At 35.4% G+C, this 72,089-nt stretch overlaps 5 protein-coding genes and 1 non-coding gene across 9 annotated transcripts in view; 4 read left to right on the forward strand and 2 right to left on the reverse strand.

The window, feature by feature from the left end:
* Positions 1 to 7,762: 7,762 nt before the first annotated feature.
* Positions 7,763 to 11,998, forward strand: LOC140892777 (transcription factor TGA2.3-like). 4 transcript variants are annotated; one of them, XM_073301767.1, is made up of 11 exons: positions 7,763 to 7,974; positions 8,196 to 8,358; positions 9,315 to 9,418; positions 9,719 to 9,789; positions 9,889 to 10,080; positions 10,196 to 10,273; positions 10,360 to 10,419; positions 10,528 to 10,657; positions 10,806 to 11,077; positions 11,191 to 11,439; positions 11,526 to 11,998. In XM_073301767.1, exons 2-11 carry the CDS (start codon positions 8,255 to 8,257, stop codon positions 11,670 to 11,672), a joined length of 1,407 nt encoding a protein of 468 aa, XP_073157868.1. In that variant the 5' UTR covers positions 7,763 to 7,974; positions 8,196 to 8,254; the 3' UTR covers positions 11,673 to 11,998. The 4 variants fall into 4 exon arrangements, with proteins under 4 accessions (XP_073157868.1, XP_073157867.1, XP_073157871.1 ...); XM_073301770.1 differs by having other exon boundaries at positions 7,774 to 7,829; positions 8,286 to 8,358; XM_073301768.1 differs by having other exon boundaries at positions 7,809 to 7,829.
* Positions 11,999 to 13,790: 1,792 nt separating this feature from the next.
* Positions 13,791 to 20,271, forward strand: LOC140886740 (microtubule-associated protein 70-1-like). The gene is made up of 11 exons (XM_073293506.1): positions 13,791 to 14,108; positions 16,989 to 17,074; positions 17,418 to 17,483; positions 17,642 to 17,812; positions 17,939 to 18,109; positions 18,206 to 18,361; positions 18,474 to 18,620; positions 19,012 to 19,083; positions 19,181 to 19,711; positions 19,864 to 20,006; positions 20,138 to 20,271. Exons 1-11 carry the CDS (start codon positions 13,910 to 13,912, stop codon positions 20,148 to 20,150), a joined length of 1,755 nt encoding a protein of 584 aa, XP_073149607.1. The 5' UTR covers positions 13,791 to 13,909; the 3' UTR covers positions 20,151 to 20,271.
* Positions 20,272 to 20,324: 53 nt separating this feature from the next.
* On the reverse strand, positions 20,325 to 23,354 carry LOC140886739 (pentatricopeptide repeat-containing protein At1g80270, mitochondrial-like). Its single transcript, XM_073293505.1, has 3 exons — positions 23,222 to 23,354; positions 22,132 to 22,714; positions 20,325 to 21,713 (listed from the first exon to the last, which is right to left on the reverse strand). Exons 1-3 carry the CDS (start codon positions 23,254 to 23,256, stop codon positions 20,466 to 20,468), a joined length of 1,866 nt encoding a protein of 621 aa, XP_073149606.1. The 5' UTR covers positions 23,257 to 23,354; the 3' UTR covers positions 20,325 to 20,465.
* A 39,672-nt stretch (positions 23,355 to 63,026) lies between these two features.
* Positions 63,027 to 64,696, reverse strand: LOC140889727 (uncharacterized). Its single transcript, XM_073297448.1, has 5 exons — positions 64,501 to 64,696; positions 64,144 to 64,337; positions 63,781 to 64,002; positions 63,361 to 63,637; positions 63,027 to 63,241 (listed from the first exon to the last, which is right to left on the reverse strand). The coding sequence occupies exons 1-5, from the start codon at positions 64,694 to 64,696 to the stop codon at positions 63,027 to 63,029; spliced, it is 1,104 nt and encodes a 367-aa protein (XP_073153549.1).
* On the forward strand, positions 64,160 to 64,266 carry LOC140893992 (small nucleolar RNA R71). The gene has a single exon (XR_012153549.1). It is a non-coding gene; the product is annotated as a small nucleolar RNA R71 (small nucleolar RNA).
* A 5,132-nt stretch (positions 64,697 to 69,828) lies between the features above and the next one.
* LOC140887061 (uncharacterized) overlaps positions 69,829 to 72,089 on the forward strand; it is a 4,327-nt gene continuing 2,066 nt past the window's right edge. The window contains exons 1-3 of the mRNA XM_073294080.1: positions 69,829 to 69,990; positions 70,171 to 70,311; positions 70,955 to 71,806. Coding sequence (XP_073150181.1) covers positions 70,188 to 70,311; positions 70,955 to 71,806 — 976 coding nt within the window. The 5' untranslated portion in view covers positions 69,829 to 69,990; positions 70,171 to 70,187. The remainder of the gene's footprint in view (positions 69,991 to 70,170; positions 70,312 to 70,954; positions 71,807 to 72,089) is intronic.

A 72,089-nucleotide genomic window follows, 5' to 3' on the forward strand; every position in this document is an offset into this window, starting at 1 on the left:
GAGGCGCTCCCCAAGTTCTTCAAGCTTTGTGATTTTGGTTTCTGCTCGATCCGTCCGTTAGAATTTATTTCTGAAGGTAGATTAGCGATCACGGCATCGAGAGCTTCGTTCTATAGTAGGTATTTCTCCAATAAGTTGCACTTCTATTTTTGGAAGTTGTTAGAATTGATTGAGTTCGGTTATGTTGTTCTTGAACAAGTTCTTATCGCTTATTCTCAGTCGGTTTTGAATTAGAGCGTCGTTCGGAATTGTTATGATTTTTGAAAGTCTAATTCGGAAAAGGTATGTTTTGTGATTTGTTGGAATCAGATTGTTGTTGTTGCTTTAGCTTTGATTTGAATTGTTTGCAATGCTGTACTGTTGTCTAAGTTTTCGGTTTGATCAGTTTATGACCGTTATGCCGCCGGTTTAAGTTTTGAGATTTAGAACCGTTTGAATCGTAGAACTTTGGCAATGGGTTTGTTCGTCGTTATTGATCATCTTTTGCCTCCGTACAGATTCGTTTGGAGTTTGTCGAGCCCAGAGTTAGCAGCAGTCGATCCCGAAGAGTTGGACAAAGAGCGGTAAATAGTTTACCTTGAGCAATGTTGTTGTTTAGGCTGTATAGTTTTTGATATAACCTTTTATTATAGATTATCCAGATTTGGAGCTATTCGTATTGAAAGGTACAAACAGACATTGTTTAGCGGGATAGCACATTCGAGACAGTTGGTTCTTGAGTTTCCCTTAAATCACATACTTGCATCAATACTTGTTCTAGAATGTGAGACTTGTATTTTGTTGTTTGAGTTTGTTGTTATATGGCTTAATTATTTATGTTTTCTTATGCATTCATCTTAGCCAAACCTTTGATTTCAGCGGGCAGAATGGCTTTTTTTATTTAGACATTTTGGGGGCTATACTACGAGTGGTCTGGGTTGTAGAAGTTCACCTAGCGTCAGCATACTCCTTATATTCGCACAAAGTCTAGGGGATTGGGATACGTGACACCACCTCGATTGGGAGAGTCGGTGAGTTGTTACGTGATCTCATCCTCGGGATCCCAAAAGCATAGCAGCAATCTCTTGTTTATCAGAGTTGATATCCCGATTTTAAAGACATGCATTTCATTTGTCTTAACATTGAATATGTTGTCTTGATATCATGTTGTTGATATATTACTTGTTATTGCATGTTATGTTGTTTTTTCTGGGAATATCATTCTCACCGGAGTTATCTGGTTGTTGCTTTGTTTTGTATGTGTACTTGGCAACAGGTGGGGCAGGATCAAGTCAGCAAAGACCTGGTTAGCATCAAGAGTGAGAGATAAAAGTGGGACTCGGTTTATAAGTCATTTCAGCATGTCAATCTAGTTTATATTGAAGCATGTTTAGAACTCGAACTTGGTTGATGTTTGTAGTTTCTATTATTCGAATATTGTGGATTGAATGTTGTCGTTGCATGTATTATGAACCTTTTTATGCATTGAATGTATTGGACTTGAGATTTGGCAAGTTTTTCTGCTGTGTTTTTAGTCATGTGCTGTCACCGCTCGATCGATAGAGTTTGACCGATCGAGCGATGAACTTTGAACCATGTTTTTGTTTTGCAGAAAAGTTGCCCGCTCGATCGGTTGAATCATACTGATCGAGCGGTGCTAGATTCGTTCGGGCAGTGAGTTTGCAAATCCTTGCTCGCTCGATCGGTTGAATTTTACCAATCGAGCGAGGTCCTTTTCAAATTTTTATTTTTATTTTTATTGCTTTTAATCTTGGATCTTGTATGGTTAATCATTGTTTAATCCGAGATTAGATGTTTAAAACTGAGGTCTCACAACATCTGAGGATGATTAGTTTGATGAAGAAAAAATTGGCTCGGAAGATGGCGATGAGTTTGGTGATGAAGCCATTGCTGGTGAAGACAATGACGTTGAGGATGATTTTCCCAACATCACAGGCAACACAGATGCTACCGATTATGATCTTTCCATTACTTTCTCAAAAAACTATTTACATAATGTTGCTGTTGTGTAGCCTGTATATGTAAACCTAGGCATGATTGATGAGAAAAACATAATTGTGGATGCCTATGACAAGTATAATTTGGTTAAATTTCTGAAGGCTCGAAAGTTATTCTCCACTGTTTCTGCAGTTGTTCCTTACAGTCGAAGATCTATTTTGGAATTCTTTGCCAACATCACTGTAAGTGTAAGTGATGAACAATCTACCAAGTTTTGCAGAGTGTTTGTGCGTGATTTTTTTTTAATTTTTGTATTCAACAATGCAACAATCGATGTTGTTTATGACATGCCTGATGTGGAAGGAGAAGGAATCCACCCAGATATTCATGAAGTGGTTGTTGTACTCACAAGAGAACTGATCAAATAGTTTCATGGCAACTTTTCTGTTGCACACCTCACTTCTTTTTACTTTGTACTACACAAAACAATCGTGAGGAACTAAACTCCATCGACAAACAATACTTTGGTCACCAGGACACAGGCGTTTGTGTTGTTTGATATAGGGACTGGAAACCCTTTCAATTTTGGCAAGTTCATGTTCAACAAGTCCTTCAATTTACTGATGGATGACTCAAATATAACAAATGGTCTTTTCCATCTCTCATATATGGAATTTTGGAGTCACAACTCACAAGATTTCATCCGTGATATTTAAGAAACTCTCTCTGTGCTGCCTGAGGATTTAAAGATTGATCTTGCTTTGTTGAAGGGGAATATGAAAAATAGACCTATCATGGTTTGAGACCGGTGTTGTGCCCGATTTTGTCAACACGGATCAAGTTCCTTCTAACACCGTGCCCCCCACTGCATCTCTAGCGACTATTTGGCCATAAGACACCGCACACATATATATATACTTGCGCATAATTATCTCCATAATTATTTGTTTGTTTATTTATTCGTGTTTTTCTAATTCCGTTATATGTTGTCGTTATTCGTTGGTGTTGACAACACCACACATAACACTAACTCTTACACGAATTTAAAAGATAAATATGTCAGCACAATATCTCTTTCACTACGGTAATAATTGCAACTCATTTTAACTTCAGATTAACCCATTGCAACTAGGGGTGTAATCGAGTCGAGTCGAGTAGCACACTACTCGAGCTGGAGCTCGACTCATATTTAACTACTCAAGCTCGAGCTCGATCGAGTAGTAAATTTCGTGCTCGAGCTCGAGCTCGTATATAATTCGAGTACTCGAGCTCGACTCGTTTGCACCTCTAATTGCAACCGAGAAAATCTTGTAAACCTTATCTTTCCATTGATAAAAATGAATTTATGTTATAAATATCGGGACACAGCAATATTAAATGTTGCAGTGTTTGAGCTTCTAAAAACAATGTTGCAATCTTTGTTTGTTCGTTTGTTTTTGAGAAAAGTCAGATCATGTACGTATTCAATGTTTCTTAATGAGCCCAACAGTGCTGTTTGACCACAAAATGTTCACAATTATTCGTAATTTACAGTCTAATTTATTATCCCCCATCTCAAACATGTAAGATTATCAATATTTTTTCAAATATATTAATAATATTACCGAAAAATAAATTTCACAAACAAATTTTTTATTTTATTTTTTATAAGTGTTTCAAAGCCTTGTAAATATGAATACGTTATATATATATATATATATATATATATATATATATTACTAAATGATTTATATATATATATTACTAAATGAATAAAATCAAGTTATATATTTGAGATAGACGAAAAAAATATTGCCTATGTAATTCAAAAGGAAGGTGTATATCACACACATTTAATAATTAATAATTAATAATAATGAGTTCCCAGATTTATACTATACTAATAAATTGTTTATAAGATGAAGGAATCCGAGACGAGATGGAAATTGATGTCGCAACAGTAATCAACAATAAATAACATTTCCTTGTGTTAAATAAATATAATAACTCGAAAATGATATACGGGAGGGATAATTATAATTTTAGTGTCAGATTTATTATTTTATTCTATTGTATTCTATATTTATTTTCTCGAAACGATAAACTGATAAACTCTAGTTTCTTGAAGTTTATCAACTGATTATTGTGGTTGACAAATGCAGGCACTAAATGATGTTCAAGAATCAAGATAAAGACCTCTGACTTTTTTAATTTAATTTTATTATCATTCATTTTCTAATTACTTACTTCCTTCGTTTCAAAAATATATAGTTCTACTTCTTTTTAACACAAATTAAAAAAAAAATTTGAGAAAATAAATTTTATACAAATTTTTTATTTTATCTCTATTTAATGTATTAAAAAATGATTGCACAATTTTCAAGGTTTGTTAATAGGGTTATATTAGTAAAGGTATATGACTATATATTTGGGACAAAAAAAAAACGTGAATGATATAATTGAAACGAAGGGAGTATTAAACATTACAATTTATTTTGTTCGAACAAACTCGAGTTTAAACTATAAGATATATATTTTGAACCGTCTAAATATTTATCTTCACGTAATAAATCGTGAATATGTTCGATTTTTCAAGCCGAAGCTCCGAGAGTCAAAATTTCTGAAGCATCCAGGCTTCGATTTAATTCAAGTTTCACTAAAATTAAATTTATTTTTCATCAAAAATACTGAAAATTTTTAAGAGAGATTGTCGTTTTTCCGGATATCTTTGTTTTTGTAATATATAGTTTTAATCATTTTTTTTACATGATATTGATGTGACACCGACGTAATATTATGTATATAATAACACATCAACATTTTCAATAAAAAATAACTAAAATTATTTAAAATAAAAAAATAATAAATCAAAATTTAAATTTAAAAACATAACATTACAATCATAAATTGACAAAATAACGCAACGAAACATGTAATTTTCCCAAATTTTTATATTCCATTCTAATTGTTTAGAGGCCAGAGGCATTAATTGACAAGAAGGGTAAATTGGTCATTCGATGAAGATTCCTTTTCGTGTTGAGTGTGGTTTTAGGCGGCTGAGTAAAAAGGGGAACGAGTCAATTATTATTGTGTCTCCTAAAACTCGGAACTCATTAATTTACTAAAAAAGCCCCATCGGCTGCTCCAAAATTCCCGGAGTACCCCACATGTTTCCTTCATCACTCATTATTTCTTATTTGCAATTATTAATTTTTTCCATCTCAAATTCATGAATTTAAAATTTTAATTAACTTTAAAATTTTAAATTTGAAATTGCATTAACCTAATTTTTCCTCCAAAAAACTCAAAGCCACCTCCATCAACTAGATTATTAGGCTAGCTTGGGGAATTTTGACAAAAGAACTTCAACCTACGTTATGAAAAATTTTAATCTTTTTTTTAAAAATTAATTACTCGCCAACTTATTTTGCGATCACAAAAAACTGCTGTGAGACGGTTTCATCGAATTAATTTTATAAAACTAATTTCTTATTTGAGTCACTCATGAAAAATTATTATTTTTTATTTCAAAAATATTAATTTTATAATTTTATTGTAATATGAGATAAATATTTACGATATTGTGTCACAATAAAATCTACTCATATAATTATACAAACTATTTAAAATTTTTCTAATTTGATATTATCTCTGTGGTTTTCAAAAATACATATCAATTTTTGGATCTTTACTTTTTAATATTAAATATATGAAAATATTTTTAAAAATATAATATATTACGTTTATATCTTATATAATATCTTATCATCATAAAAAATTTCGTGAGACGATTTCTTATATATCAATTTAATAAGATGAATTTTATATTTAGGTTATTTATGAAAAAATATTATTTTTATGTCAAATATATTAATTTTATTATAAATTTGGGATGTGTTGAACCACTATTCTAAAATACGACGCCTAAGAACGCCTAAGCAGTAGGCGGTCATCACTCACTCACCACCTCAATTTTTAGAAAATTGTTTGTTCAGGCGGTGTTGGAAAAATTGGCCGTTTAGGCGGTCTAGGCGCCTCCTAGATGGGTAATAAACCGTTTAGGCTGTTCGGTTTTTTTTAAAAAAAATTAAATTTAAAAACATTAATAATTTTTTAAAAAAATGATTGAACTAATTTATGCATGTTATGTTGAAACATATGCATAAAAAAATTATGCACATCAATAAGCATGATTAAAAAATATTAACGAAAATTTTGAATATTTTTATTCATATTTTGACTCATTTTGATAATATAAAATATTATATATATATATATATATATATATATATATATTTATAATTAACTAATATTTTTTTTTTTAAAAAAATCGTCTATTACCGCACAGGAACCTATACGCTGGATGATGGGTTATGGGTGACTGCTCGCCTACTACTTAATGCTTTTTAGAACCTTAGGTTAAACCACCTCACAAATAAAAATATGTGAGACTATTTCATAAGAGATTTACTCTAATTTTTTATGTTAAAAGGGATATAATCATTTTAAAATAAAAAATATAGATAAATATAAAATAATATTTTATTAGATATGCTATTTATAGATAAATAAATTTTTTTAGGCTAAAATAGATTTTTATGATATTTTTTGCATTTAATTAAGATGAAGTGTTTTGAATTGAATGTTCTTTTTTAAAAAAATCACAAATTATACAACGATTGCAAACTTAGTACTTAGTTACTCTAGGTTTTTCTTGAATTATATAAAAGTGTTTAATGCTTGATAAAAAATAATATTGCAAAAACTTAATGAATGCTCCTGAGCATGTTCTAAAAAGTGGTAGGCGATAAATTTGCGACCGCCTAGATTGTTTTTGCCTTGTTGTAGCCTAAATATTTAATTTTTTTTTATGTTTATCTCCATATTTCTTCAATAATTCATCTGTATATTAAATTCAAGCTCAAAATTCTAGACATATTCATCATCTTCATTTGATACAAACTGATTTGAAAATATGTCATATATTTTTTTATAAAAAAATAATATATATATATATATATATATACACACGTCCGATTAATGTAACAATGCCCAAAAACTTTGTTTTGTTTCTATTTTTTAATGTAATAATGTCCAAAAGCTTTGTCTTATTTCTACATTTTTCTTTACGGCCCCTAGGTACACTTAAATCGGTATTTTAAAAAACGACAGGTGAACGATCATCCACTTCCTAGCATCTAACCATTTAGGTGGCCATCTTGGCAAGGTTTAGGAGGTTTTTTTAGCCTAAATATTTAATTCTTTATGTTAATCTAAACATTTCTTCTATAATATTTTTTTTAATCAAATTCAGAAACAATGTCAGTATGTTATATTCATAATCTTCATCGGACACACCTTGATTGTCAAATATACCAAGTAATCTTTTTTAAAAAATAAAATTTTAAAATCAGAATATAAAATAAAAAAAATAGTACATCAATCTAAGCGAATTTAGAGTTGTCAAAGCTGTAAATCGACGGTAGATTATTGTAACAACGTCCAGAGACATTGACTTTCTGAATATCAAAACGGTCGTCTAACACCTATACGTTTCCTAGACGACGTCTTTTAGACCATGGCTTAAAATAAAGAACAGGAACATGGTAATAAGTGATCGTTTCATCAGAATTCTACTGCTGCAAGTACAATTTCAAATAAGTACAGGGGTGTGTTTGCAAACTTCCATTATGGCTTGGAAAGGCTATTGACAAAAGGAGGATGCTTTCAAAAGTGGAAAAAATGCTCGGGATGAAAATGACGCATTGCTTGGAACAATCTGAACGTCACGTCTCCAAATAATACGTAAATAAATATAAATGTTTTTTAAAAACAAGAATCTTAAAGGCCCTTGAATATTGTGCTTGACAAGAAAGTCTTCTTGGTGCGGGAGAAATTTCCAGATAAAAATGGTAAATTTTTTGGATTTTTTAAACTAGGATTCTATATTTAGAGCAATCCAATGGGCTTTTTATTAAGTTCTTGGAAGTTGGAAAGATCAAATCTTTTGTCTTTTACCTCCCGGAATACTTGATCTTTGCTTGAAAAATACCAGCTGTAAGCATCAGTCTCTTTGTCCTTGTTATTTTTTTTAGCATCTTTTCGAGTTCTCGCGAGAAGGGTTTGCACTCCACAGGCTTGTGTTTATGGCGACTTTGGTGCATTTGGAAAGTTTGGTTTGATTTTGCGTGTTTGATTTGTGTACTGACGGGGATTTGGTCTTTGTGATGATTTTCTTGTTGACTTTCAAACATTCGCAACTTTTCTGGCTAAAAAAGATTGGAGGTTTTCACTTTGTTTTTCGGGTTTGAGAATTTGAGGAAGTGGGTGATGATTTATGGCTGGTACAACGATTAAAATTGGTGCAGAGGATAATAATAGAAGAAGTGCCACTTCTGTGATGCCAAGCTTCTTCTCTCAGACGCCAGTTTCAAATCCCATGTATGTTTCTCTGCTGTACTCCATTTTTTTTAAATTTCTCTCTATTTTTTTTTTTTCATTTTTAAACTCCGTATTAACGCGAATATGTGGAATTTATTGCTACTACAAGTTCTTGCCAATCTTTACTGGAAATTATTGTTGTATACTTCGCATTAATTTTATAGTCCATTGTTTCTATGGTTCAGTTTCATGTATTTCTTTTTAAGATAAGCAAAGGAGTGAAAACTGTAAACGGGAATCTGGTGAAATTTAAAATCAAAATAATCCGAATTTATTCTTCCAAGTATGAAAATAATTTATTTGCAACAGTACGACCTTTTTAAACAAGCCATTAGTTTGAGTTCTACTGAACTGTGCATGCTTTGAATCCAGTGTTGGATCTAATATGGTTGAAGATTTTCAAGATTGGACAAATCTTTAATCCTTGTACAATAGTAATAGAAAAATAACAAAACAGTTCTTTCTTCTGGTTAAAGCTGATGTACTATTGAATTGAGTTAAAAAGTTGTTGAAAAGGGGAAAAGTAGATAAGGCTGTAGTTTTAGTTGTATTTGTCAATTATTAACGAACATTTAATGCTTAATTAGTTGTGCTTATTGAATTTCATGTAGCATAGTTACTCCCGCGAACCTTTTGTTGTGCACTTGTTCTTGTACCAGCATTTACTTGTTGGAGTTGGTTCACTAAAAACCACAGTTCAAGAAACCTAAAGGAGGTCCAGATGCATGTAAAAAGTAAAACGAGAAAGAAGCTAATTATGCTGATGTTCTTTTGTAAGCTATTAGTCCAAAAGAAGAGCCTAACTGAACTTACTAATCTTTCTCATAGTTTCTCGGAGAGCTAGTGCCAGATTGTTACATTTTTCATGCTTTGATGTACGAAAAAGTGTTTTTCGAATTCCTTATGTTGGAGTATATGTTCATTAGCTTACTAGAAGTGTACCTTGTGGATTGCAGGGGTGCAGAAGCTAACGCAACACAATCTTCGCGACTTTCAGATTATGGGGTCCTCGAGCAATATTTGGGATTTCGCGTCGGAGATTCCAGTGGTATCAGCCAAAGTAAGTTTAATTCTTCTGTGTTTTGTTACTTGGTTTTTGTCAAGTTTCTTCAGTTTCATTCGGATCACAAGTCATGTTCCCGAACTTATACACGGTGCATTTGCTACCTTTAAAACATGGAAGTTGGTCGAGCCTTTGCTTTTATCTCTTGAGATTCTTGAAATGCTTTTAGCTATGGTGAAGGTGAAGATTGCCATTGATTAGCTGTAATTTGAAGTAGTTCAAAATTTTAATCCGGAGTGTCATCTGGCTTCACTGCCAGATTATGTCTTTCATCCAAGCAAGTTGTCTCATTGTTAGGTCCAAGATTTACTTCGACCGTGGATGGCCGACTATCAGGTGCTGATCTCCATTCTCAAGCATTCAATACAGTAAGTATCACTTATCTAATAGCTTTGTTCCTAAAATGCTTTATTGTATATGGAATTGGTTGTTCCGATTGTGATATGTTTTGTATGTCGAATATCTAGACTCATCCTTCAACCAGCACGCTTCTCCCGGGATCTCAATCAATACAGTTTCATAAGTCGCTGGCATCAATGCCGAATATAGTCTCTGCACCTAGTGCTCAGCATGAGAACTGGGGAGATTCCAACATGGCTGATTCCAGCTCCCGTACGGATACTTCGACAGATGTGGAACCTGGTGATAAAAATCCACAAGTGAGCTGTTTTTAATAATCTCCCAACAACGTGCCTGAAATTTGAGTTTATTGGCTCATGTTCATTAATTTCTTTACACTGCATTTGTGAATGCACATTCATGCTTGTGGTGCAGTTTGAAATGGGTCAATCTGCAGCTGTGTTAATCTCTGATTCCACTGATAAATCAAAAGAAAGAACCCAAGATCAAAAGGTTTTGCATTTTCCATGCGAGCTTTTATTTTAGTAAGTGCATGGTAACTTGCTTATTTGATTCTTACAATATTCTCTGATGTTCAGACACAGCGAAGGCTTGCACAAAACCGTGAAGCTGCGAGAAAAAGCAGATTGAGGAAGAAAGTGCGTTTGTAATCTTTTGTTCGTTCTTGGTATTTCATCACTTGAGAATTGTTGTATCGTTGCGGAAATCCTAGATCCTTGAAGTTATAATTTTTATGGGTTCTCTAGGCATATGTTCAGCAGCTGGAGAATAGTCGTTTGAAGTTAACACAAATAGAACAGGAAGTGCAGCGAGCGCGTCAGCAGGGCGTGTTCATCGCAAGCACAGCAGATCAATCTCATACGGGGAGTGCCAACGGTACGGTTCTTTGGGCTAACTTACAGGGACACCCTCTGAAGAAGATCAACGCCTTGAAAGCTTCCTACGACGGAGGGGTGTAAATGTAATACTAGCTAGTTCTCATCGAGTGATCAAAACGAAATCTGATGGTTGTTTTATCCTCCAGGGGCGCTGGCGTTTGATGCAGAATATGCGCGGTGGATGGAAGAGCAGAACCGGCACATAATTGAGCTGCGGACTGCAGTCAATTCACACGCAAATGATGCGGAGCTTCGTACTATTGTCAACAACGTGATAACGCACTTCAACGACGTTTTCAGGCTGAAAGGTAACGCTGCCAAGGTTGATGTGTTTCACATCTTACTAGGAATGTGGAAGACGCCAGCCGAAAGGTGTTTCCTGTGGATCGGTGGATTCCGTCCATCAGAACTCCTCAAGGTATATTAAATTTTGATGCAATGGAATAGGATATTATCATGCGGAAAACAAAGATCATGAGCGTTCACGATCCGGTTTTGATACTTGGCTTGTGATGTGATGTGATGTTGCAGCTTCTTGTGAACCAACTCGAGCCACTAACAGAGCAGCAATTGACGGGTATATTCAATCTGCAGCAATCATCTCATCAAGCCGAAGATGCTCTTTCGCAAGGTATGGATGCATTGCAGCAATCTTTAGCCGAGACGTTGGCCTCTGGTTCCTCTGGATCCGAAGGTTCGTCTGGAAACGTGGCTAATTATATGGGACAGATGGCCATGGCCATGGGGAAGTTGGGAACTCTAGAAGGTTTTATTCGACAGGTAATATATATCTTCCCTATAAATATATGTACTTTCCTGAGACGTCCCGTCCGACGGTATTGAGTGGTTTGTTCCTACATTATTAGGCTGACAACCTGCGGCAGCAAACTCTACAACAAATGCATCGTGTACTAACAACCAAGCAATCAGCCCGCGCACTTCTCTTGATAAACGACTATTTCTCGAGGCTTCGTGCACTCAGTTCTCTTTGGCTCGCGAGGCCACAAGAATGATAGTCGTGGTGGTAGCGTTCTCCCCTCCCCTTGACGCAGAATGTGGTTAGCACGTGAAAGAAGAAATCAAATGGTAAAAAACTCGTCTAGGATGACGACTCCATGGTGGTTGCGAGGGATGTCGATTTGTAAAATATGGTGTAAGATCGTTGCAATGCATAGCTTCTTCGATCATGTCAGATTACTGGTTAGGTGTTGTATTCTGATTCTAGCGTTGGTAGAACAAGAAGCAATGTTTAGTAGAGGTATTTTAGGAGGAAGATTAGGTGACATGTTATAAAGAAAGTTAAATAATTCAAATTCAAAATAATGCTCTGGTTTCGCAATATTTTAATTTCTACACATAATTTCCATTCATTTCATCTATAACATATATGTATATTTGTTCCCACCAAATGGCACTTGTATGTATCCACTTATCCGTACGTTTGATGGTGACTCCTGTTGAAGTTTTTGGATTGAATTGACATTTGATCGTTATTATTGAAGTTGGTACCTTGTCTTTGTCTCGATTGCTTGGCTTATTGAATCTTATTTGGCTTCTTTTTTATACCTTTTTTTTTGCGTTAAATGTTTACTTTTGAACAAGCAATTCTTCAAGTACTTTTTATTCGACCAACACTGAGAAAAACAATTGTAGAAAGAAAACTTCATAATATGTTTTTAAAACATTTTGTAAGAACTATCTTAATTAATTATATATAATGTCTACTTAATCTCATCGCCCTCTTATATATCATATATATATAACACGTGAATATATATTAGAGAAACAAGTTCAAAGTGATATTGCTTGTGGGGGAGGATAAGTGGACGAGTATAGAAAGCAAAGGACCCAATAGGTATTTGGGACTGACGCTTTGTTGTTGTTCTAAAGGCATCGCATGTGCAATATGCGTTATCTCATATCCCCACCTCACATGCGGTTCTCGCATTTCTTACTTTCTTTAGCCGCATCTCCTCTTTGTATTCTCCTATGCCTCCCTAACTTTAACTAAAGTGAAATGATTATATGTAAGTGAGAGGTCATCATATTCTGATAATAATAGTAATATATATAAACATTATTTTCTGAATCAAAATATAATAAATTTTTATTTATATTTTTTTTAGTATCACGAGTCCTGCCGGGGTTTTTGGCTTCAACGTGAGATCAAAATTGCATTTCTTCTTTATTGAGAGAGATTTCTGCACTTAATATATGCTGCACAGAGAATGTTACTTCTTGTGTTCATTTTATACAACATGTTAATATCATCATATAAACATCTTGAATTAAAAAATATATAAATAGTAATACTTTCGATCTAGCATGGACTGAGTCATATTTACAACAATTATGTCGTGATATTTTGCTATTATCTCGTGAGATTTTGCATTTAATGTATCGTGAGATTTGATAAATTAAAATTTTGTATTGAATTTTTTATGATGTAAAAATTGTTGTACAAATTTGGTTGTACATATAGCATTGCTCAATGTCTCCTTCTGGACAACTGCTGCTTTCGCACTAGAAAAGCCAGAAGAGTGGTTATTTTGTTTGCACTACCAACGGCAAAATTGAACCTAACTTTAGCAAGTCATGTACCACTAAATTAGTATTTGGTTATTGAGTTGTGACCGTTGTAATTGTTGACCAAATCCAATGTTGTCTTTGGATTCATGCTACGAAATAATTTAAAAGAAGTTAGTAAAATATAAATCAATAGACAAATAAAACACATTTAAATGAAAATAGAGAATTAATTTATATCTTTTCTTTGTGTATTTGCATAACAAGTTCACCCGGCTGATTTCACTGTTTTAGCTATTAATGCAACTGATGATATAGATTATAGAGTGAATAAAATATTTGATTTTTTTTTAAAGCAAATAAGATATTCTCTATGTCCATGTATGAATTACATTCGATGGACACAAAAATAATAACACTTGATGCTAAATCTAACGATTTGAACATATAAAAATAAAAATTCATACTCACTTAACAAATTAATATAAAAGGACATTAATTAACAGTGAATTAAAACCCCGCTTAAACCTCCTCGCTAATCCCCGGTCCCTATATAAAACCCACACATCTGGTTTCTCTCTCTACTGCGAATCCAATCCCACTAACCTTCCAAGTTCCCATTCTCTCTCTATATATATTACAAACACTTTACTTGCATTCACAAATTTCACATTTTTTGTTTCTGTTTTCGTACCGACCAGAAGAAGGGGGATTGGAGACTTCCATGGGGAGTTATTATCAGAATTGCGTTAATGGAGAACCGGAGATACAGAGGCTGACGTCACCGGTTTCTTTCAAGCCGAAGAAGAAACCGTCCACGGTTTACTGCCGAGCCGGCCCGGAGGTGGATGACATTATTACGATGCTGCATGGCTCTGATCCAGTGCGTGTCGAGCTCACTCGCCTTGAGAACGAATGCCGAGGTATGTTCTTTTGTGGATTCATTAGTATCATATTGTGCTTGCTCAGATTGTGGGGTTTTTTTTTTTTGGATGAATAATGATTTGTTTGCTGGAAAAAAAAATTGGGTAAAGTTTGCTTCATCTGAGGCCTAGAACTTTACAAGTGCAGATTACAAATTATAAGTTTCTCGATCACCCAAATGGAGTAATTTGTGTGTGTGTGTGTTTTTTTTTAATTTATTTTTTTGAGATTTGGGAAGAGCTATCGTTGTAGCTGGGTGAACTCAATATTATGAGTAGGTCTCAATACTGGTTCGGATATGTATATCTCACAAAATTAATTATTTTGTAATAATTGTATGCCGCGGTGTGGTTAATGCTTTGTCGTTTTTGAAATTCAAATTGGAAGGAGTAGTCTGTGTGTCTAGAAAACATGGACGTTTGTTTATGGATGGAGGCCTTGTTTTGTTTAGTATTCTTGTCGTTTATAGATAGATAGAAGATCAATCATGCAATTTTTGATATTCAAAAGCTAAAAAAAGTGGTCCATGGCTCCATGCTAGCTTTCAATTATCACACACAGAATTTTGTGAATATGATGGTGGAATAATCATGGGAATAATTTTTCGATTGGAACTGTAGAAAAAAGAAGATGGAATATGAATGTGCTCAAGGTTACAGCCAGCAAAGCAAACGAATAAATGTTACATATTCTGGATAGCGTGTGGTTTCGTTGATGAGTGAAAGTAAAGTTAATTATTTTATCTTAAAACAAAAACAGAAATAAAAATAAAAGTAAATTTTGAAGGCCCCACTTAATTCTGCCGTTGTAGCTTCCTTTATACATAATTTACCGATTTATAGATCTGGTCATTTAACCAATTCTCCGCTTTTTTCGACTTTTTGGAATTAGGATTTCATCTAAGTTTTCAAAAACAAAAGGAAAAATTGAGTCATATGAAAACAAATAACATAAAAATAATCGTTTGTGTGTACTTAAGACTCTAGCAAATGCTAATTAATGTTTGTAATAATTCATATTAATGTGGGGTCCATTGATTTTTTAGTGGACCCCACATTTATTATTAAATATCCAACCTCATATGGAAAAGCATGTTTCTTCAGTTACTTAACCATAAACTGATTAATCAGACTCCGACAGACGCTATTATATGATCAGGCATGATCAAGTTCAAAATTTTGAAAAAATAAAGCATTAATGTTGCAGAAACACAAAATATCAACGGTGAGGATAAAGCATTGCATTAATGTTGTATATAAAACAGTACATTCGTAGTGTGCTGAATACATATTTCCTCAAGTGCATTTTTATTTTCCTTTGGGAACGTTTTTGAAGCAAAAATCCTGCTCAGTTTCACGCTTATTCAACGGCATTAAAGTTTCTGCAATTGCATTCTGAACAAGGAAATCATTCCTTGTTACCAATCATATGGTGAACAATGTGTTTGAGGCTATTAATATTTAATAGTGTAGATAAGCACGTCTTTTGATATGCATTGGTGATTTCTTATGTGTTAATAAGTTCCATAAGGCCAAGTTTGGTGTTAAATGTTGTTCGACAATGTATCACTGTACCCAGATAACGAACCAATCTAATTCAGAAAGCAAGGCTAACTCAATTGAGCAACCTCTATTACCGTGTGTTTCTTCTTTGGCATTTTTGGTCACGGGGACGTTGAAGCACAATCTACTGCACTATCAGAAACCGCTTTCAGATTCTACCGTAAACATCAATATTGGTAGATTCTGTGAAGAATTATTGATTCGGAATAACTGATGTTAACATCAGAAACAATATGAAACCAAAATTGCATCAATCTATCTATCTTGTTCTTCCAAAAGTCTCCAAGAAATTTCCTACGAATTTATGAAAAACATGAAGAGATAGAAGAGGATGAAAGAATTAGTGTTGCTGTAACAATAGAAAATGACCCTACAAAATATTAATCTTGAATTTGAAAAGGGTCCAAGATGCATGCATATATATTATGCCCATTTAATAAGCATGGGTATGCTCCTGTAAAAAACCATTATTTATTCTAACCTTTCATTCTTTCAGTAATTGATTCATGCAATGTACTTTCCATACCTTTCGTTCAGTAATAGATCTTTAATGGCCTGTTTTATGTGACCCACATTCATCTTCCACCATTTGAGGGCTATTTAGTAGGTGCTTTTATCACGCAATGGAAGAACAAGTATGACTGCCAGCCTTTTATATGTATATAGATAGACATAGATATAGATATTTCTGTATATTTATATGTAAATATATATGTATTTTAAGAATTGAATGGAGAATAACTTAACAAATATGCAGATTGCAATGAAACTTGCGTTATAAAGTTGACAAAGTTTACTCAAATTTCTGGTACATGTTATGTGCTGCTCATTCTTACCTAATACAGTGGCTGTGAATAAGCATATAATTGGAAAGCGCGGAACTTATTGGCTTGGAGATTAACAATTAACTATTCTTGATCATTGCTTCAGTTATTTGGCTAAGCTCTGGTTGAAGCATTTCATTCTTTTGGAGATTCTTTTTCTTTCGTTTACGTGTTTTCAGGAAGATAGGACCTCAATTAGAATGAGGCTGAAGTTCGCTAAGTTGTATTGCGCATTTATCATGATGCATTACAAGATGCGAAAAGTTACTGAGTTCCTGGGATGATAGATATATATACATTAAATGAACAAAACAAAATGTATCATCATTCAAACTTATAGGCATGTTAGATATTCAAAGAAATTTCATGAAGCCAATTCAAGTGTAAACTGCTAAAAAGCTAATTTTATCTTGAATTTGGTTTACTCTGGAGTTCAAGTCAAATACATTAAAGGTTTTTAGAATTTCTATGAAAGAATGTAGCAAATGTGCAGAGAAAGATAGAGAACTGGGAGAAAGGCATGCAGAAATCAAAGCATTGAAGAGTTCCGAACGCCTTAAAGAGAAGGCTGTTGAAGAGGTACGTTTATCCCTAAGTTATATATATTTTGATGTCTATGAGTATGCAGTAAAATTCTGTGGGTAGTTTTGTAAGGGTAAACTGAAACTACTGCTTGTTGGTCACCTCATAAAACTGTGCTCGAATGGTCACTTAGTTGGACGTTAATCTGAACAATTGTAAGTTAGTTTCTGAAAAATTTGGCTTATTTAGTTGTTGCAGACAAAATGAATTTCTTGTTTCTGGCGTCTTTTTTTTTTTTTTTGGTTTGGGTATTTGGATTTTGGAGAGCTGGTTGTTTGGATAAGTACTGGGAAATAGGTTCCTTGCTAAATGTTGCTCATTGATATGCTGTCTTTTGCAGCTTACTGAGGAGCTCAAGAAAGTGTATGATAAGTTAAAAACAATGGAAGCTCAACTTGAAAGCAAGGTACACATACGGCTACTTGAGTTCTAGTAATGACTGTTGTCTACTTGTTTCTCTGTCTCCTAGATTTGCCGATAGATTTTAAGGAAATAAGTAACATCAGAACTTTGAAGCTTAAAGAAGACTGAAAAAAGTAACTATGCATTCACTTGTTCATTCAGAATCTTGAACTTAAGAAAATAAATGAAGAGAAAAAAGCAGCTCTGGCCGCACAATTTGCCGCGGAAGCCACTCTTCGAAGAGTACATGCTGCACAGAGAGATGACGAGATGCCTCCCATAGAGGCAATAATTGCTCCTCTCGAGGCCGAGTTAAAAATTGCAAGATTGGAGGTACTTACCAATTACTACTTCTATTTTGTACTAGTGAATATCCTAAACATGAATAATTTTGCCGCTCATTATGGACTATGGAGTGATAAATTTGTAACTGGAAATGCGTGGATTTTGGTTCTTTAGGTGGCAAAGTTACAAGAAGACAACAAATCTCTTGATCGACTCACTAAAACCAAAGAGGCTGCTCTCTTGGAAGCAGAGCATACAGTTCAGATTGCTCTAGCAAAAGCATCATTGGTTGATGATCTAGAGAACAAAAATCAAGAGCTGGTGAAACAGATCGAGATATGCCAGGTGTGTGACTGTTTTAGAGCAGTCGTAGAAAACCCGTGAATTGATTTCAGGTGTTACTGTAGATTTCTGATAAAACGCTCCTTGATTTTGTAACAGGAGGAGAATAAAATATTGGATAAAATGCATAGGCAAAAGGTTGCTGAGGTTGAAAAGCTAACAGAGACGGTTCATGAGCTTGAGGAGGCTGTTCTGGCTGGGGGTGCTGCAGCCAATGCTGTACGGGATTACCAGCGAAAAGTGCAAGAAATAAATGTAAAGTCTAACTGCTCTTTAATTTCCCTTTTTTGTGAATAATGTGTTTAAACCTTCAAGCGCCACCATCGTGTGCATCTTTTGGTTGTTGCTAATTGCAAAGCTTGGGCAGGATGAAAAAAGAATCCTGGACCGTGAACTGGCTCGTGCTAAGATTTCAGCAAATCGTGTTGCTGTTGTTGTTGCAAATGATTGGAAAGATGCAACAGACAAAGTAATGCCAGTAAAACAATGGCTGGAAGAAAGAAAATTCTATCAGGTGCGTAATGTAACTTTGAGTAAAAATGTGTGCTAAAAATTGATATCATATAAGTAGTGGTACAGTAGAGTGATTGCAAAGCATAACAAGTCAAATCTAAGTTGAGGAACTCTAATAATGATATACCAATTTCCTGTTATTGGCAACCTGATTAAGTAGAAATTGGTGAAGCAAGTGAATGAGACTCGAATGGGCATAATTTAAGCGTTTGGAGTGTGGGTTAGGATTAAAGAAATAGTTTTGGTAAACGTTTCTTGGATGGAACAGTTCTTTTAAATGTTCGCGACCAACGTTACTTAAACCGAAGACCTCAGTATTAGTACATGGAGCGAATATCTTAATCATTGTATGTACTTACTCAGATGCAATCTGATGATTTAGACTTTTTCAGGGAGAAATGCAGCAGCTGAAAGATAAACTCGCAATTGCGGACCGTGCTGCCAAGGTAGAAGCTCAGCTGAAGGTAAGAAAATAGATAATTTTTGTACATCCTACCATTATTTACTTCGTCGAGATGACGAGAATCACTTAATCCTCATTATTAACACTTAATGAATTAGGAAAAATATCATTCGCGCTTTAAGTTCTTGGAGGAGAGACTTAAACCACGGTCCAACAGCACAGCCCGTGCTTCTTCACAAGGAAAAAGTTTGAGTAATGGGACTCCGCGAAGGATGTCACTTGGAGGAGCAGAAAACTTCGCCCTACCATCCTCAAATGTGTTTCAATCTAAAAAACTAAATTTATCGAAGTCATCCCGGACAGTTGGTTCAAATTCATTGTTGAGGCAGGTAAACCATATGCCAAGTACACTTGAAGGTGATGGCAGGTTAACACGCGGTGACAAGGTTGTTGCGGATATTAGCGAGAAAGATAATTGGCTCGCTCCCAGCAAAAATGGCCAAAATAATATAACAATAACTCCATGTGAGAATGGAGATGGGTGTACATTGACTGAGAAATTGGAAAGGGAAAACCATGACTTCGTCTCTGGAATGCTATATGATATGCTGCAAAAAGAGGTCTCAATGCTGCGAAAATCTTGCCGTGAAAAAGACCAGGGCCTGAAGGACAAAGATGATGCTATTGAGGTATGTTTCCTGACATCCATGTAAACACAGATACTCGACTGTAGAAAAATTTGAAAAAGCAAGGGCCGATTGCCATACATATCCGTAGCCCCCAAATCCCACGTCTCTCTGTGCCTCTGAGCATTTAACTTTCTGTCATTGGAATTGCTCAGATGCTGGCAAAGAAGGTTGAAACATTAAACAAAGCAATGGAAGTTGAGGCCAAGAAAATGCGCAGAGAAGTTGCTGCCATGGAAAAGGAAGTTGCAACTATACGCGGCGGTAAAGAACATGATCCAAGGAACCGGCATTTGAGGTACATATGTCAAGCCAGGATATCTGGTCCATTCTTTGTTCTCTTTCCTCAAATAGATATGAAATGTCTCAAATTCATTAGGTACAGTTGTTGTCATTGGATGCTGATGAGATTTTTGCTAAAATTTTCAGGACCGGACGGTGACCCTTAGCCCCCGATTACAAGGTGCAATCATTATTCCACGATAAGGAGATCTTGTTTATCTAAACTATAGCAAGTTTGTTAGCAGTGACCAATGTTACTTCCCTCTTGAATGTACCACATACTGGATTTGTATTTAGCTCATTTCATGATTTGTAAAAAATTTTAGTTCTTCCGACTCCGAACATTCTCTACTTCTCTGTACTGCTCAATTCAAATTTATATAATAATCCCATAATATATGAAATAAAATATCACGCATAATCTAACACCTTACTCGGATCGAATCAAACATGGGACACAGAGCATTCATTTTCCTCATTCCAGCAAATCAGCCACATTTTCCTTTCTAAAAGCTTCGACCTTAGCCACCTGCATGGTAAATGATTTACTCGGGAGAAGACTATCGCCCTTCATCCTCTCGATGAACCCATAAGCCGGAGCCTTGGCGTTTTTATAGGCCAGAAGAAGTGTGTTATATTGCTGATGACGTGCAGCGTATCCAGCCTTTCTCATCCTCAGGAATAACCTCTCAACACTGTGTATGTCCCCACTTTTCGCGTACTCATCCATGATTGCTATGTAAGAATTAACCAGTGGCCTTCCCCTTCTTTGCTGAGCAGATTTCTCAAGAATATTGTCAGCTTTTTCGACTTCTCCAGTTGCAATATACAGCGTAACAAGTGCATCCCAAGTCAGCGGATTAGGGTAACACCCGCTTGCCTCCATTTGCTTCACAAGATTCTTCGCTTTTGCGAACATCTTGTTATTTGCGTAGACCTTTAGAAGAGCATTGAAATGCTTTACAGATTTTGTCTCAAGTTTTTTCACCATTATGTCAAACGCTGCCTCAGCATTTTCAATTTTTCCAAGCTGTCCCCAAGCTTCAATAGCAGCCATACAGTCTACCCAACTTGGACGAGATTCACAAGCTTTCCAGATTCTCCCAACTTCATCTTCCCTACCAAGTAAAGCATAAATTGGAAGTAGAACCCCACATATTCCCAGATTTTCATTTATATCAACTCGTTCAACCTCCTTCAGCATGGTCTCGGCTTTATCTTTTAGCCCGACAGCGGTATAGTAACGAGCCAAGGACAGCAACATGTGATTGTTAGGTTTCACTCCGTCAGCCTTCATTTTCTCAAGAATTTGCTCCATCCCAGATATATCCTTGGATTTCCCCTTTATATCGATTAAAATCTGGTAGGTGGATACAGATGGTTTGATGTTCTCTTTCTGCATTAAGAGCAGAACATCAGCAATTTTCTCATAACCACTTCTCTTGTATAGAATTAGCAACTGATTGAAAGAAAAGAGTGTAACAGGTAATCCTAGATTCTTGATTTTATCAAACACTTCTTCAGATTTCTTCACATCGGTAGCAGCAACACAATTTGCCAACAGAGTTCGATAGACTAGTTCACCTCTAAAAGATTCAGGAATTTGCTCAACATATCTTTCCGCCTGTTTGTGACCGCGGACTTTGGCCACTAAATCGACACGAGAAGCATAATAATTCTCAAGAAAATCAAGATGCTTAGACGACTCCAACCATTCAGACAGCTGCAAGATTGGAAGGCAAACAATGTAAGCGGCACTCTGAATCTCCTAAAATAAAACATACAACATGCACTGACTCATAAACACGGGTCCATTAAACTTAACCACAAAACAGGTCCATTGGAGGGGTCTAAGGCATGTATTTTGGTCTCAACTTTGGGTGGTAAATGGAGAGTATTTCTTAACTTTTATCATGAGCGATAGTTCAGGGAGACCCATGAAGAAGCTTCCTAGAATGAGTTAATATGCCCTTGTAAGACGCCAAAGACGATACACAGTGAAGGCTTCCTTGATAAACCGTCAACACTTAAAAGAGATGGACCAAACAAAAAATTGTTGCTACTCATTTGCAAGATGTAGAGAAGCAAAGATGAAGGATAAACAAAATAAACATCATACAATAAACTATAAGAAAAACCACCTGCAAGGCTCTGAGAAACAACCGTCGTTTCCGAAGTTCAAGCATGGTTAATGATACTTCTATTTGGCTCACTTCATTTCCTTCTTCTACCCATTTCTCACAAACTTCCTTCATTGATATGGCATGATTAGCTAGGATAGCTTTAATTAATGTTGAAGTAGCTTTAGTTTCGGTAGAGCTTTTCTTTCCAGCATCAGCCTCAAGAATCGAGGCCTCCAACTCATTCTCCTTATCATCCATAACACCATCCCCTTCAGAGAACTCATCACCATTCTCATCTCCAGAAGTAGATTCTTGAACTAAACCGCATGGCATTCCGAGATCAGAAAAACCATCATCCAACTTGTCGTCGTCATCTTTTACATGGCTCTTGGGACCAGCTTGAGAAGAAAAAGGATGAAATTCTGTATAAGACTTCAAAGAAACAAAAGATGAGTTGTAAAATCTTGTGTTAGACAGCAATCTGTCGAATACTTTTTCTTGAGGTCCAATCAATCCAGTATGATAATTTTCCAAATAACAAGTTAAGATTTCTGACTGCACACAGCTTATTCGAGTGCTCCCTGAGCTTATACCTGGATTCCTACAGCACGAATAAGGTAATATTAATTAAAGCAGTCATTTTGGACAAGGCTGCCCATTTAACCACAAATAAAAGATAATACAATCACAGAGTGTTTTTCCACTGTGACAAAAAACACTGGTTTCTAAACGATCAAAGTTCACTGCAGGCACCAACAGACACAAAGATACTAACGAAACATAAAATGCCAAAAATAGATCTCCAGCAATGTTTGCTTTTCTTTAGATCACCAGAACAAACCTTTCAGAAAAAGTACACACAAAACAAATGGCCCCAATCCATAAATACGCAGGCATAGTTGATCACAATTCCTCAAATCTAACGAAGACAAAAATCGAACCACTTAGGTTAGGATCGTTCTTACACCCCATAAATGTACATTCCAAAACATACACAATGTGGCTAAAACATGCAGCTTCGGCAATCGGCATTGCGTCACATTTCTCCAAGGGCCCACGAAAAACGAACACACTAAACAGCCATCTCGCAATCAAAAAACATAGTTACCTTATATGAACAGAAGCTCTGCGTAATGCCCACATGCTGAGGTCGATTTCCTAAATCAATTTTGGTATTGGGTGAGCCCTAAATCCTAGCTAAACCTAAACCCATACAGTCTACAGAAGTGGGTTTGTTTCAGGCAAAACATTTTGGAGAAAAAGTATTATTAGGAATTATCAGGAAATAAATAATAATGCGTTCCACTATTTGATTATATTTAATTATGTTGTGAAAAGTAAAAATTTATGGTAAAAACTAAAAACTCTAAAACTCAAAATATATATCAAACCAAACACTTATAAAATCTTCTCTCTAAACTTGTGTTATTTCTTCACAAATGTTGAGGTCTATTTATAGATCCTCAATTGAGAAATGTCCAAAAATAAATATGTCATCAATTACATAATCAAAAATTAAAATATCATCCCATCACCATCACAATAATTTTCAATCTAATTTTAATATATAATTTCCAATACTCCCCCTTGTGATGATGATCGTGATATTACGTGTTTGTATACTGCCTCGTTAAAAACCTTACTAGGAAAAACCCAGCGGGATAAAAACCATAGCAAGGAAAAAAAGTGCAGCCACGTAAACTCCCCCTCATGTTAATACGATCGATTCTTCACATACGCTGTAGATTTCGCATCCCAATATTATATATATGCTTTCTGAATATTGCCGTAGGAAGCGCCTTTGTGAAGAGATCTTATGAGTTCTCACTTGATTGAATGTAACAGATATCAATATCTTTATTCTTCTCAAGCTCTTGAGTGTAGGCAAAGAACTTTGGGAGATATGTTTGGTTCTGTCACTTTTGATGTATCCTTATTTCATTTGAGCAATACATGCAGCATTATCTTCATACAGCGTCACAGGATTCTTGTTTACTGATAATCCACAAGAAGTTTGGATATGTTGTGTCATTGATTTTAGCCAAACACATTCACGACTTGCTTCATGTAGTGCAATAATCTCGGCGTGATTTGATGAAGTTGTTACTAGTGTTTGTTTCTGTGAACGCCAAGAAATTGTTGTGCCTCCACGAGTAAATACATATCCGGTTTGGGAACGTGCCTTATGTGGATCAGATAAATATCCAGCATCAGCATAACCAATGATACTTTGATTGATGTCTTTTGAGTACAAAAGTCACAAATCTGTCGTTTCTCGTAGATAACGGAATATATGTTTAATTCCATTCCAGTGCCTCTTTGTTGGATATGAACTGAATCTTGCTAATAAATTTACAACAAAAGATATATCAGGTCTAGTGCAATTTGCAAGATACATAAGGGCACCAATGGCACTTAGATATAGTACTTCTGGACCAAGAATAACTTCATCATCTTCACATGGACGAAATGAATCATTTTCTATGTTTAATGATCTTACAACCATTGGAGTACTTAATGGATTTGATTTATCCATATTAAAACGTTTAAGGATCTTTTTTGTATAATTTGCCCGGTGAACAAAAATTCCACATTCTTTTTGTTCAATTTTCAAACCCAAGCAATACTTGGTTTTTCCAAGATCCTTCATTTCGAATTCTTCTTTCAAGTACATCATAACTTCTTGAATTTCTTTATTCGTTCCAATGATATTTAAATCATCAACATATACAACAATAATTACACATCCGGATGTTTTCTTGATGAAAACACAAGGGCATATTAGAACATTTACATATTTCTTTTTCATCAAGTGTTCACTTAGCCGATTATACCACATTCGGCTGGATTGCTTCAACCCATATAATGATCTTTGCAATTTTACAGAATAAAATTCTCTGGGTTTTGAACTTTGTGCTTCAGACATCTTAAATCCTTCAGGGATTTTCATGTATATATCACTATCAAGTGATCCGTATAAGTAAGCTGTAACAACATCCATAAGACACATTTCCAAATTTTCAGACACGGCCAAACTAATCAAATATCGAAACGTAATTGCATCCATAACAGGGGAATACGTTTCTTCATAATCAATTCCAGACCTTTGAGAAAAACCTTGTGCAACAAGTCTAGCTTTATATCTTGCTATTTCATTTTTCTCATTTCGCTTTCGAATAAAAACTCATCTATATCCAACAGGTTTTACACCTTTAGGTGTGAGGACTATAGCTCCAAAAACATTACGTTTATTTAGCGAATCTAATTCAACCTGGATGACATCTTTCCATTTGGCCCAATCATGACGAGTTTTACATTCACCAAAAGATTTTGGTTCATGATCCTCATTTTCATTTATGATGTCACATGCCACATTATAAGAAAATATCTCATCAATATCTTCTATATCTTTTCGGTTCTATATTTTTTCAGTATTAATATAATTGATAGAGATTTCACGATTCTCGTCAGTTTGTGGTTCTGACAGAATATTTTCATCATCAGGTGTTTCTTCTGGAACACCATTTTCTATTTTATGATCATCGTGTTTCTCTATGCCTTTTCTTTTCCGAGGATTTTTATCCTTGGAACCGACTGGCCTTCCATGCTTCAAGCGTTTTATGACATCATGAGTGTTTTCAATTTGTTTCTTTGGAATTTCAATTCGAGCAGGGGCATTTACAGCATGTATATATGATTTTGTTACCCGTTTTGTGTCTGCAAATGCATCTGGCATTTGATTTGCAATTCTTTGCAAGTGCACAATTTGTTGTACATCTTTCTCACATTGTTTGGTCTTTGGATCCAAATGTAACAATGATGGTACATACCATGTGATTTCCTTTTCGATGTGTTTCTTTTCTCCCCCTAACATTGGGAAGATTTCTTCATTAAAATGACAATCAGCAAAACGTGCTGTAAACACATCGCCTGTCTGAGGCTCAAGATATCGAATGATTGATGGGCTATCATAACCGATATAAATACCGATTTTTCTTTGAGGACCCATTTTTTATCGTTGAGGTGGTGCAATAGGCACATACACCATACATCCAAAAATTCTCAGATGAGAAATATTTGGTTCTTTACCAAATGCAAGTTGCAATGGGGAGAATTTATGATATGCACTTAGTTTGATGCGAATTAATGCCGCAGCATGTAAAATTGCATGTCCCCCATATAGAAATAGGGAGTTTTGTTCTCATAATCATTGGTCTAGAAATCATTTGTAGACGTTTAATCAATGATTCAGCTAATCCATTCTGTGTATGAACATGAGCAACAGGATGTTCAACAGTAATTCCCATTGACATACAATAGTCATTGAAAGTTTGGGAAGTAAATTCTCCAGCATTATCAAGTCTTATTTTTTTGATTGTATAATCGGGAAATTGATTCCGCAATTTTATTATTTGAGTCATTAATCTTGCAAATGCCACATTCCGAGTTGACAATAAGCATACATGTGACCATCTGCTGGAGGCATCGATCAATACCATAAAATATCGAAATGGTCCATATGGTGGATGAATTAGCCCACAAATATCACCCTAAATACGTTCAAGAAATATGAGTGATTCTGTTTGGATTTTTACTGGTGATGGTCTTATAATAAGTTTTCCAAGAGAACATGCTTTACATTGAAACTTATTATTCTGAAAGATCTTCTGGTCTTTCAATGGATGACCATGTGTATTTTTAATAATTCTTCGCATCATTATTGAACCAGGATGTCCCAATCGATAATGCCAATTGGTTAATATTGAAGAATTATTAACCACCATATTTGATTCGATTGACCTTATATGTGTATAATGCAATCCAGTAGGGAGCATTGATAATTTTTCAACTACATATTTCTTTCCTGATTTATATGTGGTAAGATACATATATTTCTGATTTCCATCAGTTATCGTCTCAGTATCATATCCATGAGAATATATGTCATTAAAACTCAACAAATTTCTTTTCGATTGTGGTGAATATAAAGCATCATTTATCTGAAATTTTATACCATTTGGTAACAAAAATTGTTCTTTACCACAACCTTCAATCAAGTCTACAGGACCTGATATGGTATTCACCATTGTTTTTGTTGGTTTTATTTCCATGAAATATTTTTCATCTTGCAGAATAGTGTGCGTTGTACCACTATTTGGTATGCAAATTTCCATGATATTATTTCCATGTTTGCTCATAGCATTTTCCATATCAAACTTCACAAAAATGCAATAAAGAAAAATTAAGTACAATACAAATGCAAAATATAACATGCTTTATAATACAAGAATGCATGAAAAATACAAATTTGTTATAATCTAGTCCCACCAATCTTTTAATCAATGTCTTCGAAATCATTCAAAAAATCTGCAGCATTGAAACTAGTTGAACCAATTAAATGGTCACTATTTTCAATAAAATTGGTCTCTTTTCCTTTTCCCTTTGTCGATTCTTTATAGAGCTTACATAGGTGCTCAGGGGTTCGACAAATATGTGACCAATGTCCTGGAGTGCCACATCTATAACAAACACTCTCAGATCTTTTTGAGTGATTTTCATTTTTACTCGTATTTTCATGCTGCCTTTTTGGTGGGTGGTTCGTGACGTTCTTTTGAGATGAGTTATTGAAATAACTATCTCGATTATTTTCATATCCACGGCCACGACCACGACCGCGATAATTTTTACGTCCACGTCCACGCCCACTTCCTCGACCTCGTCCACGACCAAAATATTGTCTATGCCTTTGATTTTGGTTTTCATTTTTAATTACGACATTTGCTTCTGGAAATGTCGTTAAACCAGTGGGTCGGGATTGATGATTTTTTAATAACAATTCGTTGTTCTTTTCCGCCACAAGAACACATTCGATGAGTTCAGAATATCTCGAAAATCCTTGCACTCTATACTGTTGTTGTAGAGTTATATTTGATGCGTGGAATGTGGAAAATGTTTTTTCAAGCATTTCCATCTCAGTAACAACATGCCCACAAAATTTCAATTGCGAGACTATTCGATACATCGCAGAATTATAATCACTGACTTTTTTAAAGTCTTGGAATCTCAACGTATTCCATTCATCACGGGCGGTCGGGAGTATAACTTCCCTTATATGCTCAAATCTTTCTTTCAGCCCTTTCCATAAAATTATTGGGTCTTTTTCTGTGAGATACTCACATTTCAATCCTTCATCAAGATGTCTACGTAAGAAAATCATAGAATTTGCCTTTTCTTGTGAGGATGATATATTATTTTCTTTGATGGTATCATTTAGACCCAATGACTCAAGATGCATCTCTACATCGAGAGTCCATGACATATAATTCTTTCCAGTGATATCGAGCGCAACAAATTCAATCTTTGCCAAATTTGACATGGTGGTACTAGAAAAATAACAATGAATTTTATTAGTTAATTTCTATTAGTACGACAATACAAAATAATGGAATAACGAAGATTACAAGTGCGTGTACAAATAGAGAAAAAATATGTGGTGGAAAATCGCTGGTGAGTACAAGACTCGTGAGCATGATGATCATAGTCGTTATGAAAAATAGAGGAGAAATTATTTTGAGAGAAAGAGTGAATTTGGTGTGATTGAAAATGAGTTTGAGTGAACATATTTATAGGGCAAAAACTAGTCGTTTGTTACCGTTGGGGGTAAGAAAAAATCGAGTATGCGTTGAATAAAAATTTGTGATAATCATGTGATGCATATAATGATAATCATAATTAAATATACGCAATAAAATATATATCATATCACGTTATTATAAGGTCAGCGTTCTAGACAACCTCTTATATAATAACATGAAATTATATATTGATATAGTTAGTATATATACATAATAAATATATATCATATCACGTTATTATAAGGTCAGTGTCATAGATAGCCTCTTATATAATAACATGAAATTATACAAATATAATTAGACAATAAAATTATATAAGCAGTAATGTATAATCATATCACGTTATTATAAGGTCGGTGTCATAGACAGCCTCTTATATAATAACATGAAATTATACAAATATAATTAGACAATAAAATTATATAAGCAGTAATGTATAATCATATCACGTTATTATTTAAAAATCTTAGAGGCTTTTATACTTGTCGTATCCCTTACTGGGAGTGTGGGATGTCGTCTTAACATCCTCCCAGGATTTATAACAAGTTTTTAAAAACTAATTTTTTTTGATCATTTCTGATAGTAACATGATATTATATATTAAATATATACACAACAACTAAATAAACAATAAAATAAATATACTTACTTGTTAAATATTTTTGTCTTCTCTTTGTGTTTTGAAGCGTCGAAAATTATAGAGAACCTTCGAGCGATCGTGCTGATAACGTGTTGTGAAAAGTAAAAATTTATGGTAAAAACTAAAAACTCTAAAACTCAAAATATATATCAAACCAAACACTTATAAAAATCTTATCTCTAAACTTGTGTTATTTCTTCACAAATTTTGAGGTCTATTTATAGATCCTCAATTGAGAAATGTCCAAAAATAAATATGTTATCCATTACATAATCAAAAATTAAAATATCATCACATCACCATCACAATAATTTTCAATCTAATTTTAATATATAATTTCCAATAAATTAATTAATTTTTTTCTCCAAAAATTAATTATTTACGTTACAATTATAAGGTGTAAATTTCATCTATAATCATATTTTTTGAATGATTTTCATTATAGTGATTTTAAATATCCTTATTGAGAGAAGTTAAAGTATTTTTCTATCTACTTTTCTTTATTATTTTGATTCAATTACAATAATCTATTCTTTTATAAATTCAATTTTCGAAAGCAACTAATATTTAATTTATAAACCTTTAAATATGTAAAGAAAAATGTGTATCATTTGTGGATGACAACCTTATCTTTTTCCGGGCCACGGTAGATGATTGTAAGTTTGTAACAGCGTGAAAGAATGTCTCCACAGCTTATGAATATGCCTCGGGACAACTGATAAATTTTGAGAAATCGGCTCTATCTTTCTCTCCAAAATAGCTCTCGGATTAGTTGATTGTATCAAAACAACACTAACTATCCGGTGGTCCAAGGACATGAAGTATATCTTGGCCTTCCTACTTTCTCTCTTTGAAGCAAAAGAACACAATTTGGCTATCTAGTAGAAAGGGTCTCAATCAAAATCAATGGTTGGGACAACAAGTTCTTTTCAACTGGTGGGAAGGAAGTTTTGATCAAATTAGTACTACAGGAAATTCCTACCTATGCTATGTCATGTTTCCAATTCCTAAGCAACATGCAATTCGATTGAGAGGGAATGCGCTCATTTCTGGTGGGGCATGTAAAATGAGAAAAGAAAAATACATTTGAAGACATGGGAATCGCTATGTAAACCCAAATGTTTGGGAGGATTGGGGTTCAGAAAACTTGATGTCTTCAATCAAGCATTGCTAGCCAAACAAGGATGGAGAATTCTTAAAAATCTCGCATCCCTGGTAGCATAGTTCCTTAAAGTCCAATACTTCAGACACTCGGATATCATGCTAACGAAAATCAGATCCAACCCATCATTAGTGTGGCGGTCGTTGCTTTGGGGAAGAGATTTATTAGAGAAGGGTATATGTTGGAGGATCGGTTATGGGAGATCGGTAGACATATTCCGTGTGTAAGGTCCAAAAGTCCACTAGCTCGATTACAAAAATTTAAAATGATTTATGTTATTTATGCATTTTTAATCATGATATTTAAATATTATGTTTAAATTTATATGATGATATGTTATGCCTAATATTTAATGTATTGCGAGTTATTTTGATGTTTTCAGGTTTAGAATTAATTATGGACTGAAGGAACGAGACTACTCTTCGATCAAGTTAAAAAAATATTTTATGTTTAATTAAAGTTTAAAGTTGAGGCATTGTATTTTATTAGTTGAGTGCGAGAAAATTTTAAAAACAAGTTTTTAAGACTAACGGGCCGACTTTTAAGCCCATTAGTCACAAACAGATCAAGCATAAAAAAAAACTCTTAAGTTTCTCTCCTTTCCCTCTCCTAGACGCCGACTCCTCTTCCTCTCCCATTCTCACGTTCAAAATTTCACCCAAAGCTAGATTGAGATTTTTCTCCATTCAAAGCTAGATCGCTCCCAAAGTTGCAGGTTAATTCCAAACGTCAGCAATCAAACATGTTTTTCAACGTTTTGAAACCACTATTCAAGGGTATAAGTATTTTTTGTTATGAACCCTAATGTTTATATGTTATTTTGATGTATGATTTATGATGATTTTAAGAGCATGATGAATTGTTGTGAAGCGTGATTCGTTCCAAATGTCCTTGGCAAATGTTTACAAATTTAGATGTAAATTTCAGAAATTTTACAGGGGTGTATTAAATGTTGGAAATTTAATTACTTTTAATGAATTTAATGGATTTTGGAAATCTAGAGGTATTCAACTTTGACTTTTGCAGACTCTGTAAAAATTTAGTGGTATCCAAATTAGATTTTTGTAGAGTTATTAAAAGTCAAGTGGTATTCAAACTTGACTTTTAAAAACTATATGAAAATCTACAAGTATTCAATTTTTCCATAGATTTTCCAAGATTCTTGAAGATTTTTATATGTACAAAACTTAAAACACTAGGTACAACAATAAAAAATTCTCCCCTGTCCACCCTCAAGATTTTTGCAGACTTATTATTCACAACTTTCTACCATATCAGTCGGCGCTTTTCTCTTCTCTGCAAAAATCAACAAGGGTCTCCTCTCTTTCAAGGTATGTTTCCTCTAGAATCCTTATTTGTTTTGAATTCTCGATTTTTTATATGGGTTTAGCATATTATGATTTCATCAATTCGTGTCCCAGAATTTTTTTTTTCTTTTTGTTGGATTCGGCCTCTTTTGGATCCGCCCACTTTTTCAGTTTGTGGGTTTGATGTAACTATTGTGTTAAGATTTTTCAATTATTTAATGAGTGTAACTATTGTGTTAAGATTTTTCAATTATTTAATGAGTAAACGATTCACGCCTTTGGTTTTTTATTGGGCCAAAGCTATTTTCATAACATTCATTCTGACCCTTAATGATCATAAATCCAAGAATTTTATAGTTTTCTGTTGTCACCAATGTTTGTCATCTTTAGTTTGTGTACTCAAATGAGCAGTGTGTATTGACATAGTTAACAGGTAAAGTTGAAGATGTGATTTTAAAGATATGATCTTTTCTAAAAATTTCCCTACCTTTAACTGATGTCTCTTTCTAAATGCCATATAATGGAAATTATGGTTGTTTTACTATAGAAATTTTTATGAATTCACGGCACTCATGGGTTGAAAACATAATATATGCAGTTTTGGTATCCGTGTGTTGTGCTTCTTTTTTGCTATGTTTTAGCAGAGTAGCGAATAACTGTATAAATTTGTAGTAAAACTCTTAGGCTGTTATAAATGGACATTCTAGAGATATTGCAGATCAAGATAGTCAAAATCATGGGTGAGAGGTTATTGGATTTGAGTAAATGTAAGAAGAGATAACGACATGTACAATTTTTTTTCCCCTGAGAGGACTTATAGGGGATGATAAAAAAATATTTATACCAGCCTGCTCATTCTTTGTCACGAAGCCTAAGTGATCTTTATTTGCCAAATAGTGATCTTACGGATTGAACATGGAAAAATCTCATGAACTTAGCATTTGATTGAGTAGGTAACACTTTATAAATAATGAAAAGACATGAGATGAAGATACTTGACAAATAGGCAGGGATATTTTGCAGCAAACTTAGATGATCGCATTCTTAAAGCATGTGAAATTATATTGTTTGACAGAGTAAGGTTACAATCACACAACTGTGGTGGAATACCGAATGCTAGTTGATAGAATCTGGGTTCAATTGTGTGTATATAGGAGCTCTTGTATTAGTTAAATGGACCATGGTTTATGGTTATTTGGTGGTGGCTCTTGGATGATGTTTGGAACTATCTATGTGTTATATATCTTTAGAATCCTTACTCATCTGTTTCACAGTTGTTTGCAATGTTCTTGATGTTTGAGAGTAGACTAATCAAATAAACTTTGAAAAATGTGAATTGATATTATTTCTATTGTTGAGATAATTATTTACTTTATATTTATTTCTTATCTTCTACATACTCAAGTCACATTATCAATGGGAGATTCACAAGCAAAATATAATGTGTGGACCGCTGAAGAGAGCAATGAATTGCTAAAACTCATGGTTGATGCTGACATGCGAGGATGGCGTGATAAGAATGGAGTATTTAGCAAAAAAACCGTAGAAACAAAAATACTTCTTGCTTTGAATGACAAGTGAAAGAACGTGTATATCACGTTATTCTCTAATTGAAAATTTTAAAATTTTGCCTTTCATTGACATGTGCTTATATTGATCTCATGAGTTTAAATTAATCTTATCATATTTATCTTATCGTGTATATTTTAGTTGAATAACTTATCTCTTGTTTAAAGAGATGATTTATATCTTATCAAGTCTGTTGATCAAATATTTTTTCCTAACAACTTTTGTGTTTGAATTTTTTGGTAGGATTTCTAAAAAGATCTATTTAAGAAGACTATCCTACAGAACGAGAAGGAGAGCAACGAAGCGAGATCAACACAGAGAGAATAGTTCAGAATATATTTGAGAGTTGATCGAGATTTTTCTGAAGAAACTTTATTGCCGATCGTTGCCGAATAATCGTGTTGCCATAAATTGTTGGAGACACTTGAAGAATCACGCGAGTGAAGTATTGATTCGAAAGTGGTTCCTTGGTTTTTGTTTTTCGGCACATGTGTTAAACATCATATTGGTTTTTCTATTCTAGTTTCTACTAGTTTTTATGATGTTCTTTATTTTCTCAATTTGTTGAGAAAATTAGGTTTTCATATATGTTCACTAGTTGGTTTTTGTAAACTGGTTTGTTTTTCTAGTGATCATTTTGCCATAAGGCACCGCACAAGTATTAATTACTTGTGCATAAATATTTGTGTTATTTATTTAATGTTTAATTATTCCGCTGCATAAGTGTTTTTCGAAGTGTTGACAACACTGAAAATAACACTACCTCTGAAATTTTATATCTGGTATTTCTGTAATTGAGACGTCATACCCTTTCAAGCAGTATCAGAGACATACAATTGACGATACTAAGTGAGATTCTGGTTTTTGTGTTTGACAGAGTTTATTATGGAAATACCATATTCCGGCACTACTGAACGACCACCAACCTTGGATGGATCCAATTATGCTATTTGGAAAGTTAGGATGCGAGTCTACATCAAATCCATTGATGAAAAAGCTTGGCAACGAGTGCTACAAGGCTGGAGTCCACCCAGAAGAACTGATGGAGAAGGAGATTTTCTCCTCAAACCAGAAACATATTGGAATGTTGAAGAAACATCAGCTTCAAACATGAATAACAAAGCCCTTAATGCTATATTTACTTCTCTTGATTCTAACATGTTTGCACTGGTGACTAACTGTGTTTGTGCTAAACAGACTTGGAAAAAACTTCAAATGCACTGTGAAGGATATGAAAGTGTGCGTCAAACCAAAAGAAGAATTCTCACTACTCAATTTGAAAATTTGAGAATGGAGGAAAGTGAGACAATTGATGAATATGAACGCCGCTTGAGGAAGATTGAAAATGAGGCAATCGATCTAGGAGATGCTATATTAAATGAACGCCTTGTAAGCAAAGTGCTGCGATCACTGCCCGAAAGAGTTCAAATGAAGATATGTGTTATTGATGAATCTAAGGATACATCAATTCTGAGTTTGGATGAACTGATGAGTTCACTGCGAACATATGAGTTAGATATGAATATGGGGAGAAAGGACAAAGGTAAGTCTATTGCTCTACAAGTTTCTAACAACTCATACAATGATTTTGTTGATCTGACGCAGGAAGTAAATGAGTCTGACTTAGGAGATGAATCCATTGACTTGCTTACCAAACAATTTGGTAACTACTTAAAGAGGATGAGGGACTCAAAGAAATCTGGACAGAAATCTAAAGCTCCAATCACTCCTGCTGTTGGAAGACCCTTAAGAATTGGTGGACCAGAACAGAACACCACCCCATCTAAGAGTCAATTTCGAACACACAGTGAAGAAAAAACGCTGGCTATATCAAAGAAAATTGATTCTATGAAGTGTCATGAATGCACAGGTTTTGGTCACTATGCGAATGAGTGTCCAACCAGACTTCGAAGAGGAATGAATGCTTCCTTAAGCGATGATGAAGTTGAAGAGGGTATAGAACTAGGAGAAGAAGAAACTCACAATGCACTAACTGTTCTGATGCAAAAGAAAAGCAGTGTTGTTGCTAGCGTTGCAACACTTAGCCACAACACTCACAGAAAAAAGAAGTGTTGGAATGCATCGGTAACTGAAGACTTGAATAATCAAGATGCTGATGAGGATGAGATTTCTCTAGAAAATGTCCAGAAGATGTATGAAGAATTGTTTGCTGATTGGGTGACAAGGAACAAGTCAAATTCTGCTCTATCAAAGGAGAACAATGAACTGAAAGCAGCAGTGTCTAGACTTGAAGTTTTTCTGAGCAAGAAAGATTTGGAGTTGTACAGAATAAAAGAGGAACTTGGAAAAGCTACAGCTACACTTGCCAAGTTCAACTCAAGCAAAGTCAAACTGGAATCAATGCTAATGATGGGATAGAATGATAAAACTGGACTAGGATTTGAGAACAACAAGTTTGAAGTGGGAGAGTCATCGAAAACTGTGTTTGTCAAGGAGAACAATAGCTCTGCTAGTATTCCAAGTGAATCTCCTAAGCCAAAACCAATTCCATTGAAAGTACAAGTTCCTGCTCAGAGGACCAAGCATAGGAAGCGTCGGTACATCTGTCACTACTATAAAAAACCAGGTCACATAAAACCTTACTATTTTAAGCTCATGTATGATGATATGTACTCGAATACCAGGCAAGTGCTGTCACCAGTGTTGCCAACACTGCACCAGGACACTGCCAGGAAGAAAAATACTGAGAAAAATATTTGGGTTCCAAAAGCTAAATCTAATTGTAATGTTGTTTATGCTTCCTTGAAAATTAATGTTGCAGGTTATTGGTATTTTGACAGTGGGAGTTCTCGTCGCATGACAGGATCGAAGAAGTATCTTGCTGATTATGTTGAACAAGATAAAGGAAAAGTAACATATGGAGGAGGAGCTAATCGAAAGATTGTTGGTAGAGGCACATTGAACGTAGAAGGACTGCCCAAGCTTCACAATGTTCTACATGTTGAAGGATTGAATGCTAATCTTATTAGCATTAGTCAACTTTGTGATGATGATCTTTATGTTAAATTCAATAAAACTCTTTGTGAAGTTTTTGATAAGAATAATTTTTGTATTTTGACAGGCACCAGATCATCGGACAATAGTTATCAACTTGGAGAGGATATTTCTTGCTAGCTCACCAAAGAGAAGGTTGACTATCGAAAGATGATTGAGTTAGTATGCATGAGTTATGTGTACTCACAGGTAATTTACTCCTATTTTCATCTGTAATATTGTGCCAAATAAAACACCTATGGATCGAATGAAAAACTGTGTGAGGATAGTGTTGTAGGCTGTGTTGACAACACTAGATACTGCAAGATTACTGGTTGTATTTTGTGTTTGAATGTTAGTCATCTTGATGTTATGCTCAGTATGTGTTTATGTGCAAGTTTTTATTGTGATAATTCGAGAGAAATTGACATTTTCAAAGATCCCATCTTGACACTCTCGCACAAAACACATTGACATTGGAAATCACTTGATTCAAGATTTAGTAGAGAAAGGTGTGATCCGAATGGATTTTGTTGGAACTAATAACCAACTGGCAGTTATATTCACAAATATTTTAGATTTAGAGAGATTCTCAAAGCTTTGGAGTTCTATCAACATGTTTGCATTAAAATCATTTGTTGGTGCTGTCGCCGGTGTTACAACATCATAGACAACACTGTTGTTTTTCTTTCAAGCATGTTTAGGATTTTAGGCATTCTGCATTCACTTTGTGATGTGTAGTGTTTTAATCTTTGTTGCAGTAATTCGACTAATGCCAAGTTTTTCAGCAAAATTTTTATTGAAACACACTAGTCCTTGAAAATCGAACTCTGACTAAACCACGGAGTAGTTGAGGGATGTACATGTATTTCATGTTTTGTCCCATGTGAAAGGTGGTTTCACAAATTCAGTGTTCAGCTTTTTAATAAGTTTGATGACCAATGACATATATACAAACTTTGTAAATCATCAGAAGAAAATGGAAAAAAGCTACCTAATTGAGTCCTATGAAGACTGTTCTTTTAGTGTACAAGCTACCACTTCTAAAAATTTTCTGAAATCGAGGGTAATAAAGTGTGTAAATCTCAAATACTTTTTGAAAAACTATGGTGTTGTTGATGATGATGTCAACACGAAAGACAACACTGCACTTGTGAACATATCATGTGCATGTGGTTGCACTTTATTTCTATGTTGCATTCTGTTTTTAGGCATAAAATAAGACATGCATATGTATTCAAAATTGTGAATATTTTCTGTTCAGTGTTTGAGGTTCTAAGCAAACAAAATTTGGTAAAATACTCTATTTAATGAAAATTGAATGTTTGTGATTGACAATGATTGAGTGGAGTTGAGCCGATGAGGAGTTATTCATGGAAATATTTGGCTGCTATTAATCTCGGATTATTGCCATAATTGGGTTGAATTTTATCTCTTTAATTCAAAAATTTACCCATTGATTTTTTTCTCATTGGAAAGTGTTTCTGCATAGGTCTTTTGGAAGATGATGGATGATTGTTGAATTCGTTGTATTGTTCAATGTACGATTTGTTCATCCTATGTTTTGCACAAACTGTTTTGTGTTGTTCAGCTTGATCTCTAAATCCCTGCTCAAACTTCTATTTCACTTACTTTTTTAAACTTCACAGATGGCAGGAAAATATTTTGAATCTCATGGTTGGTGAAGAATTTTAGGTTGCTTCTATTTTGCTGAAGGAAAGGAGGAATATAGACCTAACTTGGTCTGCATTTGGTGTTGAATCGTGTGTTGCCAACACAATATGTCAACACTGGTGAAGCTCCGCGCTACACTGCTTCCGACACTGATTTTTACAGTTCACTCTTTGTACTATGAAGCCTCACTGGCTGAGTATTTGTTATTTGGACTGAACATTTCTGGACAAAAAGGGGGAGTGGTGACAAAGACAAATACTGCAAGTACTTTTGGAGAATATGAAGTTGATGAAACAGAATAATCGGAAGCTGGATTTGTTTCTCTTATTGGTTTTCTTGTTTGCTCTGATTACTGATATAAGTGTTTTGCTCTGAAGTCTTATTTTCTTACATGATAAGTTGCATAAGTGCTTAGATATGCTTTTCTGCTACTTGCTGCTCTGATCTGTTGAGTGTTGAGAGTAAGTGTTGCCAACACTAACTCACAACACTTAGTGCTGACGTGAAAATATTCAGGGGGAGCAGTAGTTATCTAACTCAGGGGGAGTTATTGCACTTGTGTGTGTTTTGTCCAGAAAGACAAAAAGAGGGAGTTTGAAAGAACGTGTATATCACGTTATTCTCTAATTGAGAATTTTAGAATTTTGCCTTTCTTTGACATGTGCTTATATTGATCTCATGAGTTTAAATTAATCTTATCATATTTATCTTATCGTATATATTTTAGTTGAATAACTTATCTCTTGTTTAAAGAGATGATTTATATCTTATCAAGTTTGTTGATCAAATATTTTATCCTAACAACTTTTGTATTTGAATTTTTTGGTAGGATTTCTAAAAAGATCTATTTAAGAAGACTATCCTACAGAAAGAGAAGGAGAGCAACGAAGCGAGATCAACACAGAAAGAATAGTTCAGAATATATTTGAGAGTTGATCGAGATTTTTCTGAATAAACTTTATTGTCGATCGTTGCCGAATAACCGTGTTGCCGTAAATTGTTGGAGACACTTGAAGAATCACGCGAGTGAAGTGTTGATTCGAAAGTAGTTCCTTGATTTTTGTTTTTTGGCACATGCGTTAAACATCATATTTGTTTTTATATTCTAGTTTCTACTAGTTTTTATGATGTTCTTTATTTTCTCAATTTGTTGAGAAAAGTAGGTTTTCATATATGTTCACTAGTTGATTTTTGTAAACTGATTTGTTTTTCTAGTGATCATTTTGCCATGAGGCACCGCACAAGTATTAATTACTTGTGCATAAATATTTGTATTATTTATTTTATGTTTAATTATTCCGCTGCATAAGTGTTTTTCGAAGTGTTGACAACACTGAAAATAACACTACCTCTGAAATTTTATATCTGGTATTTCTGTAATTGAGACGTCAAATCCTTTCAACAAGCTTGGGTGTGGAAAAAGTATTACACAATATCAAAGTCGTCTGAAGTGGTACAAACAAAGATACTCTGGTTATTGTAAGCTTATGCGTCATAACTCTGGTTTTGGATGGGATCCCGTGACAAAAAAATTCACGGCTAATGACGAAGTATGGGATGATTATTTCAAGGTGAGAGTCTTCGAGTTTGAAAAGTAAAAGTTATATTTACAATTATAATTAAACTAGCTTTTACACTAATTGTTAGTTTTTGCTCTTTACCAGTCTCATCCTAAACATAAATACTATCGGACAGACACTTTTGAGGATTATGAAGATTTGAGAATTGTTGTTGGAAATGGCACTGCTACAGGAAAATACTCAACTGGATCAGGAGATGACAATGATGCAAGAACAGTTGAGATAGAAGAAAATAGGAGAACTAGTTTATTAGATGATTATGTATAGGGATGGGTTCGGGGCGGGTTTGGGTAAATCCGAGACCCTCCCCGCCTCCCCATCCCCCCCCCCCCCCCCCCCCCCCCCCCCCCCCCCCCCCCCGCTGACCCGGCGGGTCCAATGCGGGTTAGACCCGTTGGACCCGCCAAGTTAAATATAATTTAAAATTATATTAAATAAAAATTTTAAATAAGTTAAAAAATTAATAAATCATTATTAACTTTATTTTTTAAATTTATATTAAAAATATGTAAGATAAAAAAATGTTTTATAAGTTAAATTATATCATTTTAATTTAAATAATAATTAGTAAGTAAGAAAAAATCATAATAATATATATTTATATTAAAATTATTTAAATCCAAAATGTTATAAAATTAAATTAGGGATAAAGTATTGATTATGTAATATAAATAATATAATTATATATTATTAATATATATACATATATAATTTATATTTATATTTAATATTTTTTTTTTGGCGCGGCGGGTTCGGCCAAACCCGGGATCCGCTCCGGACCCGCATCTAAACCCGCTTGGCCGGGTCCAAACCAGCCCCGCCGGGCCGGGTTCAATGCGGGGTCGGGTTTAGACCCAACCCATTGCCATCCCTAATTATGTATATGATCACAATATTGGTGAATATTTCGTGCAAGGCGACAGACAAGAATCTTCATATCAGCCTGCATTTCTCGAGGACTCCATTTCACCATTACCGTCTTATCCCATAAGTTTAGAGTTCCACCAACAACTAAGAAACGAGATAGGACTGATTTTGAAGCAAAATCAACTACATGCAAGAGCATCAACCCAAATACTATGCACGAGTTCTCCCACAGTCTTGAGAAGGTAGTTTCTAAGATAGAATCAATAGGGAATGCAGGTGACACTTGTTGGGATCAAGGAGGTCCCAAATTTGGATAATCGTACTCGATACAAGGTGCTTGATTTACTTAACACAAGATAAAAAAATATGGATTTCTTAAAAATGACAATTGAAGAGCGTTCGGGATGGATAGAGTATAAATTGGAAGGATAAATAGGTTTTGAAACATGATTAATGATGAGTTAAACTGTGTTAAAATTTCTATTCTTGTTTTGAATTGTTTTTCTAATTATTGATTTAGTTGCAAACTTTTGAATTTTGGTTTATTTATATAAGTTTTCATTTGTTTCTTGAATACATCTTGTTTGATATACGAGAATGGTTTTTTCATAAATTTGTACAGTTTTTTCATTTGAATTGTTGTTTGCCATCAGGTAGTTTATTTAAATATCAAATATGAATGTGGATGAAGTAGAAGAGCAAATGGAAGAAGAGGAATTCGAAGAAGAATTACATGAAACTATTGGGTTTTTATTGATGGAAGTTCGTGAGAACCTCTATACGTTTACTAAAAATATATCTACCATGCATTGTGAATGTGTCCATCGCCCTTTAAACAGACGACCAATAACTTCAAGGAGTGACAATTATATTCATAAAATATTAAAAGAAGATCCAACAAATTTTCGAGAAATTTATAGAATGTACCCCGATGTATTTTTAAAATTGAGCAACATCGTTAGGGAGAAAACACATTTGCAAGACACAAGATACATTTGTGTTGAAGAAATGCTTTCCGTGTTTTTACTCGTGGTCGGTCATAATACTCGATACTTCTTGATTCGTAAAATATTTGATCGTTCACACTACAATACAAGTCAAAACTTCAACAAGGTGTTGAAATCATTACATAGCATTGTAGCAGATATGATGGTTAAACCTGCAGTTGCAGTGCCGAAAAAAATAAGAGAGAGTACGAGATTTATCCTTACTTCAAAGTAAGTAATGAAATTATTATTATTATTATTATTATTATTATTATTATTATTATTATTATTATTATTATTATTATTATTATTATTATTATTATTATTATTATTATTATTATTATTATTATTATTATTATTATTATTCTTGTTGTTGTTGTTGTTGTTGTAGGATTGCATTGGAGCTATTGATGGTACTCATATTCCGGCCACTGTGTTTGGTCGTGATACTAACAGTTATCGTAATCGTCACGGGACGATTTCTCAAAATGTTTTGGCAGCATGTAACTTTGATTTAGAATTCATATATGTGCTTAGTGTATGGGAGGGATCTGCACATGATTCAAAGGTATTGACAGATGTTTTATCAAGAAATAATGGGCTGAAAGTGCCACAAGGTACTTATAAAAAAATGTTTCTAGCTTATTTATATTTTTCAAGATTATATATTATATGTATTATTCACTTGATCCTATAAATATTAGTCGATAGGTAAATTCTTTTTAGTGGATGGTGGATATCCAAATCGACGACAATTTTTGGCTCCTTTTCGTGGTGTGCGTTATCATCTCCAAGAATTCATAGGCCAAGGTCGTCACCCTGAAGATGCAAAAGAGTTATTCAATCTTTATCATGCTTCTCTGAGGAACGTAATAGAGAGGATATTTGGCATATTTAAATCGCGGTTCAAAATATTCAAAACAGCTCCTCCGTTTTACTATAAAACACAGAAGGATCTTGTATTGGCATGTGCTGGATTACACAATTTTCTTCGCATGGAGTGTCGTTCTGATGAATTTCCAGTTGAAACTAAGACTGAAGTTCCACCATCTTCATCAGAACAAGTCTACGAAGATGGAAATTTTGATCAATTATTTGACACACAAGAACAACAACGGGCAAATGCTAATGCATGGAGAGATGCTATAGCAAATCAAATGTGGAGCGATGTTGAACATATTGTCAATATCAATTAGAATTTTTTTCATAAAATTTTGTCATTTTGTTAAAATTGTCACACTATTATGATTTTTAAGCTAATTTTTGTTTAAAAATATTATATTATATTTTATTAAATAATATTCATTAATTAATAAATTACGTTCATTAATACGCTTTAAGTAAATATTGAAATGAGTTGTGAATTGATTAGTTATTTATTAAAATGTTAAATGAATTTTATTTACGTTAATAATAATAATAAAATAATTTCAATGAAGATATTATATATGTCAAATAATTCAAAGATATATTAGTTCATTATTAAAGTAGACAATTATTCTACGTAATTAAAATAAAAAAGTCAAAAAATGTCTACAAAAGTCATACAAGAAGTCTATTGGAATCCATGGAATTCTGTTTAGAAATCTGTGAGAATCAATAGAATTCTGTTTAGAAATCTGTGAGAGTCTATAAAAGTCTATCAACTCCATAAAAGTCTATCATTAAAAAAGTCACTGAAAGTCATTAAATCTCTGGATTGAATACACCCCTGTTAGTGTGTGTTGATGTATGAAAAGTTTTGAATCAAATCTTTGAAAGATAGGTTGTGTGGCGTGAATCTTTTGAAGTTTTAAAGGTGTTTGATCACATGTTTCAATGGGTATGTGAATATGCTAGAAAGGAAATCATAGTGCGCAGGAAAATCATCGCGCAGCTAGTCGCTAGACCACCCACGTGGGTGGGGGGCACGCGGACATACCCCCTAGCGTGGGTAGTCCAGCCATGCGAGAGGGCACGGGGTCGTGCTCCCCTACGTGGGTTGGGTAGCCTTTTATTAAAAAAAACTTTTCATTTTTGAAATCCTAAATCCATGATTATGATAATTTGAAGTATTTTTTTAGACGTTTTTAAAGAGTACCTATGTGCAAAGTTTCAAGTTTTAATGTCAAGAACGAAAAGAACAACTCACGTGGATCGGTTTAGTTATGTAATATTTTCTTATGAGAATTTTCTTCATGAAAGCTATTTTATCATGAAATTTTATGAAGTATTATATGCATGATTGGTTTTATATCAACTTTAGCATGCATGACGTATATTAAGAAAGTTTCTTGAACATGAAAAGATGAAGTTATGAGAAGTATGATGATGTTTCAATGATGAATGAAAGTATTTTGATGTTGTATGTGTTTTTGTGGTAGAAGTACGGGATTGGTGCTTCGGGATGAGCTTCGAAGGAACATTTCCAAAGAAAAAAGGTGTGCATATTGGTCAAGTTCGATATGGACGGTATTTGGTGCGCATATTGGCCAAGGCTAGTAGGGATGATACATCTATATGTTTGTTGAACAACGACCGTGATCACGGGAATCCTATGTGTTCATATGATATGAGATGTTATGTTTACCGCAATTACATGTATTTCATCACCCATAAATGTCATGTTTTTACTATATGTTCATGTTATACCATTATTCTAATTTTCGACTTTATACACATTTTTTGTTCGCATTTCTTGTTGAGCCTTTAGACTTACTATACTTGAATGGTGCATGTAATGATGCTCTTGATGATTTTATCGATGAGTACGGAGCCGAGCATGAAGAAGAGCCGATGGCCGAGCCGTCGGGAGATGCATGAGCGCTGTGTTTTGTGAACAGATTTATTGTGCACATTTTTACTTCTATTTTAGTTTGAAGGAAACAAGTTTTATCCTTATGTCTTTGAGGGCATTGATGTTTGAAATCATTTCGTTAAGTTGTGGTGTACAATTACTCTTTTAAATGAATATTTTTTTTATTTCTGCAAAACAAATTTCCAAACTTTAAGTTATGTATGTTTAATAGTGTTTTCGAGTTTTGGGATGTTACACCATGACAAGTGGATACCATCGTTCCGGGATAAGCTCACCCCCAACAGTGTTCAACTTCCAGAAGGAACAAAAGTAGAGGCGTTGATGGTTAATCACCAATTGAATGTGAACCTAATTCATAACGTATGTCTACCCTATGTCGCATATGAGATTTCTAAACCTACCTCTATTCAATAGGGAGCTAAGCAAGACGAGTTTTCTGAAAATTTGATACTAAGGGCCAGTTCTCAGTAAAGAGCGGTTATAGAGTTGGGATTGGACTACATGACACACTTGAAAGCTAGTCAAGCTCGACTATGGTGCAGAGTTGGTGGCAGTTCGCATGGTCTCTCTCTATTCCACCAAAAATCCGTCTATTCTTGTGGAGAATATTTCACAATATTATTCTGACAAGTACCAACCTCGGTAGGCATCATGTGCCAACCCCAAACTGGTGCCCCTCTGTCGTCATTTCGAGGATTCTACTTGTCATGCACTATTCTATTGCCCTCGAGTAAGGGAGTTCTGGACAAGCAATGATGTTTGGAGAAGGATGAAACAATATAAGAGCTATGATATACAACCAATCTGTTGGTGGCTATTGGACAACATAAGCTGATCGGAAGCTAAGGAATTTGTATGCTAGGCTTGGATGGTTTGGGGAGCTAGATGTCGGGTTGTGCATAATTGTGAGATAATTGAATCCCAGGTTGTAATCTCTAGCACTAACAGCCTTCTCGAATATTATCGTGACACTATGTAGATGAGAGACATGGTGCGTCCTTCGACGGTCTGCTCAAGTACGCACTCATGGACTCTTCCACCACAGGTCAACTCAGGTTGGACGTAGATGTCAGCTTTCATGAGGAGGCAAATCAGTGTGGTCTAGGGGGAGTGATTCGCACTCACGAAGGTAGGATGTGGCAGCATTTGAGCGATCTTTTACAAAGCCCGAGTCAGTGGTGATGGGAGAATTATTTGCTATCCGAGAAAGACTCGGAGTCATCCAAGATAATGATCTTCAAAAAATCTATGTATCTTCCGACTCACTCTTGTAAGTGAAAGCAGTCACGGAGCCCCTGAGTGATCTGAGCCACATTGGTTTATGTGCTTCAGAGATAAAGGCGTTAATGTCTTCTTTGAATATTATTTATATATTTCATTCCCAGAGAATGGCTAATGAAGTGGTCCACTCCTTGTAAAACTTTGTATGTTTCTCCCCTGCACTTTATCTGTGGGTGTCTAGGGGCTTTTCATCTTGGCTAGTTATCTTGTAACGAGAGACAATTATTGCTATCAATAAATGTTACAAGTTTCATATCAGAAAAAAATATGTATCATTTTAATATTAATATATATATATATATATATATTTGAACAAATAGGAATTATTTTGGGTTTTTTTTATTTTTAATGTAAAAAAAATTGAATTTCAAAAATAAGGTGTGATCTTGCAAATCTACCGTAAAACGGTATCAAAGACAGTGAACCCTCTAATTAAAAATATTAGATGGTTCTTTGTCTCTGATAGCAGACCATGGGCCCAGGCAGCGTCTGTTCGCTGCCTCTGGCAGCGAACGATCCGGTCCCAAATCTTGGCCCCCTATCTGCCAAGTCCCGACAATGCACATGGTCCTTGAATTTTATAGAGTCATGGAGTGTGGTCCGTGAATTTGATGGAGTGATGAAGTGTAGGGATCAATTTTTGGAAATTTTGTGGCTATGATGGATAAGGTTAGGGGCCAAGTTTTACATGTCCCGTGATGCTGATGGACAAGTGCAGGGGTGAAACAATGTTTAATACCAGAAGCATACTAAGCTCATTCTTCACAACCTTTTTGATTCAAGCTTTCTTCACATATTTTATTTTTGAAGCTTTCATTCCTCAAGCATTCATTGAAGCAGTGGGTTATTTCATTAGGAATGTTTCAAAATCTCGTTTTGTTTTCTCGAGTGTGCGTGGTCTGCAAATTCAGTTCAAGAGTAAGTGCATTGTTTTGTTCATTTTTTTTAAAGGCGTTGTTTTGTTCATTTCAAATACCTTTACATTTCAAAATTAAGTTTCCACTCTCATAGATAAGAAGCATTCATTGAAGCAGTATGTTATTTCTCATTAGGAATCGACCATAAGATATGGATGTGTTTGAATGAATAAAAGGCAAAAAACGAGTCTTTCAATTATGGAGTCGTGTTTGAGTCCTTCAAAAAAGAGGTCCTTCAATTATGGAGTCCTTCAAACAAAACTTTAACTAAGTGTGTTTCGAAATTATAATATTTGAAAAATAAAGTAGATAAATAGGCTATTTATTATTATTAAATGTTTTACGATATTTCCATTGGTAGCATAATGTGAACGAATTTTTTAAGGAAAAAAAACTAAATTTAGATTTAAGAATTATTCGTATCATATTTTGACACCATTTTTTGGATTGAGACTAAGTAATTTGATGATCCGGTCGGGGACTCTCGTTGTTTATTTGGATGACTTACTGGTAATACAAATACATTTGCTGCAAATTAAATAAGTGACAAAGAGGATCCTTGGATTTTCTGATAAAATAAAAAATATATGTTAATTAATAAACTAGTTAAGAACTTTAATAATTAGGGATCTAGCTTAGTTGGTAGAGCATTCGCAGTTCTAGTGTATATGTAAACTAGATAGTCTTTTGTAGAAAATTTATTTTATTAGACTACGTGATTTCATATTATTAGTATATACTTTGATCAACTATTGTCACTAATTTTGTCGGAATGATAATAAACCGAGGACCAGAAGATCCCAGTATGCTATATTTGCAAGCAACACATATTTCATCAACATTTTCTACAGAAAGTGTTGATAAGATTGTTCGAACCAAATGATCAGATAATCTGATTTGGAAATTATATAATGAGAATAGTTTGCATAGTCGTGTGATAACATATTTAAATTATATGGGGTTTTATGGAGTTTTTCAGTGTGGGTCTCGAATTTATAATAATCATTGGATTACTACTCTTATTGAATGATGGCGACGTGAAACAAAGCAACCATCACTTTATAGGATATTTCGATTATTTGGGGTCTGCCTATTGATGGTGAGCCAGTAAATGGTATAGATATTTCACACAAAGTTGAAGAGTATCAACATATATGTTCCAATTTGTTGGGATTTACGCCAACGGCATCGCATTTTAAAGGTGGTCACTTGTCGATGACCGCTTTATACGAACATTGCACGTATACACCTATTTATGATAATAGTCCTGAGATTGATGCCGTAAATATACCCGCTATGTAGCAATAATGATTATCGGAGGAATCATGCTTCCAGATTATCAAGGGGATCTGTTAGACTTATTTTTTTGCAACTACTCCGGATTATTGATCACATCAAATCTTACAGTTGGGGAGGTACATTTTTGGCATTCCTATATCGTGAGTTATGCACTGCCACACGTATAGAAAAATATATAATAACTGGGCCTCTATATATCCTGCAGGTATAAAATATTTTGATTATCTAATATCAAATTTACATATTTCTAATTTTATTTATTATTGATGACAGATATGGACATGCATCAGGATTAAATTTGTTAACCCTGACCTGAATGACTTATCTCTTATCGTGCCTCAAAATTCAGCCGATGAAAATATTCCATTTGCTTATTATGGTGCACGGTAATATTTAAAAATTATTATCATAATATAAATTACAACTACATTTTCTCTTATTTTTAATAATATTTTTTATTGCAAGTGGTTAAATGTGTTTAGTTACACTCATTCATCGACACATGCTGTTAGAATTATAAGAGATTGTTTTGATCGTATGAATAATGACGAGGTGTGTTATTGGATTCTAAAACTCTACAACAATGAAATTAAATTACATTTATTTATTAACATTGATTTTAATATTTATTTTGCAGTTTAACTAGATAGTTTACAATAAAAACTAGTCATATATTAAAGTAATCATTGATTCATACGATAATAAAATCTAACGATATGTTTATCCTCTGATTTATTTTTTTTGAAATTGTGGAGATGCATCGTACAAACCGGGTCCTAAGGCAATTCAAAATGCGTCAATCTATTCCAGTGACTTCAGTTGACAATGATTACGTTCACAACATTAGTAGAATCGGTCATCGCAACACAGATTGGGAAGAATATCATAAAAATGCTATTATTTTTTGGAATAGAAAATTGAATTTTGTTGTCCCAGGTGAACGGAATGGCAGATCTAGGCAGACTGATGATGATTATTTTTCATGGTATAAGCGCATTATTGTACGCATTATATCGCCTACAGTGACTGGGCTTGGTTTCTGGCCATATCCGTACAATTTAGATGTTGGCGAACAAAATAATATTTCACAAAATTTTAGTATGTCATCTCCTGATTCACATCAGTCATCATTGGGGTTTGTTCCTTCTCGGTCATCTGATTGTTATGACACTGAGGGGCCATTCGGTGGATTTGAAAATACGGGACCATCCAGTGGGTTGTACAATAAGGGGCCTTTCGGTGATTTGAAAATGCGGAGACACCCAGTGGGTTGTATACTGCTGGTGGATTTGGTAATATGTGGACATCTGGTTCATATGTTGACAACGGTTTCATACTCTATTTTGGGAAAAGATCCAAAGTTTTACAAATCTTCTTAATGTAAACTTGCAGCAACCTGGTCAATGCAATACACTGGCGCCCGAGAGAAATGTGGTGTCACCTATAATTTTTTCAGGTTATTCAGATGAGAAACACGAGAGTAGTGAAGAAATTATCGATGTTCCTATATTGCGTAGAGGACAACGAAGATGTAGACCATCCGCTTGTGAAATCGGTGGTCATTTATATAATTGTAATTGCCAACGACAATCGTGATATATATTGTTGTTTTGTAATTTGATAAAAATATTTATTTTTCATCTTAGAGTTAATATATTTGCATTGTATTGACATTTAAAAATAAATCAAAACAAAAGTAATAATTATTATAAAATACATTAACGCATTCACACCAAATACATATTTTTATTCAAATACATACATTATTTAAAAAACGCACATCAACAGAATTTTATCAACAATAGCAAACACATATATTATTTAGAAACATTTTTTTGTTGCGGTATTTTTGTCTTCATTTGCATACCACGTTCATCCGATGTTCCTGAAATACAAAATATGCAGAATAATTTATTTAATGTAAAATATATTTAATAAGAAAATATGAATGCGAAAAATTATAATTTTTGAAATTTCTACCCGTTCGTTCTTCGTTGTTGTCTCTCTCTCTCGCTACCGGCCCATCCATCTCGTTTCTCATTCGAGTCGTTGTATCCCTACCAGCTCTTCTTTTTTCACGTCTAACCGGGTTGTGTTGCAACTCAAAGGTAGGTTGATCCCAATATCGTTCATCTTCAAGAGATTCAAATCTTCCTTCATACGCTGCGAGGTACTCAGATATGTTGTACCATGACTACACAAGTGTTGTGGGATCTAACAAGCCATTTAGCGGTGCAAATAGCATGAGAACATGAGATGCCGAAAATTTTCCATTTACCACATGAACAATCAGTAGTTGATAATTTCACCACTTGTTGGCCGCGACTTGGCCTTCCTCCGATCGCAACCTGAGCAGTTTGCGATCGTACATAATTTTTTACAACATGATGTTCGCTAGATTTTCTCGCTCATTCCTCATATTTTCGACATGCATAATCCGACCACAGTTGATTTTCCTGAACCATCTGTTGACCTTTTGTCACATGTTCAACGAAGTATTGGGCACATCTCAGAAGGGTCAAGTGTACTATTGCATATATAGGCAGTCTACGAGCTCCCTTTAACACACTGTTTAAGCACTCAGACATGTTGGTCGTCATAACTCCACGACGCCAACCTCCGTCATGGGTCATACTCCATTTTTCCTTCGAAATTCTAGCCAAATATCTGTGCCAAAATGTTTTTGTTCTTGATCCTCCATGGTTGCGTCAAACTTACAAATCTGATGTTGTTTCCCTGCTTCCCAGTATAAATCTTTCAAATGCACGTATTTGAATCTGACATTAAAATTTGAGCACACATGTTTCAAACAAAAACGATGCATACCATGTGGAGGTTTAAAATAGGGTAGATCTTCAACTACTCTCACAATTCCCTTATGCCTATCATAAATTAGGCACACACCATTTTCACCGCAAACAACATGTCGAACAACATTCTCCAAGATACATTTCCACAAATCAGATGTTTTTTCATCAATGATGACGAATGCCAGCGGTAGCACCTGACTGTTTGCATCCAGAGTGACAGTTATCAACATTTTATGCTTGTATTTTGTGTACAAATGTGTACTGTTGACATTAATGATTTTTTGACAATGTCGAAACCCATCTGTACACGGTTTGAATGCCCAAAAAATATAGTTCAATGTTTTTATTTCTTCAGTGTTTCTGAGATGCTGTTGCGAAATTTACGCTCGCAAGCGCACGATTGTCAAGTTTTAATATAGTAGTGAATAAAGTGTCGAACCCACGCAGAGTAATATGAAAATATTCAGCGCTTGTAATTAAAATAATCTAAACTTTATCTAGAAAATTAATATTTAAAAGGTTTGCAAAAAAATAAAATAAGCAATGAATTTTTATAGCATGCACACAATGTTCAGAAATTATTAATCACAGAAAAAATGGTCTAGAGGTTTAGATTTCACCTGGTTTCAACAACAATCACTCCTAATTAATTTATTTTCATGAATTCCTTTCAATTAATAACCAAGAACACTTAGATTATTTTATTTCCCTCTCCCGAGGAACAAATAGAGTGTATCAACTACAGTTTAATTCCAATATCCCTATTAAGAATCTAATTGTAGAGATATGTGTAAAACGATGTTCTTTCTAAGTCTCCATTAAAGTTATATACTTTCTCGAGCTATATAAACAATTAACGGTGTGTTATCTATTGGTCCTATTCAGAATCCCCTCTCCCGAGTGCTGGATTCCAAATAAATTTAACAATTCAATTAGTGATCAATTAATTGAAAAGACAATCAAATCTAAAAAAATAATTAATCTACTAGAATTCAATCCAAAAATATCAAAAAGTTGTAGAAGCATCTCAACCAGGCTACATCAACCTCTAGACTAAGAAATTTAGTTCATAATCAAAATATTGCAAAAATAAATCCTGTGTGCGTGATTTGCCAATCTTGTCTATCCTCCTCGCTTTCGATACACTAATGCAACAAGTTTATTTCATAGAATTATCAACTCCACTCTCTGGTTTCAAAACACTCTCCACCAAGTTCAACTTCTACTCGCTAAGATCAAAAGGACTTATATCACAGTTTTTCAGAAAACCGCCGGATTTTGCATTCGATTTTTATTTTATTTAGCCTCATAAATTACCCGCAAACTTAGCTATAACTAAAGATAGAATTCGGATTTCAATCCCCTCGTCTATATCTCGGATGGAGCATCAACCCCATTTTATCCGCAAACTTAGCCATTGATTGGTGATTTGGATTTCAATCATTTTCCATCTCGGATGAAGTTGTAATTTTTTTTTACTCTGTTGCTTTTGCAACTTTTAAGTTACACATTAAAATTGCCTAAATCATTTTTAAGCTCGTATTAGTCTACCTCGGTTTCAAGTATAAATCACCAAAGTTAAGAATCGAATCATCCAATCCACTCACCAAAGTTAATATTCGAATCATCTAATCTCTAGGAACTAAACAATCAAGGCATTCGTGCATATGAGTGAGAACTCAAGATTAAATTTAGTTAACATTGACATTTTAGCACAAAAAATTATTTTCATCATAGGCCAACACAATTACAACATCATGCCTTTAACTCAAACTAACTAATAAAAAAATTTCAAAATTTTCAAAATTTTTAAACACCCCCCCCCAAACTTAAAATGTATTGTCCTCAATGTACAAGATTTAATTAAAACAAGGACACATACCTTGGGCACCGAGAATCAGTACTCGACACCTTCTTAATCACTCAAAGCTCTACTTCAGGGATATCTCCTAAACTCTCACTGCTTCACTTTTTCACCTACACAACTAAAAATTATTATTGATGTCAGTCTCTACATGCACAAAAGATAAAATAAAAACGAAACAACTAAAGAAAAAATAAATAAATAAATCAGAAAAAAAAAATATCTTGGGTTGCCTCTCAAGAAGCGCTTAGTTTATAGTTCATAGCCCGACTGTCACCGGTTCTAGCCCGGTTCCTCTTTGTTGGGTGTCTTTCCCTTCTCTTTTACCCTCCAAACATACTCAACAATCTTCTTAATTTTTTCTCTCTTTTCCTTCTTCTTCTTGGCCACCGGCGGATCATTCTCCCTTCGCACTTTTACAACACTAAAATTTTCTGCACGACAGATTCTCATCGTTTCTGCTGGTTCGATCATGAACACCTTCTCCGTGGATGAATTTCCATCCTTCTTGAACATGTTAACGATCACCTTCTCACCATCAACTCCTATCATCAACTCACCTTTCTTTACATCTATTTTTGCGTCAGCAGTAGCCAAGAATGGTCTCCCCAAAATCAACGGCATATTATCGTCCGCCTCCATATTTAGCACAACAAAATCCGCAGGAAAAATAAAATTATCTATTTTTATCAGAACATCCTCAATGATTCCACGCGGATATTTGATAGATCTATCAGCTAGCTGCAACATGATTGTTGTGGGCTTCACCTCTCCAAGTCCTAATATCCTGAAAATAGACAAAGACATCAAATTAATGCTAGCTCCTAAATCACAAAATGCTTTATTTAAAATTAGAAGAACCAATAGTGTATGGAATAATAAAACTCCCTGGATCTTTTAATTTTTGTGGTAGCTTCTTTTGCAGGATAGCACTGCACTCTTCATTCAAGTTCACAGTCTCGAACTCCTCCAACTTCCGCTTCCTCGACACACTTATTTCAAGAATTTGGCATAGTTCGGAATTTGCAGCAAAGCATCGGCGAACGGAATGTTAATGTAGTTTCTTGAAGTTCTCAAGAAATTTGGCAAATTTTTCATCCAACACTTTCTTCTTGAATCTCTGCGGGTACGGGAGTTTCGGCTTAAACATGGGTTTCTCTTCAGATTCATCCTTCAACTCAACAATGTTCTCATCAACCACCTTCTCCTTCTCTACTTCAGCTGCAAGTTCTTGGACTCCAACTTCTTTTCCACTCCTCAACTCTATGGCTTTGCAGTGTTCTATGAGATTCACCTCAGTATTGCTTGGGAACTGACCTTTGTTGTGATCTTTCATTGCATTCGCTAGCTGCCCAATTTGTGTCTCCATAGATTTTATCATGGCACTCATATTGACCATATGTGTCTCCAAGCTATCGCGACGAGACTCAGTTCTTGCCATTCTCTTACCAGATTCAGTAACAAACGTTCTCACTATATATTCCAACGAAGGATTCCCTTCTCCCTTATTCGCATAAGAAAATTTTTCATGGTTACGCAATTCAAGATGATAAGAATTTGGGAAAGGGGTACTTCGATATCCTCCATAGCCTCTGGTGTTAATGTATTGCGCCTCGTCAGGAGTGTGTGTCTATGCAATAGAGGCCGCCTTACCTTCAAAATTTCCAGTGCTTATAGCCGCTATCTGTAAAGTCAATGCCGATAGTTGAGCATATATAAACGTGAGAGGATCCACTGCATAGACTCCGGCTGATTTCTGTATGCCAGCTCGTTCAGTCGGCCACTGAAAGCTGTTAATAGTCATCTGTTCCAGCATCTCATACGCCTGAGCCAGATCCTTCGCAAATATTGTACCTCCAACTGCAGAATCTACTTACATCCTCGTAGGCGTGTTCAGACCATTGTAAAACCACTCAATCTGCTCCCAGTCTGCAAAATTATGGTTAGGACAACGTCTTAATAAATCCTTATACCTTTCCCACGCCTAACATAATTGTTTTGAATCAAGCTTCCTGAAGGTACTGATCTCGATCTTCAGTTGGGTGGATTTGGCAGGTGGAAAGTACTTCGTAAGAAATTTTACTGTCATTTCCTCCCATGTAGTAATGCTTTCCAACGACAGTGATTGTAACCAACTCCTTTCCTAGTCCCTGAGAGAGAAAAGAAACAACTGTAAACGTATAATATCCTCAGAAACACCATTCATCTTTACCGTATCAGTAATTTCCAAGAAAGTCAGCAGGTGTAGATGAGGATCAGCTGTGACGCTCCCGTTGAACTGGTTCTGTTGAACAATGTTGATCAACGATGGTTTTAGCTCGAAGTTATTGGCATTTATCGTCCCTCGAGCGATTCCAGAATAGTGAGCCTGGATCGTCGGCCTGCAGTGATCTCTGATTGGCACCAAGGGAGTCTGATTTGCATTCTCTTCAGCCATTCTCTGTAATTCTTCTCTTCTCAGACGTCTCAGTGCTCTTGCAGTGTGTTCGATCTACGGATCAAACAGTAGAGAATTAGAACTTTGGGATCTTCGCATACACTGCAAGTAAGAAGAATTAAAATCAATTAGCACTTAAAAATAAAATAAAAAAAACTCTAAATTAAAATCTAGACTAATTGGTAACAAAACTAAAATAAAATCAAATATTTACTCCCCGACAGCGGCACCAAGAACTTGTTGCGAAATTTACGCTCACAAGCGCACGATTGTTGATCGAGCAAATACTAACACTTAAAATCAATATAAATATCTCTCAAATATGCTCAAAATTATCGCAAGTGCACGAATCAAGTTATATTAAAGTGTACTGAGTACGAGTATCGTCCTCAGGGACTATGTCGCAATAATTCGATTATTTTACTCCTCTACCCAAAGTAACGAAAATTGATGATTGATTATACTAAAGTTATAAATTAATGAATTCAACTTAAAACGCTTGAAAATAAAATAAATAACAAAAGCAACTTTTTAGAATAGAGAAATATAATATGAGAATATTTTGCTGAAATCTCGATTCACCTTCCCTCTAATTAAACTGAACGATTGAAATTTACTTTTATACACATAAATTTGACAGGAATTCCTGATATATCGACACTCTCTCTCGATTTTATGCCAAACTAATTCAAGTTAATGAAACAATTAAATCTCTTTAATTATTTATCATTACTGATTGCTTTGCGTTTTTTGAATTCCTTCAACTTTCAACCTGATGGTCTATGGTTATCAACATGTACTAAATATCGTATCTCTATGCATATTTTAAGTCCATGGATTGTGTCACTCGTCCTAATCATGAATTTATCTCTCGATAAAAATTCACAACATACGAATCTATGCTAAAGTTAGCTACTCCTCAACATAGAATAATAAATCATGACAAAATCAAATATTAGCATAAAGTAAACTCAATTCGTCCAACTATTTCAATCACACAAATGTGTTTCGGGGTTCGGATCCCCTAAATTCCAACAAAATAATGTTTAACTACTATAACTCTTAATAAAAATTAATCTAACAATGTTTTCAACATAAAAATTTAAAGTTTGGAAGAGAAGAAAACTCAAAACAAGCCGAGCAATCTTCCAATCCTTTCACAGCCGCCGTGCTTGTTCTTCTGGGTGTCGAACCCTCAAAACGTCTGAAAATCTTCTCTTTATATTGCCTCAAGAGTCCTTTCCTTTTAAAACACCCGAAATAACAATTTCCAAAATTATGCGGGAGCGCCCGAGCGGTAGAAAGTTGAAGCTTGGGCGCTCAGAATTCCTCCACCTTACTGCCTTTGTTTCTCGAGCACGCGCTCGAGCGATAATAAAGTACCGCTCGGGCAATCATTTTCTGCCTATCTACTGATTTCTTGAGCATGCCTGCGCTCGAGCTGCCAAATCTTGCAGCTCGAGCGCACCATGTTGATTCCCAAAAATATTGATTTTTTCTCATTTTCCTAATAAAGCAACCATAAATCAAGAGGAGTGAACAAAACACAAAGAAAGACACTAAATGCAAACAAAATTAGATTCAAATGAACAAAATGACACGAAAAGAATGCAAAACACAAAGAAACCAAAAAATAAAATACGGGAAAAAGACCCCTATCAACCTCCCCAAACTAACCTTTTGCTCGCCCTCGAGCAAAATAGGTGAAAACTAGAATGCAAATACAACACAAAACATAAACAAGACACAACAACTATGGATAAACTCATATTTTCCAAGCCTCAGATATTTCATTGCCTTACATTAAATTCATAGTGCGCTCTTCAGATTTCATGTGAATGTGAGTGTGTGGATAGTGGCTCCAGTGTTATGCACCTCGAAGAAATTCAGTTTACTTGGAATATAAGATCTAAATGACATATCATGGTAAATTTACCTCTTAAACACCCGTTCTCTCAGTTATGTCCTCCACCTTTTCACCTCCTTTGGAATTTCCAAAAGAACTAGTTAACAATGAATGATCCATAGATATTAATTACGCACCATCGAATTTTACATCCGATAAATTTTTAATCACATTTGGTCCGCAAACTTAGCTATGATTTAAGGATTAGAATTTAAATCCCAAATCAATCCCGGATGGAATTTAAAAAAAAAATTCATACCCCATTTAACCCGCGGACTTAGCTATAATTTTTGATAGGATTCAGATTTCAATCCCCTCGTCTATAGCCCGGATGGAGTATCTTTGTTAAAAATTGGATTTCTTTTTGCAAGAAATCAGTTTTTCATGCCCCATTTAAATCCGCAAACTTAGCTGTGATTTAGGGATTAGGATTTCAATCCCTAAATCAAAGCCCGGATGGAACATTAAAAAAAATTTACGGGTGCGCTATGAATCATTCACTTTCCAAAGTCATCAATGCATTAGTAGATTCAACTAAAATCACAAGGTATTACATCGAGTTCGAAAAAACCTTAGTGTCGTGCAATGATCTAGACACATAAATTTTGTCTTTCTTAGTGCATTTCACCGGTTGAACTATAGTGCAAATGAATGTTCACAATCAATCCAAAGGTTTATTATTTCAAGGCTATAATTTAAAATTTTTTTCCTATGGATCATCACTGGCTTTTATGAATTCATCCACAGACAGCATGCATTACACGACACAAAAACACCGAAACAGACAGAATTCAAGAAAAATTAAAAGACACCCTTCCCAAACTTAGAAATGATCATGATCCTCAATGCTAAATAAACCACAAGACAATCCTAAAAACACGGAGAATGAAAACAGAACTTATGATGAAAAAAACACAAAACAACATAAACAAATAAAACAAAACACAAAATCCCCTGATCAGTGGTCCTAGTCGTCGCCAGCTGGATCTTCATCTGAATCATCAGAAAGTTCACGGATGGGTGCAGCATATTGGAAGCGAAACGGCGGTGGATACGGTGGTGGTGCTGGAAAGTCCGTCGGATTCAAGCCGGCGTTAGAGAGCAATCCTCGCAGCATAGCGTTCGTCGACTCCTGATGAGCAAAATTAATGTTCTGGCATTCATTTTGATATTGAGCCCAGACAGATAATTCATTGATTGTCTTTGTACTAGAGCGACGACTGGGTGAAGGCTTTGGTACGTGCCTCGAAGATTGACCAGCCCCAGAACTTGCCTGTCTGCTCGATGTGAATGCTTTTTTTTTTTTTTTACAGTCCTCTTTGTCCTCACAATGGAATCGTCCATATCTTGCATGGGATGTTGCCATTATTCATCGTCTCTAATAATTACTCCAGCTTGCACACAAAGTGCGGAAACAATGGACGAAAAGAACAAGCCAATGTTTGGTGTGCGGATGGACGTATACAACTCCTTGTTAATGAGTTGGCTGACATTAATCGACCAGTGCTTGTGTAAGGCAAACAACAAAATCGCCCAGCTAGTCACCACGTCATTCGTGTGGGATACCGACATCATTCTATGAGTCAAAAAAGCATACCATATTGTCGGTTCCATCCTTAAAATTTTTTATTTAAACGATAAAAATTTTACCGGGTCCTTCCACATGTTACCATCATAACACAATTCAATAGAGAAAAGATTCAAATCAGGACTAGCCTTAAACGCCTAAAATTGGTGGTCATCGACGCGGGTGTTTGCAATAAGGCATTAATAGTTTCTGGGTCAAACGAAACCAACTTACCCCTAACAAAAGCTTTGCTATCGGTTCTCTCTGGGGCGTTGGCATAAAATTCCCTCACCAAAGGCACGACAGTGGCTTGAGGTTGGCGGCAAAATTCAGTCCAGCCACGTTGAGTGGTGCCGAGAGAGACGATGCGTACCTCTGATAAATCGATTCCTCTCTTGGGGATCGGATTCCTATTGAGCTTGGCTGCTTTGTAACGTGCTTTGGCTTCTTCAAAGATGAATTTTCAGTCTATGATGTTGGAGGAGGAAGAGGAGGCCCGGGATGAGGCGATTTTTGCTTTCTTTGGTGCCATCTAGACCTGGATTTGAGAAATGGTGGAGTATTACCTGCGATTGTGAGGAGAAAAGGTGAGATTGAGAGGAAGGGGAAAGAGGCGTAGGGTTTAGAATGAGATAAGGATAGAGATTTTATGAAAGAGGAAAGGGAATCGGGGTGTTAAAAAAAAAACTGCGCGATGCGCTCGGGCTGCAAGATTTGGCAGCCCGAGCGCACCCCCTTTTTTTAAAAAAGTGCGAGACAGTGGATTTGGGCACTCGGGCTGCAATATTTGGCAGCCCGAGCGCACTCCCTTTTGAACTAAACAGTGCGGGGCAGTTAATTTGGGCTCTCGGGCTGCAAGATTTAGCAGCCCGAGCGCACACCTGTTTGAAAAAAAATTGTGAAACCTGTGCACTTTCTTGCTCGGGCGGCAATAATTAACCGCCCAAGCTACTCATTTTTTTTTCGAAATAAGAAAAGCAAAATTGGCTAAAATGGAATGAACAGAAGGAAGAAAAATGTCTCGGGCAAAAATAAATTAAATAAAAGAGAGTAGTTCTCAATTTAGAGTCTAGAGCTCGACTGTTCTCCTCCCCAAACTAGTCTTGATCAGTCAGTATGGTGATGACTGGCATGGAATCGACATCACCTCCCACATAATGTTTTAGCCTCTGAGCATTGACTGTGAAAAACTCGTTTCTTGCATCTTTTATCTCAATGGCCCCAATGGATACACCCTAGTGATTTTGTAGGGGCTAGACCACCTAGACTTCAATTTTCCTAGAAAGAGCCTCAACCGGGAGTTAAATAACAGGACATCGTCTCCGTCTTTGAATTCTCTATGGCGAATTCGTCTATCATGTATCCTCTTAGTCCGCTCTTTGTAAGATATCGTCATATCGTATGCGTGATCTCGAAACTCCTCTAATTGGTTCAGCTCAAGAAATCTCTTCTCACCTGCAGCAGCGAATTCAAAATTTAATGCATTGATAGCCCAATATGCTCTATGCTCTAAATCAACTGGCAAATGACATGCCTTACCAAACAACAATCTATATAGTGAAGTGCCGATAGGAGTTTTAAATGATGTTCTATAGGCCCATAAAGCATCATCAAGTCGAAGTGCCCAATATTTTCTGTTTGTACTCACACTCTTTTTCAAAATTTGTTTAATTTCTCGATTGGACACTTCTACTTGGTCACTTGTTTGAGGATGATAGGGTGTAGAAACCTTGTGTTTGACACCATATTTTTTCAAAAGTTTTTCAAAGAGTTTGTTGCAAAAGTGGGTGCCACCATCACTAATAATTGCACGAGGTGTACCAAATCGGTTAAAAATGTTTTTCTTCAAACATTTTATGACCACCCGTGCATCATTAGTTGCAAAAGCTTCAGCCTCTATCCATTTAGAAACATAATCGACGGCGACCAAAATGTATTTTTTTGTAAAAGAATTCGAAAATGGTCCCATAAAGTCGATTCCCCAAGCATCAAATATCTCACACTCAATAATATTATTCAATGGCATTTAATGACGGTTTGAGATATTACCTGTATGCTGAAATCTATCACAAGAAAGGACATAAGCACGAGCATCCTTAAAAATATTTGGCCAATAAAAGCCACATTCAAGTACCTTTTCTGCTGTCTTTATTGGCCCATTTTGGCATCCTACCTCACGATCATGACAATGACTGAGGATACTTCTCATTTCAGCTTCCGCCACACATCTCCATATCATATAGTCAGCACAAACTTTAAACAGAAAGGGCTCTTCCCAAAAATAATGTTTGACATCTAACATAAAATTTTTCTTTTGATGAAAAGATAAGTTATGTGGAAGTGTGCCCGTGACCAAGTAATTTTCAAAATTAGCATACCAAGGTGATTTTTCTATGGCAAACAACTGTTCATCAGGAAACCAATCATCTATTTCCTCAGTATCATTATGTGAACTCTCAGGAATGCATTTTAGTCTAGACAAGTGAACTGCTACAAAATTTTCCACTCATTTCTTATCCTTTATTTCTAAATCAAATTATTGTAATAGCAGTATCCACCTAATTAACCGAGGTTTTGCATCTTTCTTAGCCAATAATTGTCTTATTGCAGAGTGATCGGTTTATACAGTGATTTTTGAAAGCACAAGGTATGAATAAAATTTATCAAGTGCAAAGACTACAGCTAACAACTCCTTTTCAGTGGTAGCATAATTCAACTAAGCTTAATTTAAGGTTTGGCTAGCATAGTAAATAGTATGGAATACCTTGTCTATTCTTTGGCCAAGTACCGCTCCAACCACCGAGTTGTTGGCATCACACATAACCTCAAATGGAAGATCCCAATTCGGTGATGTCAGCACTGGTGTTGTAACTAATTTCTCTCTCAGAGTCTCGAATGCCTGCAAACAATGTGAGTCAAAGTCAAAAGGTGTATCCTTCATCAATAAAGAAGACAGAGGTTTTGAAATTTTTGAAAAGTCTTTTATGAACCGCCGATAAAAACCAGCATTGCCTAGAAAACTTCTGACTCCCTTGATTGTCGTCGGTGGTGGTAAGTTCTGAATGACTTGCACCTTGGCCTGTCTACCTCAATTCCTTGCTCAGATATGCGGTGCCCCAATACGATTCCTTCTCTTACCATGAAGTGACATTTCTCCCAATTTAGCACCAAGTTGGTTTCCTCGCATCTCATCAAAACAGTGTTTAGATTATTCAGACATGCATCAAAAGATTGACCAAAAATTGAAAAGTCGTCCATAAATATTTCTAAAAAAGTTTCAACCATGTCATGAAATATAGTCATCATGCATCTCTGAAAAGTCTCAGGAGCATTACACAGACCAAAATGCATACGTCTGTAAGCAAACGTACCATATGGGCAAGTAAATGTTGTTTTATCCTGATCTTCAGGTGCAATCGCAATTTGATTATACCCTGAATACCCATCTAGAAAACAATAGAATTCATACCCAGCAAGTCTTTCTAGCATTTGGTCAATGAAGGGTAGGGTAAAATGATCCTTACGGGTTGCGTCATTCAGTTTCCTATAATCTATACACACACGCCAACCTGTAACTGTCCTAGTAGGTATCAACTCATTATGCTCGTTCTTAATGACAATTATTCCCATTTTTTTTGGTACACATTGAACAGGAATCACCCATGCACTATCAAAAATTGGGTAAATAATACCTGCATCCAGAAGTTTTATTGTTTCAGCCTTCACTACCTCTTGCATTTTGGGATTCAATCTCCTCTGCGGTTGGACCAACGGGTTGATGTTCTCTTCCATTAAGATTTTATGCATGTAGATGGATGAATTGATTCCTTTGATATCTGCTACCTTCCAGGTGAACACACTTTTGTGGCTTTTGAGAAAATCCAGTAGTTTGGTCTCCATTTCATCTGTCAAAGAAGAAGAAATTATTACAGGTAAATTTTCATTCTCACCAAGAAATACATATTTGAGATGAGTTTGCAGTGGTTTTAATTCAACAGTCGGTGGTTCTTCAAGACTGGGTTTTTGGAGTACTAAATCCTTCCGATCACCGAGATTTTCGAGTTTAATCTTTCCATCTTTTCGCCACGACTGATTATCGTTCAAGTATGCAGTCATCTCTTCTCGTCCTACATGGATTTCATCCTCACAAAAACTAGATACAAGTGCAGCTTCTAAAGGTTCCTGGAATGTATCCTGCACATAATTAAACAAAAGTGAGTCCACTGCATCTATTTGAAAACATTCATTATATTGTGAAAATTTAAGCGCATTAAACACATCAAAAGAAATTTTCTCCTCTCCCACTCCCAACAGTAGTTCTCCCTTTTGGACATCTATGAGTGCTTTTCCTGTTGCCAGGAAAGGTCTACCCAGAATAAGATGCATGTCCAAATCTTCTTCCATGTCAAGTACCACAAAATCCACCGGGAAGATGAATTTGTCTACTTTCACCAGTACATCTTCTATTATCCCTCTTGGATACTTTAGAGATCTGTCAGCCAATTGCAACGACATCCTGGTGGGTTTCGGCTCTCCCAAACTCAGTTTCTTGAAAACAGAATATGACATTAGATTTATGCTAGCACCTAAATCACACAAAGTTTTTTGAAAATACACATCATTAATCATGCAAGGGATAGAGAAACTCCCTGGATCTTTTTGCTTTGGTGGGATCTTGCTGAACCAGTGCAGAGAAATTTCCTGTTAAACTGATCCTGGCATTCTCCTCCAATTTCCTCTTGTTGGAGAGAATCTCCTTCAAGAACTTAGCATAGCTGGGCATTTGCATCAGTGCGTCGGCAAAAGGGATGTTGATATTCAATTTCTTGAATACCTCTAGAAATTTTTTGCAAACTGGGAGTCTAGCTTGGCTTTCTTGAGAGCTGAAGGAAAATGTGGTGGAATAACAACATTATTTTGTGATGTGTGTGGTTGTGTAGAAGTAAAAAACTTACCTGCAGTTTTCTCCGGTACAGTATCTTCTGGCTCTTTCGCTTCTTGTCTTTCATATTCTATCCTCTTCCCACTTCTCAATTCAACTGTTTTTACCTGCTCTTTTGGATTTTTCTCTGTGTCGCTTGGAAAAGTACCTGGATCTCTGCTGGACATCGCTTTAGCCAATTGCCCTATCTGATTCTTCAATTTTTTTATCGATGCATCCTGATTTTGCATTCTGATTTCAGTGGATGATATGAACTTTTGCATCATCTGTTCCATGCTTGAATTCTCCTCCTGATGTTGTTTTCCATCTTATTCCCATATGGCCTATTATTCTGTCCTCCCCATGAAAAGTTTGGATGATGTTTCCACCCTGGATTATATGTATTTGAGAATGGATCATTCCTAGGGCGGTTTTGATTTCTCACATGGTTTACCATGCCTTCCTCCGGTTGATGCGATGGATTGCCCGTCTGACAATCTTTAGTGAAGTGCTCAGCACCACATTTCTCACACCACACTTCTTGAATATGCATCGCAGAATGCCCTAAACTCAGCTCTTCAATCCTCTTATTCATGACCTCAAGCTGAGCTGCTACTGAAGTGAATGCATCAACTTGATGAATTCCTGCGGATCTCCTGGCTGCACTTCTCTCTGACTAAGGATGATAACTACTAGATGCCATCTCCTCAATTAACTCATATCCATCCTCTGGTGATTTTCGTAATAAATTACCACCTGCAGCTGCATCTAACATGGTGCGATTAGAGTGAGTAAGACCATAATAAAAAATTTGTACCACAAGACCGTCTGGTAGTTGGTGATGTGGGCATCTCCTCAATAGATCTTTATAGCGCTCCCATGCTTCATAGAGTATTTCCTGTTCTCCTTGAGCAAATATTGTGATGTCAGCTCTTAGCTTCATCGATTTGGATGGTGGGAAGAATTTGGTGAGAAAAGCGTTTGCGAGATCATCCCAAGTGGTAATGAAACCTGCAGGTAGATTCGTTAGCCATGATTTAGCCTTATCTCTTAATGAAAACGGGAATAAACGCAAAATGAATAGCGTCATCAGAAACTCCCTGCATCTTGAAAGTATCACAAATTTCTAGGAAATTTGTAAGGTGAGAATATGGGTCATCGATCATCATCCTACCAAATTGGACTGTGTTTTGCACCATTTGAATGATAGCAGGCTTGATTTCAAAATGATTCGCTGCAATGGTTGGCCTGATGATGCTTGGTCTGGCATCGTCGATGGATGGCAAGGCGCAATCCATCAAAGATCTGTAGACAGGTGGTGTATTATTCTCAGCCTGTCCATCTAAACCTAGTCTTTCTTCGTCCGCCATTGCTTCTTGTTGTAGCCTTCTTCTACTGCAAAAAGTTCATTCGATTTCTGATCAAAAGACACAAGTTCTGAATCAGGTGAATGTTGCATGCACTACTGGAGTATCCTGTAGTTCACAAATGATAATAGTGATTAAAATTGAAGTAGAGAAAATTAAACAAAACAAATCAAAGTAATCAATAGTCCCCGGCAACGGCGCCAAAAACTTGATCGAGCAAATACTAACACTTAAAATCAATATAAATATCTCTCAAATATGCTCAAAATTATCTCAAGTGCAATTATCAAGTTATAGTAAAGTGTACTGAGTACGAGTATTGTCCTTAGGGACTATGTCACAAAAATTCAATTATTTTACTCCTCTACCCAAAGTAACGAAAATTGATGATTGATTATACTAAAGTTATAAATTAATGAATTCAACTTAAAACGCTTGAAAATAAAATAAATAACAAAAGCAACTTTTTAGAATAGAGAAATATAATATGAGAATATTTTGCTGGAATCTCGGTTCACCTTCCCCCTAATTGAACTGGACGATTGAAATTTACTTTTATACACATAAATTCGACATGAATTTCTGATATATCGACACTCTCTCTCGAGTTTATGCCAAACTAACTCAAGTTAATGAAACAATTAAATCTCTTTAATTATTTATCATTACTTATTGCTTAGCGTTCTCTGAATTCCTTCAACTTTCAACCTGGTGGTCTATGGTTATCAACATGTACAAAAATATCATATCTTTATGCATATTTTAAGTCCATGAATTGTGTCATTCGTGTTAATCATGAATTTATACGAATCTATGCTAAAGTTAGCTACTCCTCCACTTAGAATAATAAATCATGACAAAATCAAATATTAGCATAAAGTAAACTCAATTCGTCCAACTATTTCAATCACACAAATGTGTTTCGGGGTTCGGATCCCCTAAATTCCAACAAAAAAAAGTTTAGCTACTATAACTCATAATAAAAATTAATCTAACAATGTTTTCAACATAAAAATTCGAAGTTTGGAAGAGAAGAAAACTCAAAACAAGCCGAGCGATCTTCCAACCCCTTCACAGCCGTCGTGCCTTGTTCTTCTGCGTGTCGAACCCTCAAAACGTCTGAAAATATTCTCTTTATATTGCCCCAAGAGTCCTTTCCTTTTAAAACATCCGAAATAACAATTTCCAAAATTACGCAGGAGCGCCCGAGCGGTAGAAAGTTGCAGCTCGGGCGCTAAGAATTCCTCCACCTTACTGCCTGTGTTTCTCAAGCACGCACTCGAGCGGTAAACGCAGGAGCGCCCGAGCGGTAGAAAGTTGCAGCTCGGGCGCTAAGAATTCCTCCACCTTACTGCCTGTGTTTCTCAAGCACGCACTCGAGCGGTAATAAATTACCGCTCGGGCGCTCATTTTCTGTCTCTCTACTGATTTATTGAGCATGCATGCGCTCGAGCTGCCAAATCTTGCAGCTCGAGCGCACCGCACCCTGTTGATTCCCAAAAATATTGATTTTTTTCTCATTTTCCTAACAAAGCAACCATAAATCAAGAGGAGTGAACAAAAAACAAGGGAAGACACTAAATGCAAACAAAATTAGATTCAAATGAACAAAATGACACGAAACGAACGCAAAACACAAAGAAACCAAGAAATAAAATACGGGAAAAAGACCCCTATCAATTGTCAAGTTTTAATATAGCAGTGAATAGAGTGTCGAACCCACGAGGAGTAATATGAAAATATTTTGTGCTTTTAATTAAAATAGTCTAAATTTTATCTAAAAATTAATATTTGAAAGGTTTGCAGAAAAATAAAATAAACAATGAATTTTTATAGCACGTACACAATGTTCAGAAATTATCAATCAGAGGAAAAATGGTCTAGAGGTTTAGATTTCACCTGGTTTCAACAACAATCACTCCTAATTAATTTATTTTCATGAATTCCTTTCAATTAATAATCAAGAACACTTAGATTATTCTATTTCCCTCTCCCAAGCAACAAATAGAGTGTATCAACTATAGTTTAATTTCAATATCCCTATTTAAAATCTAATTGTAGTGATATGTGTAAAACGATGTTCTTCCTAAGGCTCCATTAAAGTTATATACTCTCCCGAGCTATATAAACAATTACCGGTGTGTTATCTATTGGTCCTATTCAAAATCCCCTCTCCCGAGTGCCGGATTCCAAATAAATTTAACAATTCAACTATGATCAATTAATTGAAAAGACAAACAAATCTAGAAAAACAATTAATCTACTAGAATTCAATCCAAAAATATCAAAACGTTGTAGAAGCGTTTCAACCAGGCTACATCAACCTTTAGACTAAGAAATTTAGTTCATAACCAAAATATTGCAAAAATAAATCATGTTTATGAAACTAGACATCAAATCAATAATATATATTCAAAATAAAGAAAACAAAACCGTAATCGGTCTTTCGTGTCCGGTCGATCGATCTTCGTCTTTGTTGATTGATGTTCTTCACGTTTTCATCAAATTTTCTCCTCCAAATCTCATGTTTAAGCTCTCTTGAATTCTCTTGTGTTGTGTGGCGGCTTCCCCTCTCTCGTGTGCAAAAGAATCCTTTTTATATGTGCTTCAAACCTAATAAATAAAATCCCACGAAAGTCCACAAGTTTCTTTTCCGAAAAACATGAAATTCTAACTTTCGCGACGGCGCGGGCGCTCCGTAGAAGGGCGCGGGCACGCATGAGCTTCAAATTTGCACTTTTTTCACGTCCAGGATAGCGCGGGCGCTCATGAAAGAGGCGCGAGCACGCATGCCTCTCGCATGTGCAATTCTACAACAACAATTTTCAAAAAAATCATATATCACAATATAACCGTCGGATCGAGCTGAAATTTTGACAAAAACTTCAAAACATCTTAAACTTTATTATGAATGGTGGAAATTGGATTTAATGTCTCAATAATTTCAAGTAATTTTCTGAATTTTCTGCTCCAAAATTCGTTCATCCGCTTCTTCTCGCTACTTTTTCTCCAATCCTTGCATCTCACAAAAAACAACAAAAAATATGCATAAAATCCACTCGATACATCACAAAAGTCAAGTCAAATTATATATAAATTAAGTTTATAAATTGCACTTATCAGATGCTTCAAATCGATAATTGTTCCAGGATTATATTTGCACAGAGCCCGTATATATTTCGGAAGTTGTTGCACAGAGCTCTCTCAGGTACCATAAACAATTTCCACTACGCGTTTCAAACTCCGCCACGCCTTCGTATACGAGATTTGATATTCATATTTATCTTTGAGTGACTCTATTATATATTTAATCTCGTACAAAGGATCACATCGTGCAATACTCAATAGCGTATTTGCAACCATATCGCTATTCAAGTTATGATGGTCTATGCCGACGTTGGTAGATATAAATGTGTGAGGCCCATCATATTTAGTTATTTTCCAATAACATGTTTTCTCCTTGTAAGAAGCTCGAAAACCCCCAACGACATCTGACTATAGAAGAATCATTTTCGCATTGTATTTTTCATAGAATGTGTGTGCTATCAACGACACGTTACTCACGCCTGAAAATTTTGACTGAATAATCCTTCACAGATGCAATCAGATCTTTCTTATCCTTAAGAAACATGTTTACACATAATTCTCCTCTCTCCGTATTATAGTATCTTGTTCGCATGTCAGAAGGTACACCAATAGAATAAGGCGTCTCTTCTCCAAAAAAATGTATTGAAAAATAATGGCACATCAGAATTGCTAGAAATGAATGAAACAACTTGCCTCTGTAATGTTTGACGAGGTGGTGGATGAGATGACGTTCCCTCATCAATATTTCCACGTGTATTCACATGTACATCATCATTCATATATTCAACAACATCGTCATCATCTTCTTCAGACTCTCCGTATGACATCTCTGGTTCAGTATCGCTTCTAAGAATATCTTCGTTTTCACTCCTAGGAACATCAACATGTGGTGCAAAATTTTGACTTTCGGAATTCTAATTTGTTGCACCAAAATTTTGTTCTCATCCACGTGTCGTATGTGGCCAACGTGCAAGATCAGGTTCAGATGGACCGACGATATATTCATCTCACGATCCACTTTCAGGATACAGATACATATTTCTCATTCCTTCAGTGACGTGTAGAATACCTGGTTTCTAGTCAACATGACCAACGTGATGGTCAATCTCGTTTGATTCGACGTAAAAATGCAATATATGTATATTGGGGCATTGCATTATAAACTCCAGAGCGTTATTATCAATAAGATTAACTTGAATTTCATGTCAAGATGAATTCTCCATGAATGAATATTCGTTGACAACTTGAGAGTAAAATTCATTGGATCAATCATCAACATATTATGCACATCTTCAACCAATTTGAACTGAGTAATAGATCGTAATACTCGCATCGGTCTAATATAAGGGATACTATATTTGACCGATCAATTCTCCACAATAACATGACCACCAAAATATAAAAGCAAATCAATGTTTTCCATAGTCGAGAAGAAATTTCGGATATGAAATTGAAAATTGAGAAATGAAAATTGCCGAAAGAGAATGAATAAAAGCAGGAAAAATTTCTTAAAACTGAATGATATTCGATATGAGATATACAATTCATTTATAGACTGAAATCTTTACGCGTGGGACACTATTTTTTCTGCGTGAATTAAAGCTTCATGCGTTTTCTGAAAATAATAGACCAGCAGCCCATGTGGAGTTAGCGATTTCTGAAAATAATAGACCAGCAGCCCATGTGGAGTTAAAGACGTGCATTTAACGGAAATGGGCGGATCGCATAGGGAAGGGCAATGGTCCGCTGTCAGAGACAACGTTTTACGATATTTTTTATATTTGTCATGACACACGTTATTTTTTAAATTAATTTTTTTTACATTAAAAATTAAAAAACCCCAATTATTTGCGGATATAAATAATAAAATATAAATTGCATTACAGTACGAGCCGATGCGATGCGATGCGATCAGATCCGAAACCACTGGCTTATTATTATCAAACCCGGTGTGGGCTCAAAATATGAGGCCCACAAATTGGACCCAAAGCCCAAAAATATCTGTTTTCATTTATTTTATTATCATTTACTTCCGAGTGATTTTCAGCTCTAGCTTCTTTTGAAAGCAGAGAATCAATACGAATGGAGTGAAAGCGAACCCTAATACCGAAGCACCACCACTGCAGAGTCGTCTCTTCGAATTGGAACCGGAAAGAGAACGAAAAGGCTTCGAATTTTGTGGTTCTTCCTCTGATTCCTCCACCGATTTTGTGCGTGCGTCTCTGTGGATCTTTATATTTTCTCGTCTACATGCTTATTTGGTTATACATACTCACAGTTGTGCATGTGTGTTGTGTTCGTATGTGAATTGTTTGAGTGCGTGTTTAATTGAGCATGTTATTCATTTTCATTTCTATTTTGTGGTGGAATTATTTATTTTTGCCCTTCAGGTGTTCTATTTGGTAGAATGGATTCGAAGGCCATAGAGAATGTGGACTCGAAGGCGGAATTTCGGAAGCCTTTAAATGACTCGGCTAACAGGAAGTATCGGCGCCGATCTTCTCTCAGCGGGTCAGCCTCTTCATCGGATGGTTAGTAGTTGGAAATTTGTTTCATTTTTTTTTACTGAAATACATTGGGAGAAAGGAAATTTATTATATGTTGCGTGTGGGAGTGAATTCTCTAAATGTGAATGTTTGTTTCAGATTTACTTGTTGGGTTTTGTTTCTAGAAGTAGAGGGTTGGTGCGAGAGTTTGAATATTGATATTTACTAATAGCAAAATTTTGAAATTTTGGTATTGATTTTTAAGAGTTATTTAATATGGAATAGGCGTTCTCTTACTGATGCGGTCTTTCTCTAACAGTATCTTTCATGTGAGTGACATGGAGATTCCGAAATCCTATCACCAGTTCTATGTAGAATGTTAGGAAGGTTATTCAATGTTCCTGCAGGAAAAAGAATGAAGTTAAATTGCAGAATCCTCTTCTAATTAAAAAATATGACTTTGCATGCATTTTATGTGATTAGCTTTTTCATTACCTAAACATTGGGGAATTGTATTCTTTATTGTGTTTTTGAAAGCAACCGAGGAGAAACTAACACTTCTTCAATTATCTGATTACTGATTGAGTCAGGTGCTCTTTAGAATGCTCTCTCAGCTGTTATAATTATTTTCATCCGTCGATCAACTTAACCATCCTTTTACTCCCATAGCTTCATTTAACGTGTTCAGGGAACCAGCGTGACCGCAGCTCCAGCCCAGTCCCGTCAAAGAAAGATACTGCAAAAGTTGCTGAAGATAAACGAAAAAGGGATGATGATAGGGGTTTAGAGAGGGACTATGGTAGGAGTCAGTCTTGCCGAAGTAGTGAATTGTATAAACATTCCGATCAACAGTCATCTCGGGGCTATCACAGACATGATGACCACCGAAGACGGGATAAGCATGTGGATGACTATGACCGAGGTCATTCTAAGTCATCTTATCGTTCTGTGCGAGACTCGCAGGAGCACCACAGCTTGCATTCTTCTAGGAGGGAGAGAGATCACCATGGATCCAGGGACTATCCAAATGACTTGGACATATACCCTCGGAAAAAATCTGATGGTTCAGGGCACAGAAGCAGGGATAAAGACTCATCTGAGAGAGCTGGATCTGGAAGGAGACATGCTAATAGTGAAGACTGGAACAGGTTTAAAGACAAAGATAGGCAGGGAGATGGTAGAGATTATGAAGCTGGGAAAACAGATCGTCGGAGGAGTTCTGGGGATCACAAAAGTAATCACTCATCCATTTATGATGAGCCAAAGGGCCAGCGAAATGATTCATCCTCCCGAAGAGACAATTCCGGACATCACTGGAAAGAAGCATCTCAGAGAGATGTTAAGGGACTGGATAATGAGACCACCAGTGAGGAAAAGAGGGGACATGATAATCGGGATAACTTTAAGGAGCAATGCTATGGAAAACCAGTGGAGCACACTACTTCTGATGGTATAAAGGCAGTTTCCAGTAATGATCAAGATTCCCTTGCAAAGAAACCTAAGTTATTTGGCCACGATGTCTCGGTTTCTGGAGCAGATGGTACGCTATGTCAACTTCCATAGCAACTTTATATCCTATTTGTCTAATTTTTATATGCTGAGTGATGACACCTGGCCCAAATGATAAAAACCACTGCCAACTGGCCATTTGTCGCAATCATTTTGCTTTGGTGCAAGTGTTTGTTATTCTTATCACTCGGTTTCTAAACCTAAGTTTTAGGCAGTGTTCGAAAATTCGGCCTAGGCGGCCGCCTAGGCGCTAGGCCGCACCGGAAAAGTGATAATCGGCCGCCCTAGGCGGCGGCGGCAGTAGGCGGTGCCTA

This window comes from Henckelia pumila, chromosome 3, assembly GCF_033568475.1.
Source record: "Henckelia pumila isolate YLH828 chromosome 3, ASM3356847v2, whole genome shotgun sequence".
Lineage (NCBI taxonomy): Eukaryota > Viridiplantae > Streptophyta > Magnoliopsida > Lamiales > Gesneriaceae > Henckelia > Henckelia pumila.

Excerpts from the sequence above, each read along its gene's own strand:
- LOC140892777 (XM_073301766.1), top strand. The coding sequence starts at position 8,255 with ATGGCTGGTACAACGATTAAAATTGGTGCAGAGGATAATAATAGAAGA. Across the intron at positions 10,081-10,195 it reads CTGGTGATAAAAATCCACAA|TTTGAAATGGGTCAATCTGC; the intron begins GTGAGCTGTTTT and ends CTTGTGGTGCAG. Across the intron at positions 10,420-10,527 it reads AAAGCAGATTGAGGAAGAAA|GCATATGTTCAGCAGCTGGA; the intron begins GTGCGTTTGTAA and ends TGGGTTCTCTAG.
- LOC140886740 (XM_073293506.1), top strand. The coding sequence starts at position 13,910 with ATGGGGAGTTATTATCAGAATTGCGTTAATGGAGAACCGGAGATACAG. Across the intron at positions 17,813-17,938 it reads TAAAAATTGCAAGATTGGAG|GTGGCAAAGTTACAAGAAGA; the intron begins GTACTTACCAAT and ends TTGGTTCTTTAG. Across the intron at positions 18,362-18,473 it reads GAAAAGTGCAAGAAATAAAT|GATGAAAAAAGAATCCTGGA; the intron begins GTAAAGTCTAAC and ends AAGCTTGGGCAG.
- LOC140886739 (XM_073293505.1), bottom strand. The coding sequence starts at position 23,256 with ATGTGGGCATTACGCAGAGCTTCTGTTCATATAAG. Across the intron at positions 22,715-23,221 it reads AGAGCTTCTGTTCATATAAG|GAATCCAGGTATAAGCTCAG; the intron begins GTAACTATGTTT and ends TTCGTGCTGTAG. Across the intron at positions 21,714-22,131 it reads TGTTTCTCAGAGCCTTGCAG|CTGTCTGAATGGTTGGAGTC; the intron begins GTGGTTTTTCTT and ends CCAATCTTGCAG.
- LOC140889727 (XM_073297448.1), bottom strand. The coding sequence starts at position 64,696 with ATGGCGGACGAAGAAAGACTAGGTTTAGATGGACAGGCTGAGAATAAT. Across the intron at positions 63,638-63,780 it reads ATCAACCGGAGGAAGGCATG|GAGGAGAATTCAAGCATGGA; the intron begins GTAAACCATGTG and ends AAACAACATCAG. Across the intron at positions 63,242-63,360 it reads TGTACCGGAGAAAACTGCAG|AGGTATTCAAGAAATTGAAT; the intron begins GTAAGTTTTTTA and ends AAAAATTTCTAG.